Here is a 72,089-nt window from a genome sequence, read left to right on the forward strand (position 1 = left end):
TCAGTGTGAGGAGAGGAGAGCTGATAAACGGCATTTTCTTTTTTACATGGACACAGCTGATCACATGGGTAAAAAGCCTCATCATCCGCTCTTTACTGAGATCGGTGATGTGCCGCGTCCCAGGAGCGCAGGCTCAGCGAGTGTGGGACAATGTCATATGATGTCGTCCCAGAACGATAGAGCCACCTTGTGCCCGTCATTTTACTATATAGTTACATAGTTATATAGTTACATAGTTACATAGTAGGTGAGATTGAAAAAAGACACAAGTCCATCAAGTCCAACCTATGTGTGTGATTATGTGTCAGTATTACATTACATATCCCTGTATATTGCGGTCATTCAGGTGATTATCTAATAGTTTCTTGAAGCTATCAATGCTCCCCGCTGAGACCACCGCCTGTGGAAGGGAATTCCACATCCTTGCCGCTCTTACAGTAAAGAACCCTCTATGTAGTTTAAGGTTAAACCTCTTTTCTTCTAATTTTAATGAGTGGCCACGAGTCTTATTAAACTCTCTTCTCCCTATTGTGGGGTCACCAGTCCGGTATTTGTATATTGTGGGGTCACCAGTCCAGTATTTATATATTGTGGGGTCACCAGTCCGGTATTTATATAATGAAATCATATCCCCTCTCAAGCGTCTCTTCTCCAGAGAGAATAAGTTCAGAGCTCACAACCTTTCCTCATAACTAAGATCCTCCAGACCCTTTATTAGCTTTGTTGCCCTTCTTTGTACTCGCTCCATTTCCAGTACATCCTTCCTGAGGACTGGTGCCCAGAACTGGACAGCATACTCCAGGTGCGGCCGGACCAGAGTCTTGTAGAGCGGGAGAATTATCGTTTTATCTCTGGAGTTGATCCCCTTTTTAATGCCAATATTCTGTTTGCTTTGTTAGCAGCAGCTTGGCATTGCATGCTGGGACTAATTGGGGTACTTTCTTTTTCTATTTGTTTGAGGGGTTTTTGCGATTTCTATTTTCTTGTTTGTGGCGGTTCCTTGTAGTACTTTGTATGTATATTGCTGCAATACTTATCTCCTTTTCAGCCTGGATCGGATAGTGTGGTGCTGCTTACAGAGTAGGGGGACCTGAGATAACTCCTTTGGGAGTAAGCCCAACATGTGCTTTGTATCAATGTACAGTTCTCTCTTTCTCTATACTGGAAGAAGTGTATGACTTCCAACTATTCTACCCAAGAAAAAAAAAAAGAGTCCAAATTAATTTATTTTTATTGTACTAAAAAACAACCAATGCATTTCAGGGGTCAAAAGAACAGCCCCTTGCATCGAGGATTCAGTTAAAATGGGAACCTTGAATGGACTCAAGATGAGGCTTTCCTGTGTGAATCTTTGCCAGTAAGCTAATTGTTGGGTAAGAAGAATTACTAGCCAGCAGTATCTGCACGAGATAAGACTTATTAGGTGAATGGGGAGTTCCTTTGACCCCCCAAAATGCATTGGCTGTTTTTTTAGTACAATACCAGGAAATTAATTTGGACTCTTATCTTTTGGTCTGGCGCTCCTTCCTTTTATGCATGTTTTTTTTTTTTTTTCTGGTAACCTGCTGGGGTACCCACTGGAGGGTATCCTTGTCTGTTGTGAGCAGCCTAACCTGAGCAGATCGGCTGTTCAGATGTTTCTTGCTCTCTCTCTACTTTGTCTTAACTCATCAAAGTCCCAGCGTCTCTTTGATGTTTTTTCTTCATTGGAGTTGTTAAGTACAGGTAGGATAGGTTTCCCTGAAGGGATGGGTTTTCAGAGATCACCTAATGGTGGACAAAGTAGGAGATAGCCAGACAGATTAGGGTATGGAGTTCCAGAGGATGGGAGAGGCTCTGCAGAGATTGGGGTAAGGAGTTCCAGAGGATAGAAGAGGCTCTGGAGAGCTTGAGGTAGGGAGTTCCAGAAGATAGGACAGCCTTTGGAGAGATTGGGAAAGGGAGTTCCAGAGAATAGGGGAAGCTCTGGAGAGATTAGGGTAAGGAGTTCCAGAGGATGGGAGAGGCTCTGGAAAGATTAGAGTAGGGAATTCCAGAGAATGGGAGAGGCTCTGGAGAGATTGAAGTAAGGAGTTTCAGAGATTGGGAGAGGGAGTTCTAGAGGATGATAGAGGATTTAGAAAGATTGGGATAGGGGGTTCCAGAGAATGGGGGAGGCTCTGGAAAGATTGGGGTAGGGGGTTCCATAGGATAGGAGAGGCTCTGGAGAGATTAAAATAGGGAGTTTCAGAGATTGGGAGAGGCTCTGGAGAGATTGAGGAAGGGAGTTCCAGAGGATGATAGAGGATTTAGAAAGATTGGGATAGGGGGTTCCAGAGAATGGAGGAGGCTCTGGAGAGACCGGGGTAGGGGGATGCAGAGGATGGGGGAGGCTCTGGAGAGATTGGTATAGGGAGTTCCAGAGGATGGGAGAGACTCGAGAGAGAGATTGGAGGAGGGGGTTCTAGAGAATGGGAGAGGCTCTGGAGAAGTCCTTGAGGTGAGCATGAGAGGAGGCAGTGAGGGAGCTAGAGAGCAGGAGGTCTTAGAAGGAATGAAGAGAACAGTTTGTTGATATGTCCAGAAGAAGTTGGTGATGTAGCTTGGGGCATAGTTATGGATGGCATTAGTGGAGAGGCTCTGGAGAGTCTGGGGAAATGAGTTCCAGAGAATGGGAGAGTCTCTGGAGAGATTAAAGTAGGGGTTCCAGAGAATGGGAGAGGCTGTGGAGAAGTCCTGGAGGTGAGCATGGGAGGAGGTTATAAGGGGGCTAGAAAGCAGGAGGTCTTGGGAGGAGATGACAGTTTTATTGATATATCCAGATGAGGTTGGTGATGTAGCTTGGGGCAGAGTTGTGGATGGCATTAGTGGAGAGGCTCGAGAGAGATTGGAGTAGGGATGTTCCAGGAGATGGGAGAGGCTCTGGAGGGATTGGAGTAGGGAGTTCCAGATGATGAGAGAGGCTCTGGAGAGATTGGAGTAGGGAGTTCCAGATGATGGGAGAGACTCTGGAGAAGTCCTGAAGGGGAGCATGAGAGGAGGTGATGAGAGAGCTAGAGAGCAGGAGGTCTTAGAAGGAACAAAGAGGACAGTTTGGTTGATATGTCCAGATGAGGTTGGTGTCGGTGATGTAGCTTGGGGCAGAGTTGTGGATGGCATTAGTGGAGAGGCTCTGGAGAGTCTGGGGAAGTGAGTTCCAGAGGATGGGAGAGTCTCTGGATAGATTAAAGTAGGAGTTCCAGAGAATGGGAGAGGCTGTGGAGAAGTCCTGGAGGTGAGCATGGGAGGAGGTTATAAGGGGGCTAGAAAGCAGGAGGTCTTGGGAGGAGATGACAGTTTTATTGATATATCCAGATGAGGTTGGTGATATAGCTTGGGGCAGAGTTGTGGATGGCATTAGTGGAGAGGCTCGCTAAAGATTGGAGTAGGGATTTTCCAGGAGATGGGAGAGGCTCTGGAGGGATTGGAGTAGGGAGTTCCAGAAGATGGGAGAGGCTCTGGAGAGATTGGAGTAGGGAGTTCCAGATGATGAGAGAGGCTCTGGAGGGATTGGAGTAGGCGGCTTCAGAGAATGGGAGAGGCTCTGGAGAAGCCCTGAAGGGGAGCATGAGAGGAGGTGATGAGAGAGCTAGAGAGCAGGAGGTCTTAGAAGGAACAAAGAGGACAGTTTGGTTGATATGTCCAGATGAGGTTGGTGTCGGTGATGTAGCTTGGGGCAGAGTTGTGGATGGTATTAGTGGAGAGGCTCTGGAGAGATTGGAGTAGAGAGTTCCAGACAATGGGAGAGGCTCTGGAGAGATTGTAGCAGGGAGTTCCAGATGATGGGAGAGGCTCTGGCGAGATTAAAGTAGGGTTTCCAGAGAATGGGAGAGGCTGTGGAGAAGTCCTGGAGGCAAACATGGAAGGAGGGTATGAGAGAGCTAGAAAGCAGGAGGTCTGAAGAGGACAGTTTGGTTGATATATCCAGATGAGGTTGGTGATGTAACTTGAGGCACAGTTGTGGATGGCATTAATTGAGAGGCTCTGGAGAGATTGGAGTAGGGAGTTCCAGACAATGGGAGAGGCTCTGGGGAAATTGGAGTAGGGAGTTCTAGATGTATGGCGAGGCTCTGGAGAAATTGGAGTAGGGGGTTTCAGAGAATGGTAGTGGCTCTGGAGAAGTCCTGGAGGTGAGAATAAAAGGAAGTGACGAGGGAGCTAGAGAGCAGGAAGCCTTGGGAGGAACAAAGAGGACAGTTGGGTTGATATGTCCGGTTGAGGTTGGTGATGTAGCTTGGGGCAGAGTTGTGGATTGCATTAGTGGAGTGGGCACAATCCCAAACTCCTGAATAGTTCTCAAACTGGATGTGCCTATTTTATGGCCCCATGGCATTTCCATCCTCTTTGGTCAAACCCTTCCCCTGTGATGGGCAAGTAGAAGGCCATCCCAATGTAAAAATGAATCCGCGCAGTGGGTATAAGTGCAGATAAGATATAGAACTGCTGCCTCTACAGATACATTTTCACATTTCCACCTAGTCTGGGAGACCACAGAGGGTGTAACACAGCGGCTCTATTACAAAACATTCATTCCACCAGAACAGCGCCATACCTACATTTGTTTTCATATTCACTCTAGAAGGCCATCCCACCCAGATCTACATGGGCCTGTCCATCCATAATAAACATGATGAAATAATGTTAGTTCAGTTTTCATTTTCTCCAACCACAAGAGCGGCAAACCGGTTTATAACCAGCAGCGATTATTATTATTATTTGCAGTCAGTAAAATTGCCTCAGGAACAAATTATCCCCTTTATATATCATTAATGTGGGAGCTGATTACACACAGAGACGTCTCCCTTACTATTAGCTGATAAAGATTAACAACGGTGGATAATTACGTAAGATTAATTGGGAACATTTTTCTGGTTTAAAATGCCTGCAAATTAATTTTAATGGAATGAACAAACATTACGGCCAGACTTTTCCAAATAGATATTAAAACCCTTTTGTGGACGATTCAACTTTTCACACAAACACAGGCCGAGGTTTTTATGGTATGTCCCATCTGGTGCGAATCCAGAACCGTCCGCAGGGTTTCAGGAGCGTTATTATCTCTTTCACTTCTCATACGGTGAACAAAAGAGGATCAGGAAAAGCTAACATTTTGTGGAGTAGATCTGTAGGCGGCAATAATTTTGTCTGCTAATTGTGCTATTGTCCTTCCTCCCTCTTCTATGAATCATCTGCCCTTACTCAAGATGGCCACAGCTAGAAATGCTAGGGGAGTGTTTTTCAAAGTGATTTCTCAACAAAATAAAGCATGGAGACATAGATGGATGGGGACATGGGTGGATGGGGGGAGTGGAAGGATTGGTGGATTTATGGAGACATGGATGGATGGGGGAGTGGACGGATGGATAAAAATATGGATGGGGGAGTGGAAGGATGGGTGGATTGATTGGGAGACATGGATGGATGGGTCGGTGGTAGGATGGATGAAGACGTGGATGGATGGGGGTAGGAAGGATGGATGGATGGGTCGGTGGAAGGATGGATGAAGACATGGATGGATGGGGGTAGGAAGGATGGATGGAGACATGGATAGATGGGGAGTGGAAGGATGGTTGGAAACATGGATGGGTGAAGGAGTGGAAGAATTGATGGATGGAGACATAGATGAAAGGATGGATGGGGGAGTGGAAGGATGGTTGGAAACATGTTGGGTGAAGGAGTAGAAGGATTGGTGGATCGATGGAGACATAGATGAAAGGATGAGGGAGTGGACTGATGGATGAGGATATTTATGGATGGGGGAGTGGAAGGTGGATGTAGACATGGTAGGGTGAGGGAGTGGAAGGTTTGGTGGATGGATGGAGACATGGATGAAATGATGGGGGAGTGGAAGGATAGATGAAGACATGGATGGATGGGGGTGGAAGGATGGATGGAGACATGGATGAAAGCAGGGGGAGTGGAAGGATGGATGAAGATATGGATGGATGGGGGAGTGGAAGGATGGATGGAGACATGGATGGATGGGGGAGTGGTAGGATGGATGGAGACATGGATGGATGGGGGTGGAAGGATGGATGGAGACATCGATGAAAGCAGGGGGAGTGGAAGGATGGATGAAGATATGGATGGATGGGGGAGTGGAAGGATGGATGGAGACATGGATGGATGGGGGAGTGGAAGGATGGATGGAGACATGGATGGATGGAGGAGTGGAAGGATGGATGGAGACATGGATGGATGGGGGAGTGGAAGGATGGATGAAGATATGGATGGATGGAGGAGTGGAAGGATGGATGGAGACATGGATGGATGGAGGAGTGGAAGGATGGATGGGGGAGTGGAAGGATGGATGAAGATATGGATGGATGGGGGAGTGGAAGGATGGTTGGAAACATGGTTGGGTGAAGGAGTGGAAGGATTGGTGGATTGATGGAGACATAGATGAAAGGATGAGGGAGTGGAAGGATAGATGGAGACATGGATGGGTGGATGGATGGGGGAGTGGAAGGATGGAGACATGGATGGATGGGAGAGTGGAAGGATGGAGACATGGATGGATGGGGGAGTGGAAGGATGGAGACATGCATGGACGGGGGAGGGGAAGGATGGATGGAGACATGGATGGGTGGATGGGGGAGTGGAAGGATGGATAGAGACATGGATGGATGGGGGAGTGGAAGGATGGATGGAGACATGGATGGGTGGGGGAGTGGAAAGATGAATGGAGACATGGATGGGTGGATGGGGGAGTGGAAGGATGAATGGAGACATGGATGGATGGGGGAGTGGAAGGATGGATGGAGACATGGATGGGTGGGGGAGTGGAAAGATGGATGGAGACATGGATGGATGGGGGAGTAGAAGGATGGATGGAGACATGGATGGATGGATGGAGACATGGATGGATAGGGGAGTGGAAAGATGGATGAAGAGATGGATGGATGGATGGGGGAGTGGAAGGATTGGTGGATGGATGGAGACATAGATGGATGGGGGAGTGGAAGGATGGATGAAGATATGGATGGATGGGGGAGTAGAAGGATGGATGGAGACAAGGATGGGTGGATGGATGGGGGGGTGGAAAGATGGATGGAGACAGGGATGGATGAGCAGAAGGATGGATGGAGACATGGATGGATGGGGGAGCGGAAGGATGGATGGAGACATGGATGGATGGGGGAGTGGAAGGATGGATGGAGACATGAATGGATGGGGGAGTGGAAGGATGGATGGAGACATGGATAGATGGGGGAGTGGAAGGATGGTTGGAGACATGGATGGTTGAGGGAGTGGAAGGATGGATGGAGACATGGATGGATGGGGGAGTGGATGGATGGATGAAGATATAGATGGATGGGGGGGGTGGAAGGATGGATGAAGATATGGATGGATGGGGGAGTGGAAAGATGGATGGGCGAGTGGAAGGATGGATGGAGACATGGATCGATGGGGGAGTGGAAGGATGGAGACATGGATGGACGGATAGGGAGTGGAAGAATGGATGGAGACATGGATGGATGGGGGAGTGGAAGGATGGATGGAGACATGGATGGATGGATGGGGGAGTGGAAGGATGGATGGAGACATGGATGGATGGGGGAGTGGAAGAATGGATGGAGACAGGGATCGATGGGGGAGTGGAAGGATGCAGACATGGATGGATGGATAGGGAGTGTAAGGATGGATGGAGATAGGGATCGATGGGGGAGTGTAAGGATGGATGAAGACATGGATGGATGGATGGATGGATGGAGTGGAAGGATGGATGGAGACATGGATGGATGGGGGAGTGGAAGGATGGATGGAGACATGGATGGATAGGGGAGTGGGAGGATGGATGGAGACATGGATGGATGAAGGACTGGAAGGATGGATGGAGACATGGATGGATGGGGGAGTGGAAGGATGGATGGATGGATGGATGGGGGAGTAGAAGGATGGATGGGGACATGGATGGATGGGGGAGTGGAAGGATGGATGGAGACATGGATGGATGGGGGAGTGGAAGGATGGATGGAGACATGGATGGATGGAGGAGTGGAAAGATGGATGGAGACATGGATGGATGGGGGGGGTTTGCTTCCAATATTAGAAATTAATAAAATAATGTTTTCAGTTTGTGGAGCTCAGATACTATTTATTTCCACTTGAAGCTCCTTCAATTACAAACATGAATACAATGCTGCGTAGAGTTTTTACTTTTTATTATTATTGTTACTTTGTAAAAAGAAATCCTCTGTGAATACAAAGAACAGGTTTGCTGACGCTGGATGGATTCATAGCGGGGAAATGTCATGGGGACAACAAAAGTGAAAATGAGTGATATCCATCATACGACGCCTCCATCCAGTACTTGGCGTGGGTACGTTGTTGCGGCCCGGTATGCGTGTCGGGACACATCTCCTAGGGAAGAACATGCTGAGTTCTCCGCACTGTACAGGGAAGATCGGTGGTCTCATTTTCGCTCTCTCCGTTGGCTTTGCCTCGGTTGTGTAGAATAAGACGACTTCCACAATGGAACCGTACTCAGCTCATTTTATATTCTCGGGGATGCAGAGATTATCGGCTGAGAGGCGAATCCATTCAGAGAATTCACAATGCATCCACTTGAGCAATGAAGGCGACGAGAGGCGTCCATCGTCATTATCTATTCACAGTCCTTGTGCCAGCCCGCAGTTATTGTCTATTATACCCGCCATCATCTAAAAGTCATGGACATCCCAGAGCATGACAAACATTGCAGAAACAAAAGGACAGCGATGACGGGGAGAAATGTTACATTATACTGAATACAGGGTCACGCCTGCTGCGGCTCTTCTCTGCGCAATGTTTTCACTTATACAATTACTGGTATTATTTTGCACTTTAAAAACCTGTTTATTCCAAAACAGCGTTCAGGGACTAATGCATCGCCTTCACTCTGCGATTATACAAATGTCCGCCGCTTCTCCACCATCCACGTTATACATAATATACTCAGAAAACTCCACATCAATGTCCATTCTATCAACAGGAATACATTACTCATACAGGAGGAGTGAGGGGAAAGTGCCTAAAGGGACAATGGGCACCATTCACATATATCACATACGGTATGTAGGGTCATGTGACAAATTTTTACTAAAATATCGCCTGTGATACTGAAAATGGAAATTCACGATCCCTTTATGGACGCAGCGGTCGTCCTTCCAGCCCGCTCCTTCACAACCAGCTATTCTTCACAAACAATTAGAATTAGATGATCGTTCTTTAACCCATTAGAATCATTCCGAAAATTTGGAATTGTTAGAAAACGAATATACAAAACGAAATTGAATGAATTGCAACAAAATTCGTTACTATTTCATTCGGAGATTCTGATACATCCGAATAACCAAAAATTTATATTCGGACAGAGACAAATTGCACATGTCTACTGCCCGGCATCCCTTGTGTAATTTGTAATAGGAAAGCATTAGGGATGAGCTTGAGGTTTGGGTCAAATGTAAGTTCGATTCAAACAATGGGTGTTCGCCCGTTCGCCAAAGAGCGAACATTTTGGGACATTTGTGGCAAATTCGAGCATCGCGGAACGCCCCATAATGCACTGCGAGATCGCAGTGCATTGCTGCATGATGATTGGCCAAAGCATGCACCTGACCTGCATGCTTTGGCCAACCACAGCGCCCTCAGCTAAGAGAGCCATAATTGACCAAAGGCACCCTGCTCAGGGGGACTAAGTCCATGCCCCACATTATATAAGGCTGCCTACACGGCGGCCCTGTGCAGTGTTGTTGGTGTGGACAGAGAGATAGCTTGATTTAGATTAAGCAGGCAGGTTATTCAATTAGTGGCAGTGTATTTGATATAAATATACAGTCTAATGTGTGTGTGTGTGTATATATATATATATATATATATATATATATATATATATATATATATATATGTAGCGCTGACAACTGTTGTTTTTAGCCATATGTGTGCCATGCAGTACATAAGTTGTTATAGTGCCATCTTGTGGATAATTGAAAAGGTACAATACTTTTACGTTTCATGATTAAGTGAAGTGACATGGAAGTGATTGAATGTTTACTTCAGAACTTTAGCCATGACCTACCCACAATGCTCCTGGACAAGTGTTGAACTGAACTGCATTATGGGAGGATATAAAAGGGTAAGGAGCGGCCATCTTAGGTCTCTTGTTCCTGGGACGCGTGGCCTGCCAGCTGGACTCTGTGGGTTTGTGTGTCCCACAGGGTTGCGGCCTACCTTGAGAAGGAGCGGAGCAGCTGCAAGGATCCTGCCGTCGTATCACAGTGTGCTGGAGCAGCAGAATTGATCGTTCCGGAGACCCGTGGAGGAGGTAACCAAGGACTCCTGGTCGTTAGTGAACGGAACAGTGTGACGGCGTGGTGGTGCCTCCATACTGACTGAGAACTGCAGAAACGGAGACATCCATCTGCCTGGATCCTGTGTGATGAGAGGGTTAACACCCAGAAGTTTGTTTAATACTACACACACTTAGGACGGTTACAGAGTGTTGCTGGGACTGATAGTCCCACAGAACAAGTTAAGTTGGAAAACAGTACATCTACATAGACTTCAGTATTCAAGAGCGATGTTTGTCTTCTTCATATGAGAACACTTAGTAAGTCTGCCTGATTATAACTGCCTTAGTGTATCACCTTACACTGCGCAACACCCAAGAGGAACCCCCCTTGTGGATTACAATTACAAGTTCTTAGCTAGCAAAGACTGAAGACGTCAAGACTATCTTTTTTATTGCAGGGCTCTGCATTTATTTACTAAGTATAGTGACTTTACAGTTTAGAGCAGGGGGAGCTCCCTGGTATAGATATATACAATTAGGTATGTTTGTGTATGTTACCAATTGTCATAACTATTCACTATACTATTGCACTACGTTGGTGTGATAGTGTAGTCATTGTAATAACCCTTTATATAAATATACTACTTATTCAAAGTAGTGGAGCTGCAGGTGGAGCTACAGACACCCAGGTAGAGGTAAATATAAATATAAGTGTATATTGTGGGTTAAAGTCAATACTCATATCATTACAACACTACACTACAGCAGTGCCAAGGGGATTGAACAATTTAAGAGGGGTAAAGAGATAAGAGGACTGGCCCGCTTTAAACCAGCAGCTCCACCGAGAGTTATTGCTACATGTGGGGGCTCGTCCGGGATAACTGTCACTCTGAAATCAAGCAACCCTTAAGAACCATAGAATGGATCCCCCCACTGTGGCACAGTGGTGTGAGGCGGAAGGCACCCGCTGTGAGTGGTGTGAGGCGGAAGGCACCCGCTCAGAAGCGAGCGTGGCCATGGAACTCTGGGGAGATATCTGGGAGAAAGAACACATGAATCGAGTGGTAAAAACACTATCCCCAGAACAAAGAGCCAAGGTGGTCGCAGTAAGACCCAATCATGAGACATTCCGCACGTATGCATTGTTGGAGTGGAGGAAGGGAGTTCCGGGAAATTTCAAGGGTACCAGTGTTGAACTCGCTGACAAGACAAAATTTTATCTGACCCACCCAAGGGAAGAAGGGGAGAATCCTGCTACCTTCCCCCAGATGAGCCCAGCAGAAATCAAGGTTCCACCACAGTCAGCATCGGCTGCAATCGAGCCAGAACTCATCACAGCTCTGGGAAATTTGTTGTCCCAATGTCAAAAAGGGAACCCAACATATTCAGGGGCTGGGTACTGAAAACTTGGCATTTTCTCAGGCCAAAGGCCTGTACCCAAAGGAGAGGACGCCTTTGAAGAATGGTTGGAACAGACCACGCAGGTGCTGGATGAGTGGGACATCCCTGAAACGCAAAAGAAACAGTGGATCACTGAGAGTCTCAAAGGGCCTGCTTCCGAGGCCATTCGAAATTTAAAGCTCAGCAAACAGAACTGTGTAGCCCAAGACTACTTAGATATCCTGCAAGATGTGTTTGGACGTACTGAACAAGTTTCTGACCTAATTTACCAATTAGAACACACCTATCAGGAAACTGGAGAGAAGTCAGAATATATGAGACGGCTGGACAAGGTTATTCACCAGATATTACTGAAGAAGGGATTAGGCATGTGCATTTCGTTTCGTTCCGAATCGAAATTCGGACGAATTTTTCATTATTCGGAAATTCGGATGCATCCGAATTTCCGAATTACAAAAGTAAAGAATTTAAACGAATCCGAAAAAAAAAACGAACGAATTCGAAAACATATTCGAATCGAATTCGAAAACATATTCGAATCGAATTCGAAAACATATTCGAAAACATATTCGAATCGAATTCGAAAACATATTCGAATCGAATTCGAAAACATATTCGAATCGAATTCGAAAACATACTCGAATTCGAAAAAAATAGAAAACGTTTTTCTAAAAAAAAACAATAAGATAGAATATAAAATAATAAAGCAATAGAATATATATATATTTTTTTTTTTTTAATTATTCTCTTCTATTGTTTTTTTATGCTTTTCTTTTCTATTATTTTATATTTTATAATAGTCTTTTCAATTCAAATTCAAATTCATTCTATACGAAATTCGAATTTCGGTACATGGCTTCTGAAGTTTGAATTTCGTATAGAATGAATTTGAATTGAAAAGACTATTATAAAATATAAAATAATAGAAAAGAAAAGCATAAAAAAACAATAGAAGAGAATTTTTTCGAATGTGGTAGAAATTGTTCAAATTTGACAGTTTTTTTTGAATGTGGTAGAATTTTTTCGAATTTGATATTTTTTTCGAATGTAGTAAAATTTTTTTTGAATTTGATAGTTTTTTTTGAATGTGGTAGAATTTTTTCGAATTTGACAGTTTTTTTCGAATGTGGTAGAATTTTTTCGAATTTGACAGTTTTTTTCGAATGTGGTAGAATTTTTTCGAATTTGACAGTTTTTTTCGAATGTGGTAGAATTTTTTCGAATTTGATAGTTTTTTCGAATGTGTTAGAATTTTTTTGAATTTTATAGTTTTTTTCGAATGTGGTAGAATATTTTCGAATTTGATATTTTTTTCGAATGTGTTAGAATTTTTTCGAATTTGACAGTTTTTTTCGAATGTGGTAGAATTTTTTCGAATTTGATAGTTTTTTTAAATGTGTTAGAATTTTTTCGAATTTTATAGTTTTTTTCGAATGTGGTAGAAATTTTTCGAATTTGACAGTTTTTTTTCGAATGTGGTAGAATTTTTTCGAATTTGATATTTTTTTCGAATGTAGTAAAATTTTTTCGAATTTGACAGTTTTTTTCGAATGTGGTAGAATTTTTTCGAATTTGATAGTTTTTTTCGAATTTGTTAGAATTTTTTCGAATTTGATAGTTTTTTCGAATGTGGTAGAATTTTTTCGAATTTGACAGCTTTTTTCGAATGTGTTAGAATTTTTTCGAATTTGATAGTTTTTTTCGAATACGGTCGAATTTTTTCGAATGCGGTCGAATTTTTTCGAATTCGAATACGAAACGAAACAAATTCCGAAAACGAATGTAATGAATGCAACGAATTTAACTAAACGAATTTAGTTAAATAACGAATCGAAACGAAACTAAACTAAACAAATTTTTTCATCCTGCACATGTCTGGAAGGGATTAGATCCTTGTAAGGTGGATGAAATTCGAGCCTAACAAGTCTTAAGGGGTGCCCAGCCTTTGGACCCCATCACCCTTCAGTTAAGAACTTGCCAAGATGGAGGCATACTGAAGTACCCAGATCTAGTTCGGATAGTAAGGGAGGAAGAGGCTATCCTAGAAAGGAAAAGGAGAACATTCAAGAACCAAAGCACACTGCTGGAGTTAGTGTGATGGAGGATGATCCCCAGATTGAGCTTCTTAAGACTCAGGTGGCTCAGTTAATGGAAATGATAGCTTTGCTGACCACGAGACCCCCAAATCCGACCAATGGAGGGACAAAAAATTTGAAGAGAGTATCAGACTCTACCTTAAGAAGCCAATCTGGACTTTGTTTCAACTGTGGAGGGGTTGGACACTTTGGGAACGTGTGCCCAAGTCCAAGGGCAGCAGTACAAAAGACGGCGGAAAACTTCAAAGGGCCCCAGTGAAGGAGTCAGCTGGGTGCCCTGTAACTGTCGTCAACTCCAAAAAAAAACAAGTTCCCAAAGTTTTGAGAGTAAAGGGAGGAATAAAGTTGAGTGAACGTCCATGGAAGCGAGGAGTCAAGATAATAGTCTCCTATTATCCCAATCCAGGTGGAAGGCACTGTTGGATACCGGAGCTCAAGTGACCTTATTATACAAAGATTTCTACATGAAGCATCTCAAGCATCTGACCCTGCAAAAGTTGGAAGAATTGGAGATATGGGGTCTAGGTACCCAGAACTTTCCTTATGAGGGATATATCCCTATCAAACTCACCTGACCCAAGTGTGGCTGGAAAGGCGGAGACTTCCGACACCCTTACGGTTGTGTGTCCCCAACCCCCTGGGGCTCATAAAAGTTCCCTTATCATCGGAACTAATACTGATCTGGTCAGAAGACTCCTGACTAGGGATGAGCCAAACACCCCCCTGTTCGGTTCGCACCAGAACCTGCGAACGGACTGAAAATTCGCACGAACGTTAGAACCCCATTGACGTCTATGGGACTCGAACGTTCGAAATCAAAAGTGCTCATTTTAAAGGCTAATTTGCATGGTATTGTTTTGGGGACCCGGGTCCGTTTTTTCGGGAGCAGTGATTTTAATGATGCTTAAAGTTAAAAAAAAAAAAAAAGTGAAATATTCCTTTAAATATTGTACCTGGGGGGTGTCTATAGTATGACTGTAAAGTGGCGTGTGTTTCCCGTGTTTAGAACAGTCCCTGCACAAAATATCATTTTTAAAGGAAAAAAAGTCATTTAAAACGGCTTGTGGGTTTAATGTAATGTCGGGTCCTGGCAATATGGATGAAAATCAGTGAGACAAACGGCATGGGTACCCCCCAGTCCATTACCAGGCCCTTTGGGTCTTGTATGGATATTAAGGGGAACCCCGCACCCAAATTAAAATAAGGAAAGGTGTGGGGCCACCAGGCCCTATATACTCTGAACAGCAGTATACAGGCGGTGCAAACAAGACAGGGACTGTAGGTTTGTTGTTAAGTAGAATCTGTTTGTAATTTTGAACGGTACATTTTTAACGTGTTTAGCTCCAGCCAAAAAATCTTTTTTAAGCTTTTTGGAAAACATAGGGAAGGGTTATCACCCCTGTGACATTTGTTTTGCTGTCTGTCCTCCTCTTCAGAAGATTTCACCTCACTTTTTGTCCCAATGACGAATGTTTTTTGAAAATTTGGGGTTTTTTGTGGAACAAGGATTGGAAAGCATCAGTGGAAAGGAGAAATGTTTTTCCCATATTAACTCTTACAGTAGAGAATTTCCCTTCCTAGAGGTAGATTTCATCTCACTTCCTGTTGTCTCCTTCCGTTTGCAAGTAGGAGTTGTTTGTAAGTTGGATGTTTGAAAGTAGGGGCCTGCCCTATATACTCAGCAGAAATTTGGGCCTTAGGTGTTGTTGCGGCCACAACACTGTAAGCCCTCTCAGGGCCCTGCTGTGAAATATTAGATCAAGAATTGTAATTACATGCCCAACAGGGGCAGAAAAATTGGGCCTTTGGTGGTGGTGGTGCTAGTGCCACAACACTGTAAGTCCTCACTCGCTCTTGGTGGGCGCAGAAACGGGCCCTGCTAATGGTGCCACAACACTGCAACCCCTCACAGATACTCTAGTTGGAGTGCAGGAACGAGCCCTGCTGCAAAGTATTGCAAAATTGTAATTACACGCCCCTGTTAAACAGGGGCTGAAAAATTGGGCCTTAGGCACTGGTGGTGGCGCCCAGAACCAAAAATGTTCTTACAAGCTATCAGCATTATCATTGAGGAGGAAGAGGATAATTACTCAGGATAGTCACTCAGCATCAGCATAGGCAGTCTTGAAGGGATCTGAGATTTCAAAAAAAATTATTCGGTTACATCAGCCAAGCTAGCATTTAACCGCTGGGCATGTGGATGGATGGGAGCGAACTTCTTTCGGCGGTGCAGAAGCTGGGGCAGGGAAATTTGCCTGGTACAATCTGATGTCGGTGTACCGAAAGCAGATTGCCCACAAGTACTTGGCTGTGACACACCTAATTCTACACCTTCATTCCTCTCAGTGCAGGTCTCAGAGAGGACTGAAGGTATAGTTGGGTTGAAGATCTCAGCTGATGAGGAGCAAGGAGAGGTCCTCTTTGTTCTTTGGTGTGGGTCTTTTAGATACGCTTGCCAATGAACTGCATGGCAGGTCAACATATGTCTGGTCAAGCATGTGGTGCCCAAGCGGGAGATGTTTTGGCCACGCGAGATACGTTTGAGACATATGTTGCAAATAGCAGCGGTGCGATCTGATGCACTCGTCTCAAAAAAGGCCCACACCAAAGAACTTTTTGAATAGCGCGCAGAGGCTGCAGTGCCCTGCACATGCGGAGCTTTGGGGTGTGATGCAGTCAGTGTGCTGCCCTTAGGCTGGCCCCTGGAGGGCATCCTGCCTCGTTGGTGATGTGCCACCCTGGCTTTGGCCAATTACAGCTCTCTCTACCAACGGCGCTGTGATTGGCCAAGCATGCGGGTCATAGTGCATGTTTGGCCAATCATCAGCCAGCAATGCACTGCGACGCCGCAGTGAATTATGGGCCGTGACGCGCCACACGAATTTGGCGCAAACGGCCCATATCGTTCGCAATTCGATGAACGGTCGAACAGCCGATGTTCGATTCGAACATGGGTTCGATTCGAACACGAAGCTCATCCCTAATATGGAGATATGGAGATATGGAGCTATGGAGATATGAAGATATTGAGATATGGAGATATGAAGATATGGAGATATGGAGATATATAGAGCTATGGAGATATAGTGCTATGGAGATATGAAGATATGGAGATATGGAGATATATAGAGCTATGGAGATATAGTGCTATGGAGATATGGAGATATGAAGATATGGAGATATGGAGATATGGAGATATGGAGATATGAAGATATGGAGATAGGGAGATATATAGAGCTATGGAGATATAGTGCTATGGAGCTATGGAGCTATGGAGATATGAAGATATGGAGATATGGAGATATGGAGATATGGAGATATGAAGATATGAAGATATGGAGATATGGAGATATGGAGATATGGAGATATGGAGATATGCTCTCATTTTCAAACTAAGAAAAATACAAATTCAGTGTTTTGAGTCTGTGATTAATGCTCTTTATTAATACTTAATGTAATCGCTGTGACTTTAGTACTCCTTTAAATTTCTCCCATGTGATCTCGGAGGTATTTAATATACTAATTAGGTTCTTGTGGGTTTTTTGGAACAACCGATTTTTCACCTTTACAATTTTGATGATCCATAATACCTTGAAAGCTCTAGAACTGGTCACTGGTGGAGGACGGGAGGACTTTGCCTTTGGCCAGACATTTAGTATAGAATTTTTCAGTTGAGGTTCATTAGCCGTGTCATCATTCCGTCCTCTCATCTTCTTATGCTGGATTCTATGAAATGTTCCTCAGGCTGAGGTCAGCAGAGCTTCTGTCTGCAGTCTTCCTGAGCCATCAATATCCGGAACTGCTACCAGGGGCAGATCCAGAGCCTAGGGAGGGGCACTACCAGAAAATAAGGTTTTTTGTGCGCAATTTGTCGGGGCAATGGCTGGTGTTGGCGCTTCAATCACCACAGCACCATGGTTGATATGGTGTCAAGATTATTGAAGCGCATTATTTCTATTATTACATTGTAATTTTTAAATAAAATGGTTCAACTCACCGTATTGCAGAATCAGTGGGAGCCTTGAGTGTGTCACCTGCCACCAGATGCAGATTGTCACTTGCCACGTTGCCTGCCACCAGATGCAGCTTGTTACTTGCCACGTCACCTGCCACCAGATGTGGATTGTCACTTGCCACGTCACCTGCCACCAGATGCAGATTCTCACTTGCCACATTGTCTGCCACCAGATGTAGCTTGTTACTTGCCATGTAAACCTGCCACCAGATGCGGATTCTCGCTTGCCATGTTACCTGCCACCAGATGTAGATTGCCACTTGCCACGTCACCTGCCACCAGATGCGGATTCTCATTTGCCACATTGCCTGCCACCAGATGCAGCTTGTTACTTGCCACATAACCTGCCACCAGATGCGGTTTCTCACTTGCCATGTCACCTGCCACCACATGTAGATTGCCACTTGCCACATCACCTGCCACCAGATGCGGATTCTCACTTGCCACATCACCTGCCACTAGATGCAGATTCTCACTTGCCACGTCACCTGCCATCAGATGCAGATTCTCACTTGCCACCAGATGCAGATTGTCATTTGCCATATTGCCTGCCACCAGATGCAGCTTGTTACTTGCCACGTCACCTGCCACCAGATGTGGATTGTCACTTGCTACGTCACCTGCCACCAGATGCGGATTGTCACTTGCCATATTGCCTGCCACCAGATGCAGCTTGTTACTTGCCACATCACCTGCTACCAGATGTGGATTGTCACTTGCCATGTCACCTGCCACCAGATGCAGATTCTCACTTGCCACATCACCTGCCACCAGATGCAGATTGTCACCTGCCACCAGATGCAGATTCTCACTTGCCACCAGATGCAGATTTTTACTTGCCATATTGCCTGCCACCAGATGCAGCTTGTCACTTGCCACGTTATTTTGCCACTAGATGCAGATTTTCACTTGCCACATTAATTGCCACCAGATGCAGCTTGTCACTATTCTGCAACAACAGTGAAAGCAGAGAAACAGGCTTCTCCCCCCAGTTTTTTAGCACATGTGAGGGGCGGGCAGTGAGAGATGACGTCATCTCTCTGCTCCCTTGTCGGCCCGCTCACTGTACTGCCTTCCCGTTCACTCACAGGCCCGCTTACTGGCATGATGTCCAGTCATCAGCCCTCAATCTGCTATAGTCCGAGCGGAGGCTTTACTGTTCTGACTAGATGTGATATGACGTCCTTCACATTGTGCCACGCGATGTGACAAACTGCTACACCGGTCAGGGTAACGAGCCAATGGCTCTTTACAATGTGATCAGCTGTGTCCAATCACAGCTGATCACATGTAAACAAATTAGGTTATCTGCATTTCTTTTCCCTGTCAATGTGTCCAAGGAAAGAAAAGCCAATAACTGGCTTTCCAGTTACAGGGGACATTTACACTGATTATCAGTGCAGAATATCAGTGGCCGTTAGTGCAGCCTCATCAGTGCCGCCTTATTAATGCAGCCTCACCAGTGCCCATCAGTGTCGCCTTATCAGTGCAACCACATCAGTGCCTATCAGTGCAGCTTATCAGTGCAGCCTTATTAGGCTATATAACCGGCTTTCCAGTTACAGGGGACATTTACACAGATTATCAGTACCGCCTCATCAGTGCCCATAAGTGGCGCCTAATCAGTGTAGCCTCACCAGTGCCACCTCATCAGTGCCGCCTTATTAGTGCATATCAGTAAATAAGAAAAAATCATTATTTGCAATTTGAAAAACGTTTCCGCATAAGGGAATTTAATAAGACAAGCAGCCATTTACTAAAATTAGAAGAAAAGAGGTTTAACCTTAAACTACGTAGAGAGTTCTTTACTGTAAGAGCGGCAAGGATGTGGAATTCCCTTCCACAGGCGGTGGTCTCAGCGGGGGGCATCGATAGTTTCAAGAAATTATTAGATAATCACCTGAACGTCCGCAACATACAGGGATATACAATGTAATATGACATATAATCACACACATAGGTTGGACTTGATGGACTTTTTTTCAACCTCACCTACTATGTAACTATGTACAGTAATATTGTATAACAGAAATTTTTTTTTTTTTTTCAACATTTTTGGTCTTTTTTCATTTGTTTAGCAAATAATAAACCCCTCAGTGGTGATTAAATACCACCAAAAGAAAGCTCTATTTTTCAAAAAAATTTTATAACAACGTCATATAAGTACAGGGTTACATGACCGCGCAATTGTCACTGGCCTGGGCAGGAAAGGGGTGAAAGTGCCTGGCATTGAAGGGGTTGAAGACTTGCCTATGTGTTCAGCGGGCGATAAATGGGTAATTTGCAATACTAGAACCCTCACAGGCAAGCAACTAAAAGCAATATATGATTGTGACGATCGCATCCTCTGAGATTCTTTTTTTTAGATCTCCTTCCCCTTAGAAGGCAGAATAATGTTGTTTTTGGTTTCCCTCCCGGACTGCTAGAAAGCAAAGAAGAAAAAAAAAAAAAAAAAAACGTTGAATCTTCGGACGGCAGTATATTTTTTCTTTGCCCGCTCACATTTTTGGCAAAGCGGCAGCCAAGAGCTTAAATTACAGCCGCCCTCATGAATAATGGATGGGACGAGTGTTGTAGCTCGGTGTGGGTTTCACAATTAATTGCGTCTCCCTCTTGGCCTGTTGCGGTCTCCCTCAAAGTCAGTCTGGTGAGCGCAGAGCGGCTGTCTGCAAATTCTTTGGACTTTCCTAAGCAAAAGTGGAGAAATACGATCGGCGTTCTCATTATGAACCGCGTCCGGGAACGCCGGTATGAGCTGTGATAAGGTGGAGATCACAGCAAACCCACCTCCTACAAGTAGGAAGATATCATGGACGGGGGGTGGGGGACAGATATATGAGATGAAGGAGAGGGACGGAAGATACCGTTTCTCACAAAAGTAAGTACACCCCTCAGTCACATTTGTGTAAATCTTTTCTTCTAACTTTTCATGTGACAACACTGAAGAAATGACACTTGTCTACAATGTAAAGTAGTGAGTGTACAGCTTGTATAACAGTGTAAATTTACTGTCCCCTCAAAATAACTCAACACACAGCCATTAATGTCTAAACCGCTGGCAACAAAAGTCAGTACACCCCTACCCTCGCCGGTGTCATGTGACTCCTTAGTGTTACAAGGTCTCAGGTGTGAAAGGGGAGCAGGTGTGTTAAATTTGGTGTTATCGCTCTCACTCTCTCATACTGGTCACTGGAAGTTCAACATGGCACCTCATGTCAAAGAAGTCTCTGAGGATCTGAAAAAAAGAATTGTTGCTCTACATAAAGATGGCCTAGGCTATAAGAAGATTGCCAAGACCCTGAAACTGAGCTGCACGCTGCAGCACGGTGGCCAACACCATCCAGCGGTATAACAGGACAGGTTCCCCTCAGAACAGGCCTCGCCATGGTCCACCAAAGAAGTTGAGGTCACGTGCTCAGCGTCATATCCAGAGTTTGTCTTTGGGAAATAGACGTATGAGTGCTGCCAGCATTGCTGCAGAGGTTGTAGGGTGGGGGGTCAGCCTGTCAGTGCTCAGACCATACGCCACACACTGCATCAAATTGGTCTGCATGGCTGTCATCCCAGAAGGAAGCCTCTTCTAATGATGATGCATAAGAAAGCCTGCAAACAGTTTGCTGAAGACAAGCAGACTAAGGACATGGATTACTAGAACCGTGTCCTGTGGTCTGATGAGACCAAGATAAACTTATTTGGTTCAGATGGTGACAAGCGTGTGTGGGGGCAACCAGGTGAGGAGGACAAAGACAAGTGTGTCTTGTCTACAGTCAAGCATGGTGGTGGGAGTGTCATGGTCTGGGGCTGCATGAGTGCTGCCGGCACTGGGGAGCTACAGATCATTGAGGGAACCATGAATGCCAACATGTACTGTGACATACTGAAGCAGAGCATGATCCCCTCCCTTCAGAGACTGGACCGCAGGGCAGTATTCCAACATGATAACCACCCCAAACACACCTCCAAGACCACCACTGCCTTGCTAAAGAAGCTGAGGGTAAAGGTGATGGACTGGCCAAGCATGTCTCCAGACCTAAACCCTATTGATCATCTGTGGGACATCCTCAAACGGAAGGTGGAGGAGCGCAAGGTCTCTAACATCCACCAGCTCTGTGATGTCATCATGGAGGAGGGGAAGAGGACTCCAGTGACAACCTGTGAAGCTCTGGTGACCTCCATGCCCAAGAGGGTTAAGGCAGTGCTGGGAAATAATAGTGGACAGACAAAATATTGACACTTTGGGCCCAATTTGGACATTTTCACTTAGGGGTGTACTGACTTTTGTTGCCAGCAGTTTAGACATTAATGGCTGTGTGTTGAGTTATTTTGAGGGGACAGCAAATTTACACTGTTATACAAGCTGTACACTCACTACTTTACATTGTAGTCAAGTGTCATTTCTTCAGTGTTGTCACATGAAAAGAGAGAAGAAAAGATTTACAAAAATATGAGGGTTGTACTCACTTTTGTGAGATACTGTATGTACAGTATTAGTTCTTTATTAGCATTTTTTTTTAACCCTTTGTCTGCTCTGGCAGGAAAGGACAAACCGGTGACGTCACTCAGCTCAGTACATTTTTATTCAGCCAGAAAGGCAACACCTGAGCTAGGACGAGCAAAAAAAAAAGGGGGGGGAGGGGGGGAGTGTGTAGTGAAAGTGGTTGTAAGGCATTTTTAAAAGGTTCATGACACTGGCGTGGCTTAAGACCAAGTGACCACCGTGATTGGCTGTCATGGCGATCACGTGGTCCACAAACTCAAGCTTTTCATTTAGGCTACAGTAATGGTGCTGGGAGCGCACAATTCACGTGAATATGCGGCCCCCTCAGTGATAAGAACCAGGCGCCTGGGAGGCTGCATATTTGCATACAGGGGCGCCAAGGGATTAAATAACAAACATGTTATATTTACATGCTCGGTGCAATAGAATTGCACAGAGTGGCCCAAATCCTACTCTTCTTGGGTCCCCAGCGCTTCTGGCTCCCTCTCTTATGGGAAGCTGATTCCCATGGGGGGGCACTCTTGCGGGATCGCTCCCGAGACCCGCTGCTGTGTCCATTGACGCAGACAGCGGGACATGGCCCCGATCCCTCGTCACTGGGGTTGATTGACAGGATCTGGAGCCAATGGCTCCCACTGCTATCGATCTATCCAGGGAGGAGGGACAAAGCCAGGAGAACCGCAGCTCTCCATGCACAGCACTGGAGGGCGATGGGGTTCAGGTGAGTATAAGGAGGGGCGAGTCTGTGACACAGAAGGTTTCTTACCTTAATGCATAGAATGCATTCAATTAAAAAAAACCTTGAGGCTTTAGAACAACTTTAAGTTTAGCCCCCTATTCACATTAGTGCGTTTTCTGCTGCGTTTTCTGCCAGCTGCATTACACAGCAATGGAAATGACTTTATTCTCTACGGTGCCCATTCACATCAATGCAGCACAGCTGCAGGGTCCATATTAGGTCAATAACATTGACCATATATAGTCATGTGCCCATATTGGAATCAATGATGTCATCTCCACTCCTTTGTGTATATCAGATGGGGAATCTCCCACCAACATGTAGGCAGGTTGCCTAAAGTATATTAGTCAGGCAGTTGGCTTGCCCAGGTTGGGAAAGGGGTTAGCATTTTGCACCTTAGTTCCCGGGCTTTTTGGCCCGTGCCTATCCGTCCTGTGATATAAATAGAGGGGGAAGGCCGGGTTCTGAGAGCCCGCTTCCGGAGATGCTGTGACCACCATGGAACACTGAGAGGGATTGCTGCGCCTTGGAGGAAACCAATTATGGACTATAACCTTGCTGAGTTGATCTAGTTAAAGGACAACCGCAATGGAAAACCACGAAGCAAGTTACCCAAGTCAATGTCTGCCTCCAAAGAGGTATATGTGAACGTGTCTTAGGGGGACTTGGTCTTTAAAAGCAGTGAGGAGGATTTGTTTTTGAGGATTTTGAGTTCCTCCATGTATTGCCTCCCATACTCAACGGTCCCTGAGTGAATGGTCCAGGGATTTTGTTGCTGCCCAAGTGTTGGTCCCTCCCTAAATTAAACTCACCCGGTTGTCCCGCCTGCAGAGGTATTTTGAGGCTTATGTTGCCAAGAAGTATGGATACCTTATTTTATGCGCCCAAGGCTTTCTTCAATCAACTAGAGGAGGAGAGACCAAAAATCTCTTGCAGAGATATCTGGGAGAAGCTGTGGGTACCGGTGCATCTCAGGATTTTCTGCTGCCAAAATTAAAATATATGTAGACTGTAGGCTTTACCAGGACTGCAACATCTGTAGGCATGTCTTCATGGACCGCGTGGTACTTGTAAAGCCCAGATATTTGTACCTCGTAGTACACCAGTTCAAAAGTACCCATCCTGTCAATGGGCGAAAGGATCTCATACCCAGACCTGACCTACTATGTGTAGTCAAAGAACCCTGCTGCCATTGTGTTTGAAAGTTTTAATGTTCAGTGTTTTTATACTGGTTATTGTACTTTGTACCCATTTTATATTGTAAACCTTTACTGTTATTTATACCAGGGATAGTCATAGCAAGGATGGCTTACAAAAAGGGGAAGGGAAGTGTAGGCAGGTTGCCCACAGTATTTTAGTCATGCAGTTGGCTTGCCCAGATTAGGTAAGGGGCTAACATTTTGCACCTTAGTTCCCGGGATTTTTGGCCGTGCCTATCCGTCCTGTGATATAAATAGGGGGGGAAGGCCGGCTTCTGAGAGCCTGCTTCTGGAGAAGCTGTGACCACCATGGAACACTGAGAGGGATTGCTCTGCCCAGCAAACCTTCAGAAAACACCAGAAGACCGGAGAACAGCCACGTCTTGGAGGATACAAATTATGGACTATCACCTTGCTGAGGTAGACCTGGGCAGTCTAGTTGAGTTGGACAGGATATGTTGCACTGGAATGTACTTGTTGGACTTTGCTGCAAAGTTTCAGTAAAGGTGCAGTAACAATTTTAAGCCTGGTCTGAAGTCATTTAAAGTGGTAGATGATGGTTTCTGGCGTATGAAAGAACTGGGTCAGTAAAGCACATGTTGGGTATGAAGCAAGGCCACTACAGAAAGTTCAGTCGGCAAGACAAGAGGAAGGAGGAATGTAGTTGCAATGGGTAACGAAGAACTAGTGCAAGGTTCTTTTCAGCTGGTCATAAAGCATGGTACCTGGAATTGCAGCGGATCCTCCGGTAGCGAGGGGGTCGTGATCTGGCTCCCTCCGAACCCATGTTACGGAGACCCACAGCTTGGCCACATGGTACAGGAAAGAGTTAAATTAGTGTGTCTGTGGGGTGCAGCATGGTGCAGTGGGAATACCACACACAGTTAAGTGCGATGAAAGAACTTGCAAAGACAGTTCACAATAAACCCTGGGGAAGACATCCCAACCGGGTTGAGAGCAAGTTTCAGCAAAATTGACAGCTCCTGTTAAGGGGCTGCCTCATGCCCAAGCGGGTAGATGTCCAGAGAAGTTGCTAGCGCTACACTTTCCCTCCTCGTTAGGAACCTTTCCTTCACGCTAGTTCTGCCCCTACCAGATGGGGTATCTATCCCTACTCTACCTACTCACAAAGTCAGCATCAAACCTGGAGCCAGGGTCTTAAATAGGCTCTGCCTGACCCAAGATGGCTGCTAGAGTCACATGGGGCATCAAAATCTAATTAGATAGCTTCCCCTTTGACCCAGGAAACCTCTTGACTCCCTCTTCAAATGTAATGCCACTGTGGATGAGTGCCACCTACAGTAGAGAAAGTAGACTCCACCTGCCTACAGGTGCATGCATGAGGTCCACGCTAGGTGCACATTGGGACCCTATTCTGTCACTGGGGGGTGAGGTGACAGAGGTACGCTGGACTGGTGGAGAAGGCACAGGCTCAGCAGTGTCCCTCCTAAATGCAACATACAGAAGAAAGGTTTGTGTACAGACACAGAACAGCATTCTACAGAGGGCCTCTGTGTAGTTAATTACTGCACACAGTGTACGGCTCATCTCTAAGTATGGGAACCACCACAGTGTTTGATTTTCACATGAACGAGGTCTCACCTGGTGCCGGGCATTGATGAGCATGCACATGTGCAAAAGGTACCTCCATGTCCGCGGTGAGTAGTCCAGCCCACACGTAGCTCATTGGCTCAGCAATGACAGCTTTCTCTCGGGTTCGACCACACTTGGGTTTGGACAGCACCTAAGCTGAAACCCAAGCTCATTTCTACTGGTGACTAGTTCTTGGCCTTCTACTTGGCTTTTTTGGGTGCATCATCCACACTACAGGTCCTCGTTATAACATATCAAAGAGCTGGTACACATGTAGGCATCTCATATCTAAAAATTAAACCAATAATTAGTCAGGATGCACCAATACCATATTTATTAATGAGTACCAATCCTTTTTTTCAGCACTTACAGATACCAATTACCGATACCTACCGGCAACTCTTTTGTTTTCACTTCAGCTGTCAACAATGGTACAAAGCACTAAAAAGTTATTTACAAATGAAATACATTTTTAAAATGTTGCGTTTTTTTTTCAATGTGAAACGTGTAAATATAAGTAAATGGTGTAAAAATATTATGAATGATCTCCAACCTTTTCAAGTTTTTCAAAATTTTTTCAATGTTTTTCATATTTTTTTTTTCATTCATTCCATTTTTTTTGTTTTTTCATTTTTTTATTTTTATTTAGTATTTTTTGCCCCTTGCCTACCCCTTTTCCTTTCCTTCCCCTCCCCCTTTCCCCTTCCTTCTTTTTTTACATTTCCTATTTAAATAGGATTATTAATTGTGTATTGCTGCTGATATATATATATATATATATATATATATATATATATATATATATATATATATATATTGTTTTTGTATTTTTGTTTTGACGTTTGTCAAAAAATGCTTTTTTATGTTTGCAGTGTCCATCGCTACGCTTGAATCCTGAGGAAGCTATTATAGCGAAACGCGTTGATTTCACACGCTTACAATATCTAACACTGAATGTTCAACATTAGTTTTATATTACATGGTTTTATCTGGAAGGCACTTTATCTTTTTAAGTGATAATTGTGACAGACTCACCCGGGACAGAGGCTATTGGAGGGGACTGAATGCAAGCCTCTTGCCAACAGATTATGGGCCCTGGATTTTAAGGGAACAATACTCTGCAAGGTGAATTAGAAATCCAGTCTGATCTGTACTAATCAGACTCAATCGTGTATATATGTATATATTGTATGTTGTCTCATTCTGTTGTGGACTCCTTGCTGTGGTCATTGAGCAGCCAAATCCTCTGGGGCTGAAGTGGTTAAATGGAGAAGGAGAATAAAGAGTTAATTAAGGCTGATTGGAGTAAATTAACGGTTGATAAGGGGTTAAACAGAGGAACCTTTAATCAAAAAAGAAATAATAATCATTTCTTTTTACTTGAGAGGTTGCTTTTAACTGACTTCATCTGCAGATGGACCTTTTTGATCTGTAGATGAATAAACAGAAAGATACAAAATGAAACAATGTTTATTTTTATCCTTCTGTTTTAGGCTGAGCAATGTTGTTAAGAAACATTGCCCGGCTGCTATTTTTTTTGACAGCTCCAATTGCCGGGACTTCGTTTTGAAATTTAATAGAATAGAAAGCAATAGAAAATACAATTAAAATGATAGAATAGAAAAACATAGACTAGAATACAAACAATAGAAAAGAATAGAAAGAATAATATAACCATTTTCCTAAACTGGAATTTCGATTAGGATAAATTTAAATTCAAATAGAATAGAAAAGAATAGAATAAAAAATAAACGGAGAAGGAGAAAAGGGAGTTAATTAAGGCTGATTAGAGTAAATCAAGGGTTAATAAGGGGTTAAACAGAGGAACATTCAATGAAAAAAAATTAAATTAAATTAAATCTTTTTACATAACATGTTGCGATGAGTAAACAGAAAGAAACAAAAAGAAACATAGTTTCTTTTTATCTTTCTGTTTCAGTGGCTGAGCATTGCTGTTGATAAACATTGCCTGGCTAATTTTTTTTTTTGACAACTCCAATTACCGGGACTTTGCTTAAACTTCAGCTGTCAACGGGGGGACCCCCACTGACAGTGGGAATGAGTCATTGGTTGGTAAGGACGCGGCGGCCCCGCCCCTTAACAACAGATAATTGACAGGCTTTTTTTTTTAACATTTCTGCTGTCAGTGGGGGAATCCCGCCGTCAGCGGAAAGAACGGAGCCTGAAAGTATGGGTTTGAGGGTTCAGAGCCTTTGTCCCGAGTACCGATACTCATGTAAATGCTGAGTATCGGCACCGGTATAATAAATAGTATAATCTGTGAATTTTGGAATGGTAGATGTTATGTCTGCTGAACAAATAGTAATTTTTTTTTCATATTGGTCTCCTATATACCACGGAGATCAATGGACAAACCTCCTCAGTCTGCTCACCATGGAGATCCCAGCAGGCGGTCCAAGTTTTACTCCGGTTGGAAATGTCACAGATTGTTCCTATTTTATGCCGGGTTTCTATTTTTGTACACAAAGCGTTTAAGTTATAAACTAAGACGGTAACAAGCAACCAAATAATAAGTATGGGGACGGCACACCGCTGGGGGTCCCGCTGTGAGGAGCTCCTTATAGTCCTTCAACTGTGATAAAGAAGACAATGAAGTGATACCAAGAGAAGGAGAAGAAGACATTTATTGTTAAGGAAGAGCAATACAATGTTTTATCTCCTCTGGAAGTATATTAAAACCAATTTTTATTTTTACTTAAGATGGCAAAGAAGAGTATAGAAAATTAAAACCTCCCTGTGACCCCATAGGAAGTAAGAGGAAATCTCCCTGTGACACCATAGGAGGTGAGAGGAAATCTCCCTGTGACACCATAGGAAGTGAGAGGAAATCTCCCTGTGACACCATAGGAAGTGAGAGGAAATCTCCCTGTGACACCCCATAGGAAGTGAGAGGAAATCTCCCTGTGACACCATAGGAAGTGAGAGGAAATCTCCCTGTGACCCCATAGGAAGTGAGAGGAAATCTCCCTGTGACACCCCATAGGAAGTGAGAGGAAATCTCCCTGTGACACCATAGGAGGTGAGAGGAAATCTCCCTGTGACATCATAGGAAGTGAGAGGAAATCTCCCTGTGACACCATAGGAAGTGGGAGGAAATCTCCCTGTGACACCATAGGAAGTGGGAGGAAATCTCCCTGTGACACCATAGGAGGTGAGAGGAAATCTCCCTGTGACACCATAGGAGGTGAGAGGAAATCTCCCTGTGACACCATAGGAGGTGAGAGGAAATCTCCCTGTGACACCTTAGGAGGTGAGAGGAAATCTCCCTGTGACACCATAGGAAGTGAGAGGAAATCTCCCTGTGACACCATAGGAAGTGAGAGGAAATCTCCCTGTGACACCATAGGAAGTGAGAGGAAATCTCCCTGTGACACCATAGGAAGTGAGAGGAAATCCCCCTGTGACACCCCATAGGAAGTGAGAGGAAATCTCCCTGTGACACCATAGGAAGTGGGAGGAAATCTCCCTGTGACACCATAGGAAGTGGGAGGAAATCTCCCTGTGACACCATAGGAGGTGAGAGGAAATCTCCCTGTGACACCATAGGAGGTGAGAGGAAATCTCCCTGTGACACCATAGGGGGTGAGAGGAAATCTCCCTGTGACACCATAGGAAGTGAGAGGAAATCTCCCTGTGACACCATAGGAAGTGAGAGGAAATCTCCCTGTGACACCCCATAGGAAGTGAGAGGAAATCTCCCTGTGACACCATAGGAAGTGGGAGGAAATCTCCCTGTGACACCATAGGAAGTGAGAGGAAATCTCCCTGTGACACCATAGGAAGTGAGAGGAAATCTCCCTGTGACACCATAGGAAGTGGGAGGAAATCTCCCTGTGACACCATAGGAAGTGAGAGGAAATCTCCCTGTGACACCCCATGGGAAGTGAGAGGAAATCTCCCTGTGACACCATAGGAGGTGAGAGGAAATCTCCCTGTGATGATTTTTACATGGAGGAGCAAATTACAAGAATTGACCCGGATGGGTTAATAATAATAAAAAAAAAGTATTATTATTAAATCACTACGTTGCATTCGTTCAGATACCGTGTTCGTTATTTCGGATAATTCGTAACTTCGGATAAATTTGTATTCGTTACGTTCACTAACAGCCAGATATGAAAGGAAATTCCAATACCTATCATTTAATAGTTAGTAACAGTTAAGTTATTATTAGTTAGTTATTATTTCAGATTTTTGAATTTTTGCATTTTCAAATTTATGAATTTACAGATTTTTGAATTTACGAATTTTCGAATATTCTAATTTACGAATATCGGGAAAAATTCATTAAACAGGTTTGTTGAAATTAGTTAAAAAACAAATTCGGGGGGGGCGTGGCCTGGACGGAGACCAAGATGGCAGCTTAAGCCTCTAGCTCCTGCGACTCAGGGACCGAGATTAGCCTAGTGGGGAGCCATTACTGCCAAAATTCTCCCTGACCATCATGAACAGGACCACCCGGAGCTCCTCCACCCCTCGAGCTGCTGTGGAAGCCGGTTACGCAACTCAGCAGAAATATACCGGAAATCTTTCGGTCCCAGCGTGTGTCTGCACGCGCGGCCCTGTAGGCCCAGACACTGAGCTCGCCTAACACGGAGCCTAATCCTTCAACGGCAGGGGGGAACTATGTCTGCTGCGGACCGAACACAACCTCCCAGCTTATTTGACTTGGAGACAATCGCCTCCAATATTAAAAATACTTTCACAGCTGCCATAGCTGACCTCCGATCCGACATACAAGCAGCAGTGCACCGGATTGGAGACGTGGAGCAGATAACGCAGACCCATGCGGCAGCCATTCGTCAGGTACAGCACTCTTATGACTCCCAACTTCCCCATCTTCTTGACCTCCACAGGCATGTCGAGGACCTCGATAATCGAGGTAGAAGACATAATATCAGGGTGCGGGGTATCCCTAAAAATGGCGACCCGGGCAATCTCCACCAAACTCTATGGGCAATCTTTAATGATCTGATCGATCGCCCTGCTGACTCCCCCATCGAGATGGAAAGAGCTCATCGTGCTCTCTGCCCTCAACCCCGGGAGAATGAACCCCCCAGAGACGTAATCTGTTGCATTGTCAACTTTCCATCAAAAGAGGAGATACTCCGCAAGGCCAGGGAAAGAGGACATATTCATTACAATGGTGCAGAGATTAAACTCTTTCAGGATCTATCGCAGATTACGTTACAGAACAGGAGAGCTCTACGCCCCCTGCTGGAGATATTACGCACACGGAACATACAGTATCGCTGGAAGTTCCCTTTCGCCTTGTCTGCTTCCTCCAGAGGGCGCTCTGCAATACTCCGCACGCCGGAAGACCTCCAGCTGTTCTGCGAACAACTTGATCTCCCACGCGTAGAGCTTCCAGACTGGTACACTTTCTACTTCCCGCCGGAGCCGTGGCTCTCAGTTTCACTAAACCCATCGCCGAAAGCACAACGCCACCGTTCCCGCAAGCAACGAGTTGAACAAGCATCACCGAATGCCCGCTCCTCCCGCAGAGACCTCTATCAACGAAGCCCGGGCTCCCCTCCTTCACCTTCCACGAAGAAGGATCGTGCGACCACATAAAGACTTAACGCTATTCAGCCATGGACCAGCACATACACGTAAGTGCTATGGTTGCCCCTTTTTTGCACTGCCCCCCCTTCCGATTATCCCATCCAATCCTCCTATCTTCTCCCCTCCTCTACCCACTTGCCTGTACAAGTCGAGAAATGGGACATTTCGTTACCCGGGAACTTGCACTGATGTGGAAGCTGAGATCTCTATTACAGATCACTATGCTGAGAGCGCTTTCATACATACAAGACTCCCCACTCCCACTATCACAGACTTCCAAGATATTCATACACTCATGTCTCTTGCTCTGTAAAATGGCTTTCAAGCTGTACCTCCAGGGTAGCAGCGGTGTCCTGATCCTACGCTGACTATATTTTTGTTTTACGCTACATCCCCAATCTCAGCCTAACCATCACGGAAGCAACAATCAATACACACAATGCAAGTCGTGCACCCTTGAAGACTTCTTCTTATTAGCTGCAATAAGGGTCGGTTTACAGGCTAGGGACACCTCTTGTAGTGGATCCCAATAACGTTGTGTAAAACTCGCAATATACTGGTTGAACCTTCTACCCTCTTTAATGCAACATACATGCATCTGAAGTTTTGATAACTGTGGGGAATGGGTGGCTTCTCGGGAACCTAGGGGGGATAGACAAGCACTGCCTAATTTATTGTCTCCTCATTACTAACTATCAACCAATGCTAACACCCAATCTACTATGTAAAATCATCCGCATACCTACCTAGGGAGCGTAGAGGATTCTATGCCTCTGAGAGATAGATATCCCCCCAGGGAATAACATTAGAGACATTACGATCCCTTTGGTTCCCGAGAGGCCATCCTTACTATTTCACACGATGACCACATGCCAAACAATCTACAGGGAGTACTCTAGCATTCTAGTGGGCGTCTACAGGTTGTAAGATTATACCTCTGTCGCAGCACGGTTGGACACCCCAGGCTTTCCCTGGAATCCTAACACCCTTTGGTCCTTTCTGTATTCCCTATCCAACACCCCACCTGTCTTTCCCTCCTTCCCCCCCTCTCCTTCCCCCCTTACCCCCCCCTTTCTCCCCCCCCCTTCCTCTCACCCCTCCCTTCTCCACTCATCTCCCCCTCCCCCCCCCTCCCCCCCCCCCTCCCCTTCTTCTTTTCCTCCTTTCCCTCCCCCTTCTTCCCCCCCTCACCCCCCCTCCCCCCTCCTCTTCTTCCTTTCCTCCTTTCCCTCCCCCTTCTTCCCCCCCTCACCCCCCCTCCCCCTCACATTCAGGTTGTTCAATTGTTTTCATTTTGTATGCTCAAGTTTTGAGCGTTCTGCCTTGGTGGAGTGTTCACATTCATGGGGGTACTATGTTGAGGCAAAGTTATCCGATGGCTGAATTATTGTTACTATTACTACTGTTACCATTGTTGATGATGTTACCTGTATGTTCTCTACCTTGAACGAGAATTGGTCTTATGCTATGCTAATTTGCTTAGATGGCTCCCCAATATATTTACATCTCCATTCCACTTCAACTCTGACTCTCTCGCTCCCCGGTTCGCTGAGATTCTGGGATCTCCGTCCCTCTCTTTGACCCCACACAGCGGTCCCCTTGGACCTTGGCTGACATCCCTGGCACTTTCTCTATCTAGGTGGAGTAGTTAATCTACCACTGCCTCTGGTACTTCCCCTTTACTCCCACCCTTTAGTTTATCCCACACTACTCCCTTCTACCTCCTCTACTCTTCTTATCCCCAAGGCCTAGCTCCTTCACTCCTGTCTCCCCCTGCAATTCCTATTTCTACCCCCTCTTCCTCTTTCCCTCGGTACCCCTTCTACCGGGTGGCTCCCTCTCGTGTGGCTCCGCCCCCACCCATTTGTATCTCCCCCCCCCACTTCTACACACCCACCTGTTAGACGTCCCCACATTTAAATTTTGAAGTCTCATCGATTTCTCACCATGCAAAGTAAGTCCCTTACCTCAACCTCCTTTACCTTAAAATGTATATCATTAAATGCGAAAGGTCTTAATCTCCCGGAAAAGAGAACACAAGTGTTATCCTCGCTCACAAAACACAAGGCCCATTTCATCTACCTGCAAGAAACACACTTCCGCTCGGATTCTATACCAAAACTATCCAACCATGTGTACCGGTCTGCTTTTCACGCCACCAACCCGATATCTAAGACCAAAGGAGTTTCTATCCTAATATCTAAACACGCAGACTTCCACCTCCTTGACTCTCTTGTTGACCCTGACGGTAGGTTCATCTTCCTTAAAGGCACATACGCCTCCAAACCAATAACTTTGGCCAACATCTACTGCCCTAATGAACATCAAGTCACTTTCTTTAGAAAGACTTGCGAACTTCTATCGTCTTTTCAGCAGGGAATGGTACTTCTTGGAGGTGGCTTTAACGTCCCCCTAAATCTGGTCCTTGACTCTTCCTCGGGCACGCCTAATCTACCCTATAGAGCTCTTCGCCAAATCAAAATGGAATTCCAGAAACTCACCCTACATGACACCTGGCGAACCTTATCCCCTTCTGCTAAAGACTACACCTTCTTTTCGGCCCCACACCAGAACTATTCCAGGATTGACTATTTCTTCCTCTCCCAAACAGACCTATCCTGTCTACAACAATCCACCATAGAACCTATGTTCCTTTCCGAACACCACCCGATTACTGTCACGCTCTCCTTCTGTCACAAACACGTACTTACCGAGGCCGAGATGCCGAGAGCGGCTCGCCCTTACGACCACGCGCACCCAGACCCCCGAAATGGGTACAGGAGGCTGGGGGCACGCGGAGGCACGGGCTTCCGGGTGAATAGCAGGTTCAGAGGCTGGAAGCGGGTGCCCCGAGATCCAGGGGGGAGCAAGGCTGCAAACACAAGCAGAGGTTAGGGAATAGGCAGGTATGATCAGGGTAGTCCAGCAGAGAGTAGTGGTTAATCAGGCAGAGGTTCGGTACACAGAGCAGGCAAGCACTAGGGACAATCCAGGAGAGTAGTGGTTAATCAGGCAGAGGTGCGGTACACAGATCAGGCAAGCACTAGGGACAATCCAGGAGAGTAGTGGTTAATCAGGCAGAGGTTCGGTACACAGATCAGGCAAGCACTAGGGACAATCCAGGAGAGTAGTGGTTAATCAGGCAGAGGTTCGGTACACAGATCAGGCAAGCACTAGGGACAATCCAGGAGAGTAGTGGTTAATCAGGCAGAGATTCGGTACACAGATCAGACTATAAGGCTTTAGGGAACACAGGCACAAGGAAGCAGGGGAGAGCTGACGACAAACCAGCAACCCGACTGGGTGCTGGAGCCGTCAGATATAGCCCCCGTGCCCGGCGAGCGCGTCAGCGTGACGCGCTACCGGGCACCCGCACGGGCTACGGCGCGCACACGGGGACCGCCGTGCACCCGCGCGCGCCGCACCATCAGGCCGCGGACGGGTGTGCGGCGAAGCGCTCGTCCCGTGCGCATGCGCACCGGAGCCCGGCGAGCGGAGACGCTCCCTGGCTCCTGACAGTGCCCCCCTCCTAAGGGCGGACACTGGACGCCAAGGCTGGCCATTAGTTCTGGATGATCTTGATGGAATGCTCGAATTAACTGTGGAGCGTGTAGGTTCCTGGCGGGTTCCCAAGAATTATCTTCGGGAGGGTACCCCTTCCATTGAATCAGGTACTGTAACTGCCTGCCCCTCTTCCTGCAACCAAGAATGGATTCCACTTCAAATTCATTCTCGCCATCAATTCTGACTGGCGGAGGAGGAGGTTCTTTTCTTCCTGGAAAAGGGCTGGGCACCACAGGCTTCAATAGTGACACATGAAAAACGGGGTGAATCCGGTATGTTTTGGGAAGTGTCAATTCCACCGCCACAGGGTTGATAATCCTCTTGATTTGAAAAGGCCCAATGAACTTAGGCCCGAGCTTTCGAGAAGGCAGAGGTAATTTCAGATTGATGGTGGACAGCCAGACCTCGTCTCCTACGTCAAATTTTGGACTTGCCTTTCTGCCCCGGTCGTACTGTTTCTTATAGTCCCCCTGGGTCTTGTGTAATGTATCTTGAATCCTTTGAAAATTGGACTGTAGTGAGATTATCCTATCCTGGACTGCAGGAACTGCCGTTTCTGGAATGTTGTTAGCAAAGGATGTGGGATGGAACCCACAATTGGTCCAGAAAGGAGTCTGGTTGGTGGAGGCATGGATGGAATTATTGTACGCAAATTCCGCGTAAGAGAGAAGGCTCGCCCAATCATCCTGAGAACCCGAACAAAAGCATCGGAGGTACTGCTCCAGCGTCTGGTTGGTCCTCTCTGTCTGACCATTGCTCTGAGGGTGATAAGCTGAAGAAAGGCAAATGTTGATCCCCAAAGCCTTGCACAGTTCTCTCCAGAATTTGGACGTGAACTGAACGCCTCTGTCTGACACGATGCTCCTTGGTATCCCATGGAGCCTAACGATCTCCTTTAGAAAAATGTTGGCCGTCTCCACGGCAGAGGGAGTACCCCTCATGGGCAGAAAGTGGGCCATTTTGGAAAGGCGGTCGACCACAACTAGGATGGTGGAGAAATTCTCTGAGCTGGGTAGGTCAACGATGAAGTCCATGGAGACGTCAGCCCAAGGTCGTTCCGGAATGGGCAAAGGTCTGAGCAAACCCCAGGGTTTGATGTTCTGGCCCTTGCTTCTCTGGCATAGGAGACAGGACGCCACATATTCCCTACAGTCCCTTCTCCATCCTGGCCACCAAAAGGAACGAGAAAGGAGCTCAGCCGTCTTCTTGTTCCCGAAGTGTCCTGCCATCTTGTGATCATGACACATTTGAAGGGCTAGGGGCCGAGTCACCTGTGGTACAAATATCTTTCCTTTGATCCAGAAAAGGTCTTCATATTTTTTCAGGGAATGCACAGCTGGTTCCGTACATGTGTCTGATGAAGATTTGATGGAGGATATTAAGTCTGCTTGGGTTAATCCAAGAAAATTTTGAGGAGAGAGGATCGTGCATGGTGTTGGTATTTGGGAGTCTGCGGAAAACATTCGTGAAAGGGCATCAGCCTTCCCGTTCTTTGCCCCAGGTCTGTATGCAATATGGAAATTAAAACGAGAGAAGAACAGGGCCCATCGGGCTTGGCGGGGTTTTAATCGTCTTGCTGTTCTGAGGTACTCAAGGTTTTTGTGATCCGTAAAGATCATCACCGGATGGACTGCCCCCTCCAGCAGATACCTCCATTCCTCCAAAGCAAACTTTATAGCCAGCAGCTCTCTGTCACCCACGTCGTAATTAAGTTCCGGTGGACTGAGTTTCCGGGAAGCGAAAGCTACTGGATGCAGGATGGCCTTTGGTCCCTGTCTCTGGGAAAGGATTGCTCCGGTTGCGATTTCTGATGCATCGACCTCCAGTACGAAGGGTTGAGTCGGGTCAGGATGGCAAAGGATTGGAGCAGAACTGAATAGTTCTTTTAACTTAAGAAAAGCCTCTTGAGCGGCTGCGGACCACTGGAACGAATGATGCTGCCGAGTTAGTTGAGTAATAGGTGCCACAATGGCAGAGAATCCCACGATGAATTTCCGATAGAAATTAGCAAATCCGATAAACCTCTGTACTGCTTTCTTATTTGATGGAGCTGGCCACTCCTGAATTGCCTGAATCTTCTGAGGGTCCATTGCAACCCCATTGGTGGAGAGTATGAATCCCAAGAATTGTATGGTTGATCTCTCAAACTCACACTTTTCGGCTTTTAGGTATAGCTTGTGTTGCAAGAGAATAGCGAGAACTGTTTTAACGTGTCTCCTGTGCATCTCTAGCGTAGGGGAGAAGATGAGGATGTCGTCCAGATACACCACCAGGAAGTCATCTAGATATTGTCGGAAGATGTCATTCACCAGATGTTGGAAGGTGGCTGGAGCATTGCAGAGGCCGAATGGCATCACCAAATATTCAAAGTGGCCGAATCTGGATCTAAAGGCCGTTTTCCATTCGTCTCCAGCCCTGATCCTGACGAGGTTGTAGGCCCCCCGGAGGTCAAGTTTGGAGAACACCTTGGCCGATCGAAACCTTTGGAATAGCTCAGGAATGAGTGGCAGCGGGTACCGATTCTTGATTGTGATGTTGTTGAGTTGTCGATAGTCTACGCAGGGTCTAAGAGTACCGTCTTTTTTTCCCACGAAAAAGATACCTGCTCCAGCGGGTGAAGATGAAGGGCGGATGAAACCTTTCTCAAGATTTTCATCTATGTACTGCTTTAGAGCCTCCAGCTCGGTTTCAGAAAGGGGGAATATCCGGCCAAATGGAATCTCAGAGCCAGGAAGAAGATCAATTGGACAGTCGTAGGCCCTGTGAGGTGGTAGGCGGTCAGCCATTTGTTTACTGAAGACCTCCTGAAACTCGAGATATTCAGAGGGGACGTGTTGGAGGTTGTTTGGCGGTACCGCCATTGTGGCACAAACTTTGGAATCCGGAAGCAGGCAGTGTTGGGAGCAATACTGAGAAGGGAATGATACTGACTTGGTGCTCCATTTGATTAGCGGATCGTGGGCTTGCAACCATGGTAGGCCGAGTATGATGGGGAAGATTGGTGAGCGAATTAGGTCAAGCCGTAAGAACTCCCGGTGGCCGGAGTCCGTGACGACTGAAATAGGTTGGGTCTCCTGGGTAATGGGGCCTGAGCAAGGAAGGGATCCGTCGGCCAGGTGTATTTGTAGATCCTGCTCTTTGGTCTGTAGAGGGATCTTCAATCTGTGTGCCAAGGCGGAATCTATAAAACAGCTGCAGGCCCCGGAATCAACGATGGCCTGCAGGCGAGTCTCCTTTTCCGGAAGCTGCAGAGAAACAAACAACATCACATAAGCCTTGGGGATGTTATGGTTAGGAAAGTTCAATATGTTTGACTGAGGGAACTTACTGGGCCTGATCGGACAGCTGCGCAGGAAGTGCCCGGTTCCTCCGCAGTAGAGGCAAAGGTTAGACTGCCGTCTGCGCTGTTTCTCCTCGGAGGTCAAGGGACCTCGGACCAAACCGAGCTGCATTGGTTCGACCTCAGGGACCGATGCGGTAGTAACTGAAGGTGAAGTTTGGGATACTGTGGAGTGAGGTCGCGGTGATGCCCAGGCAGGGCGAGGCTGCTGAAACCGTTCTGAGCGCCGCTCCCTAAGGCGCCGATCAAGTTTTGTAGCTGCTTGAATAAGTTCCTCTAAGGAAGCAGGGGTCTCCATCCTGGCTAACTCGTCTTTGAGTAATTCAGATAGGCCTTGGCGGTACTGGTAACGTAAGGCCGGCTCATTCCAGTTGGTGTCGGCCGCCCACTTACGGAATTCTACTGTATAGTCCTCAATAGGTCTTCTTCCTTGGGACAAATGGTGCAAGATAGCTTCGGCGGTGGCCATGCGTTGCGGATCATCGTAGAGCTGGGTCATGCTCTCAAAGAACGCTTCGATAGTGTTCAGGGCAGGGCTGCGCTGTTCCATCAGGCTGTGGGCCCAAGCCTGGGGTTCCTCGGAAAGCAGGGAAATGGCAAACCCCACCTTGACGATCTCTGAAGAGAAGGTTCTTGGCTGTAGAGCGAAGTATAGGGAACATGCGTTTTTGAAAGCCCTAAACTTCTTGCGATCTCCCGAGAACCGTTCAGGTGTAGGGACCCTGGGCTCAGGAAGGGCCATAACCACAGTGGGGTTGGCCGGAGCTTGAGGAAGCGGACCCCCACTGCTGGGTGCAGGAGCTGCGGCTGCGGAGGGTAGTAACCCGGAGATCTGCTGCAGGCGGTTATCAACTTGTGTGTAGCCTTCTTGCAGCTTTTGTACGGAGTCCGCCAGGGTAGATACTTGCTGACATAAGATCTCCAAAGGAGAGCGCGCTCTGTCGGCCTCAGACATCTGGCTGGTTTGTACTGTCACAAACACGTACTTACCGAGGCCGAGATGCCGAGAGCGGCTCGCCCTTACGACCACGCGCACCCAGACCCCCGAAATGGGTACAGGAGGCTGGGGGCACGCGGAGGCACGGGCTTCCGGGTGAATAGCAGGTTCAGAGGCTGGAAGCGGGTGCCCCGAGATCCAGGGGGGAGCAAGGCTGCAAACACAAGCAGAGGTTAGGGAATAGGCAGGTATGATCAGGGTAGTCCAGCAGAGAGTAGTGGTTAATCAGGCAGAGGTTCGGTACACAGAGCAGGCAAGCACTAGGGACAATCCAGGAGAGTAGTGGTTAATCAGGCAGAGGTTCGGTACACAGATCAGGCAAGCACTAGGGACAATCCAGGAGAGTAGTGGTTAATCAGGCAGAGGTTCGGTACACAGATCAGGCAAGCACTAGGGACAATCCAGGAGAGTAGTGGTTAATCAGGCAGAGGTTCGGTACACAGATCAGGCAAGCACTAGGGACAATCCAGGAGAGTAGTGGTTAATCAGGCAGAGATTCGGTACACAGATCAGACTATAAGGCTTTAGGGAACACAGGCACAAGGAAGCAGGGGAGAGCTGACGACAAACCAGCAACCCGACTGGGTGCTGGAGCCGTCAGATATAGCCCCCGTGCCCGGCGAGCGCGTCAGCGTGACGCGCTACCGGGCACCCGCACGGGCTACGGCGCGCACACGGGGACCGCCGTGCACCCGCGCGCGCCGCACCATCAGGCCGCGGACGGGTGTGCGGCGAAGCGCTCGTCCCGTGCGCATGCGCACCGGAGCCCGGCGAGCGGAGACGCTCCCTGGCTCCTGACACCTTCCCTGAAACCTTCACTAGAACCAAGATCTGGTGTCTCAATCCTTCCCTGTTAAAGGATCCGGCGGTTGTGGATCACGTACGTGAACGCATTCGCCTGTACTTCATAGAAAACACCACTCCAGATGTGTCTCCCATCTCCCTCTGGGAAGCACATAAATGTGTGATCAGAGGTGAACTACTGGCCTTATCTGCAAAACACAAAAAAGAATCCCAAGCAAAGCTGCTAGCCTTAACGAAAACCATTAAAACGTTAGAACTATCACATAAACAGACTTGCGCACATTCTACCCTTCGGGAACTGATTAAAGCCCGATCCTCACTCTTGGGGGAATCGGGCATACTTTCGAAACGTCGGTATGTCCTAGGTCAGAGGATCTTTTATGAACATGGAAATAAATGCGGCCGTTTACTCGCCCGTTCAGTACAGGCCTCTAGTCCCTCCTCTAGAATACACCACATACGCGATGCACAGGGAACACTTTTAGCCAAGAATGAGGACATCGCAAGCGAATTTGAGAAGTTCTATTCAAATCTCTATAACCTACAACCCAGCCGCGCAAACCTGACCTCTGCTGAAACCCGCTCTAACAAAATTAGGATTTCCTATCTCAATATAGTCCAAAAGCTTTAGCCCCCCAACAGGCCCAGGAGTTGGAATGCCCTTTCTCGGGAGAAGAGTTGGAGATCGCCATTAAGCAAATTAAACCGGGCAAGAGCCCAGGACCAGACGGCTTCACACTCCAGTATTACAAACTGTTTGCTGACGTTCTTTCTCCAAAGCTTATCTCGACCCTCAACGCCCTAGCAGACCCTCTTTTGCCCCCAAGCAGAATGCTATCGGCCCATATATCTGTTATCCCCAAGGAAGGAAAAGACCCTACACAAGTATCCAGCTATAGACCAATCTCTCTTTTAAATGTAGACATCAAGCTCTTCGCGAAGATGCTAGCCAATAGATTAATTCACCTAATACCTGGCATCATTGCCACAGACCAAGTGGGGTTCGTCCCGGGCAGGGAAGCCAGGGATAACACCATACGCACCTTAAACATTCACCACTGGCTAACATCTTCAAAAGCCCAAGGCTTTCTTCTTTCCCTGGATGCGTGGAAGGCGTTTGACAGGGTAGCCTGGGACTACATGCATGAGGTACTCGTGGCCATGGGCCTGGGGACTCGCATGTTGGCTCATATAATGTCCCTGTATTCTGGTCCTACTGCAGCCGTAAGGGTCAATGGCTGCCTGTCGAACGTCTTCTCCATCTCCAAAGGCACACGCCAGGGATGCCCCCTATCCCCTCTAATATACATATTAACCCTTGAACCTTTCCTTAATAGGCTACGAAGCAATCCTAATATAGGGGAGTGACCGTCAACGGAAGGGAGTACAAAGTTGCAGCTTTCATGGACGACGTCTTGCTCTCCCTAACTTTCCCCCGAACCTCGCTTCCCAACCTCCTTAAAGATATTGAAACTTTTGGTACACTGTCCAATCTCAAAATTAATCATGCGAAATCTCAGGCCTTAAACATATCCCTCCCTCAGCAAGAAGTAACCCATTGCCAGGAATTCTTTCCTTTCAAATGGGAAAAGGAGGCGATCGCATATCTTGGATCCCATCTCGTCTCTCGGATCTTTACCTGAAAAACTTCCACACTGCTTTACTTACAGCCCAAGGGCACCTGAGAGACTGGATGGGACTGAACGTTTCTTGGTTTGGCCGTTCAGCCCTTATTAAAATGATAATTCTCCCTCGCCTTCTATACCTAATGCAATCTGTACCGATCTTCTTACCACCAAAATTCTTTGCGAACTTTCAGAAAGCATGTTCGACCTTCTTATGGAAGAACTCCCCACCGCGCATTAAATATATTTGTCTCACACTCCAAAAAATCAAAGGAGGTACTGGCCTACCACACGTAAGTAAATATTACATGGCATGCCATCTCACCAGAATAGATGACTGGAACATACACGTGCATACAAAAAAATGGATAGACCTAGAAAAGTCCTTTACATCCAACCCTCTCCATCTACTCCCTTGGATACCTCCCAAACACTGGCCTCTGAACATTTCCTCACACCCACTTATTTACCCCTCCCTTTTAGCTTTCAAAAAAGCCTTACACTCCGGGAAACTCGTACCCATCCCGGGCCCCCTAACTACTCTAAGAGGTAAACCTGCCTTTCCTTCAGGGGAGTCTCCACACTTTCTCTGCCAGGAATGGCCCTTTGAAGATGTTGTGGCTTCCCAATTCTTCTCGGGTGGGACACTTATCCCCCTAGAGAGGGCTGCAACCATATCTAAGACCGCTACTTTCCCCTTCTGGACGTACAGGCAAATACGGCATTTCCTCACGACTCACACGCACCCAACTAACTGGATGAGACAACTCACGTCCTTCGAAGATCTCTGTCACCGTAAAACACCTCAGAGACATCTTATCTCCCTTCTATACAACCTCCTTTCCGAAGAGACCAACCATGAACCACATCCCTCACAAACAGCGTGGAATAGAGACTTACAACCACCCTTGACCAAGGAGGACTGGAACACTGTATATGAATACGGTCATAAAGGCTCAATTAATGTGGCTGTTCAAGAAAACTGGTATAGGACCCCATCACGCCTCCATAAATTTTCCCCTACCATCCCTAACATTAGTTGGAGGTGTGAAAAGTCGGTTGGAACTATGCTACACATTTGGTGGGAATGCGAAAAAATAAACCTTTCTGGAAAGAGGTCCACAGCCTCATATCACATATCACTACATATACCCTAGATTATTCCCCGGCTCAGTTTCTCCTTCATCACACGTCCCTATTGAAAAAAAGCTATTTCAAATCTCTAGCCATGCACATGATAAACGCAGCTAAGATTTGCATACCGACGCATTGGCGCTCCAAAAATGCCCCTACAATCGGGGAATGGCTGTCCAGAATTTCAAACATAAAAAACATGGAAGAATTGATCCATATCTCCCAAGATAGAATACAAAAATTCTCAACCACCTGGGCATGTTGGAACCATTTCACAACATCAGACCGCTTTCGCCAATACGCCACTTAGCTTTGACTTACCTAAATGGTTTTAGGTCTCCTGGGACTACAGAACGCTTTGGGGGGGGGGGGGGGTGCCTGGCGGGGCCGCACAAGAGCAACCCACCTATACCTTCTCTGTATCTAAACCCCTCCCTTACCCAACTTTATACCTTCCCCTCCTCTCTCTTCTTTCTACAACTATGTCCTTTTCTACTCCTTTCCCCTGTCTATCGCTTCAGCCCACCTTTCCCCCCCCCCTTTCATTCTAACCCCCTATTTGCCATCTTTATTCTTCCCCTCCCTCTCATCCACAGTAGGGCTATCTCCCCTCCTTACCCTCGAAGTAGAACGCCCTGAATTTGACAGCATTTGACAACTCGCCCACCTTTCCCCCTTATCCTTCTATCTACCCAGCAGTCACAAACTAGGCCATCTCAGGTTATACTTTGTGCATTACAAAGGCCCGTCGCTACCCCCTGCCTGTAGCGGCCTGATGAGGTGGGGGGGGAGGGGGAGGTGAAATTGAAAAAGAGATCCTCCACCTAACTAAGCCTTCTCTTACCTACAAATCTTGCTCTTGACCAACCTGTATCTGACTGTTAGAACACACTGTTTATGAGAACTATATGTCCAATAACCTGTTAATTTTGTGACTGTACCGAGTGACTCTCTGTATACTCTGTTCTTCCTTATATAAATAAAAATCTTTTATGGAAAAAAAAAACAAATTCGGAACGAAATGAAATTGCACATGTCTATGGGGGGCCCCAAAAAAGAAGCGAATCGGGGGCTACTCTGTGCAAATCCCTCACACAGAGCAGGTAAGTAGAACATGTTTATTATTTTTTTTATTTTTTAATTGAATTGGAAGCTTTACAATCACTTCACCGGGCTGAGAAATCCAGAAAGATAAATGATTTCATTGTTGCTTTCTGGAGTTAAAAGTTAAACCCTCTATTAGTATTCCAAATATTGAATTTTCTGCTGCCGCTTCATATATTTATATTCAGCATATTTTTCTATTTGTATATGTGACAGGTGCTCTTTATGCTTTGAGAAGGACTACTTTTCTTTTTTTTTTGTATTATATGTCACCAAGTTCTTCATAAAACCCGCATGGTCCGTGTTGTTAGAAATGTCAGATTCTCTGGTACATAATATATTAATAAATCCAACACATATTGCAGGATGTGTTTTTCCATCAGCAGAAAGGTCACATTTTCCTGTTGGTAAATATGAGGTTAGCTGATTCCTGGATTTTATAGGAGTCGAAGATGAAAGAAAAAAAAAAAGTGACTGACATGCCGACAACAAAGCAGCAAGGATGGCGAAGGCCAGAAATATTCCGCCGCCGGACGCGTCCAACCAGCCTGTTTTAAAGGGGCTGCTGCTCGGCTTTGATGTGAATGAAAAGACGAGCCCTCGTTACGACGAGTGTTTTGTATTGTTGTGGTTCCTGATTTATCACAATCGGCCACGGGACGTGGGCAAGATGGCCTCCAGTTGATGTCTTTACAAATGGAGCGCTAACGAAAATCTTTAGCACGAGGCAAAACAATTGCAATGGACACAAAAGGTGAGGCTTTCTTCATACTGTGTCACATTCTGGTATTTGCATGTATAAAGGATTCTGTGACCACGGGCGAGGAAAAAAAATTTTGAAGGTCTTTTTTTTGAAGGTCTATCGGGAGAGGCGGCCATGTGGCTTCCTTCGTATTGTTGCGCATTTTGTGTTTTCAAGTATTATCTGCCGTGATGGGGAAATGAAAAGGATTATGAAGGTCTGCAAGAACAGTATTAATGTAAACACCGCGGAGAAAGAAAAAGAATGTATATAAGGGGAATATACACGGGGCCGACTCTGTGAAGGCCAGCTGTGAATACGCAACAAATGAGGTCTATGGGGCTTTAAAATGATCGGTACAGGGAAAGGCAATGTTCTGTTCAATGTGGCTTCATACAGTCTTCTGCCCGACTGTGTATTGTCTTCTTTATAATAGGGCATGTAGAATTTAAAGAGGATCTCAAAAAGTGAAAATGGGCTTTGTTATTGGGAACATCCAGATCAGCCTTGTTCAACCTCTTACCTTAGAGCAGGCTTTCTCATCTGGGGTTCCACAAGAGGTCCCCAGGGGTTCCACCTCGATTCCATCCCAATGTAGCTGCCACATACAGAGTTACACAGGGAAGGGGCTGAGATACTGCTAATCAGTACCACCTGTCAGTGCCAATCATTGCCAACCAATGCCACCTATCAGTGCCAATCAGTGCCACCTGTCAGTGCCAACCAATGCCACCTATCAGTGTCACCTGTCAGTGCCAACCAATACCATCTGTTATTGCCAATCAGTGCCAATCAGTGCTGCCAATCAGTGCCAACCAATGCCACCTATCAGTGCCAATTAGTGCCACCTGTCAGTAGTGCCAACCAATGCCACCTATCAGTGACAATCAGTGCCCATCAGTGCTGCCTATCAGTGCTTCCAAACAGTGTCACCTGTCAGTGCCAATCAGTACCAACCAATACCACCTATCACTGCCAATCAGTGCCCATCAGCGCTGCCTATCAGTGCCCATCAGTGCTGCCAATCAGTATTGTCTATCAGCGCTGCCAATCAGTGTCCATCAGTGCTGCCAATCAGCGTTGCCTATCAGTGCCTATCAGTGCCAATCAGTCCTGCAAATCAATGTCCATCAGTGCCACCTATCAGTGCCCATCAGTGATGCCAATCAGTGCCACTAAATGCTGCCAAACAGTGCCAATCAGTGCTGCCTATCAGTACCGTCTATCAGTGCCAATCAGTGCAGCCTATCAGTGCCATTAGTGCTGCCAATCAATGCCACCTATCAGTGCCAATCAGGGCCCATCAGTGCTGCCTATCAGTGCCACCCATCGGTGCTGCCTATCAGTGTCAATCAGCGCTGCCAATTAGTGCTACCTATCACTTCCACCAAGCAATGCCTATCAGTGCCCATCAGTGCTGCCAATCAGTGCCCATCAGTGCTGCCAATCAGTGCCCATCAGTGCTGCCAATCAATCAGTGGCCATCAGTGCCACCAATCAGTGGCGTCTTTCAGTGCCAATCAGTGGTACCTATCAGAGCTGCCTATCAGTGCCCATGAGTGCTGCCAATTAGTTCCCATCTGCGCACTGAGTGCAGGGTGGGGCGATGAACTCTGTCCATGGGGGGCACAGCTGAAATCTCTTGATGTTTATTAATGCCACATGCCAATCTTTAGTATAATAGGTAATCACCTCACTATTATTTACAATAAACTACTGGAGGTATAATAAAAAAGTGTCAGTAAAACGCCTGCCGCTAAGCGGCTTATTTGTTCCCACACCACAAAAAAAGTGTAGCACCAACTTACTGATAAAATAACTTAACAATAATGGTGGAATCCTCCAATGTATGGAAATCTCAATAAACGTCAATATTACCACAATTCGCAACGTCACATATAATACACATCAGACTGAAAACAAGACATAGAAAATGATGGTGGAAACCCCTCCTATAGATATTTGCCATACAGATTAACTTCAGGTGCAATAATTCCAGTGATATGAGATTTCACATGGAACACACATCAAAATGAGAATAAGACATACATTTTTTTTTTACTTAGCAGGGATGGTGGAAACCCCTCTACAGATAATTGCAATGAAAATTAATTAACTGCAACAACTTTTTAGTTGGGAGGTTTCCACCATTATAGCACTTTGGAATTTTTAATTTTTAGATTGTTACACTTAATGCTATATGTTTTAGTTACTATTATAATGTGAATTTTTGCACTTGAAGTTAATTTTCCACCACCCTTGCTCCTCCATGTCTTTATGGACCTTGCTTTGTACACTGGTGGGCAGTCATGTTGGAACAGGAAGGGGCCGTCCCCAAACTGTTTCCACAAAGTTGGGAGTATGAAATTGTCCAAAATGTCTTGGTTCCCTGAACTGGAACTAAGGGGCCAATCCCAACCCCTGAAAAACAACCCCACACCATAATCCCCCCTCCACCCCACACCATAATCCCCCCCTCCACCGAATGATTTAGACCAGTGCACAAAGCAAGGTCCATAAAGACATGGATGAGTGAGTTTGGGGTGGAGGAACTTGACTGGCTTGCACAGAGACCTGACCTCAACCCGATAGAACACCTTTGGGATGAATTAGAGCGGAGACTGTGAGCCAGGCCTTCTCGTCCAATATCAGTGCCTGACCTCACAAATGCTCTTCTGGAAGAATGGTCAAACATTCCCATAGACACCCTCCTAAACCTTGTGGACGGCCTTCCCAGAAGAGGTGAAGCTGTTATAGCTGCAAAGGGCGGAGCCAACTCAATATTGAACCCTACGGACTAAGACTGGGATTTCATTTTGGGGTGCACACCCTAATGCAATATGCTACAGACACATATGATCAGCTGTAAATCTGCAGTGTGAGATCATCTAAGGTGAGATTTGGTGACTGTTCTTCCTGCTGGAATGAAAGCTGCAGTACAAGGGTCTCACTGCTTCTTCTTCATCTGTTCTATGGATCTCTACATTCTCCACATCCCCCTTGGTGATATAAATTCTGTACTGCTCACTGTTCTCCTTGCTTGAGAAAAGCTGCATCTGAGGATCTGCAGTGCAAGGATCTCCCTGCTTCTGCTTCGTCCATTCTGTGGAGCTGTGTTTTCCTGCTGCTGCTTCTTTAATATGCCCTCACCAGTCATCAGATCACCAGACATCAAGTCACCAGTCATCAGATCACCAGACATCAAGTCACCAGACACCAAGTCACCAGACATCAGATCACCAGTCATCAGATCACCAGACATCAGATCACCAGACATCAAGTCACCAGTCATTAGATCACCAGTCATCAGATCACCAGACATCAGATCACCAGACATCAAGTCACCAGTCATCAGATCACCAGTCATCAGATCACCAGACATCAGATCACCAGACATCAGATCACCAGACATCAAGTCACCAGTCATCAGATCACCAGACATCAGATCACCAGACATCAAGTCACCAGTCATCAGATCACCAGTCATCAGATCACCAGACATCAGATCACCAGACATCAGATCACCAGACATCAAGTCACCAGTCATTAGATCACCAGTCATCAGATCACCAGACATCAGATCACCAGACATCAGATCACCAGACATCAGATCACCAGTCATCAGATCACCAGACATCAGATCACCAGACATCAGATCACCAGACATCAGATCACCAGACATCAGATCACCAGTCATCAGATCACCAGACATCAGATCACCAGACATCAAGTCACCAGACATCAGATCACCAGACATCAGATCACCAGACATCAAGTCACCAGACATCAGATCACCAGACATCAGATCACCAGTCATCAGATCACCAGACATCAAGTCACCAGACATCAAGTCACCAGACATCAGATCACCAGACATCAGATCACCAGACATCAAGTCACCAGACATCAGATCACCAGTCATCAGATCACCAGACATCAGATCACCAGTCATCAGATCACCAGACATCAGATCACCAGACATCAGATCACCAGTCATCAGATCACCAATCATCAGATCACCAGACATCAGATCACCAGTCATCAGATCACCAGACATCAGATCACCAGTCATCAGATCACCAGACATCAGATCACCAGACATCAGATCACCAGTCATCAGATCACCAGTCATCAGATCACCAGTCATTAGATCCCTAGTCGTCAGATCACCAGACATCAGATCAACAGTCATCAGATCACCAGTCATTACATCCCTAGACTTCATATCACCAGTCATCAGATCACCAGACATCAGATTACCAGATTACCAGTCATCAGATTACCAGTCATCAGATCACCAGTCATCAGATCACCAGACATCAGATCACCAGTCATCAGATCACCAGACATCAGATCACCAGACATCACATCACCAGTCATCAGATCACCAGTCATCAGATCACCAGTCATCAGATCACCAGTCATTAGATCACCAGTCATCAGATCACCAGACATCACATCACCAGTCATCAGATCACCAGACATCAGATCACCAGTCATCAGATCACCAGTCATTAGATTCCTAGACGTCATATCACCAGTCATTAGATCACCAGTCATCAGATCACCAGACATCACATCACCAGTCATCATCACCAGACATCAGATCACCAGACATCATATCACCAGTCATCAGATCACCAGTCATCAGATCACCAGTCATCAGATCACCAGTCATCAGATCACCAGTCATCAGATCACCAGTCATCAGATCACCAGACATTAGATCACCAGTCATCAGATCACCAGACATCAGATCACCAGTCATCAGATCACCAGTCATCAAGTCACCAGACATCAGATCACCAGACAACAGATCACCAGTCATTAGATCACCAGTCATCAGATCACCAGTCATCAGATCACCAGACATCAAGTCATCAGACATCAGATCACCAGTCATCAGATCACCAGTCATCAGATCACCAGTCATATGGTCTTCATATATCAAGCATATGGTCTTCATATAGCAAGTAATGTATTTGGTCTGCATACAGTAGGTATTAAGCTGTGTACACATGGGCTGAAAATAGTCCATAAACGGTCGGTTTGCCAGGAACTTTCAGCCCGTGTGTGCAGGTCTATCTGACAGAAGCTGGTCTCCCAAGCGGCATCCGATCAGTGTTGGCAGCCAATGTGCCCTGGCGAAAAAAAAAATTCTTGTGTGTACCTCGCATTATTAAGTAGAACGTTTGCACAGTATTAGTAAGTATATGGCCTGTCAAACCTCTGGACATGCCGTCTCTGCTGTATATGATGTAACTATCCAGTGGTGGTGGCAAAAAATCAGACAGCCACCATGTCTATGGCTTATGCCAAGCTTCTAGTGCCGGTTCACACGGGGGCGACTTGTCAGGCGACCTAGTCGCCTGACAAGTCGCCTTCCATTCTGTACAATGGAACAGTTCTAATCGGAGCGACGCAAGTCGCTCCGACTTAGAAAAAGGTTCCTGTACTACTTCGGGGGCGACTTGGGGCGACTTGCATAGACTTCTATACAGAAGTCGTTTTGCAAGTCGCCGCGGAAGTCGTGCCGCCCCTGTGTGAACCGGGGCTCTAAGTCTGGTGCTATACTGCTACAAAGTATCTTCCATTGATCAGAACATCAAGGGCCAGACTTACATCTCAGGGCCCTATCTAAACTAAAATCATTATTAGCGGACACAAACATAGCATAACTTACTATACTTCAGTCATGAATGTGCACAGTGGGGGATTGGCACCAATCACTCGCTGTGTCCATTATGAAAAGGAAGGGGCTGGTAAACTACAAATTTACTGAGCCCTTCCCCCATCCTCCATCCTGAAACATTCCCCACAGCAGCAGGCGGGAGAGGAGAGGAGGGGAGCAGGCGGTGCTGTGGGGGGTGGGTGGGGGGAACCAGGGGAGCACACAGGGGCCCAGGGCAGCAGAAGAAAGAGGAACTGGATGGTGGGGGGTGTCATTTTCTAGGAAACATTCATTTGTATTTTACTCCTGCCAGCAGGAGGCAGAGGAAGAGAAAACTACCTTTAGCCCCTGCAGGAGGAAAATACAGGTGAATGGTTATAGTAAATTCCTCCCCCACCACCACTCCTGTCCCGGTTGTGACAGGGAAGCCGCATCGCCCCCTGAACCTACGCCTCTGGTCTGGATAATGTGCCCAGGTTTCAGGTGGCCTGAAACCTGGAGACATAATTCGAAACCTGGATTGTCCGGGTGAATCCCAGACAGGTCTCTCCAGCTCCTGTAGAAGTAGAAGTCCAGCAGAAGCTATCTGGGAGTTCTGGTTCCACAACATGTGGTGGAAGACAGGTCCACTTTACCCCTCATAGCCAGCCCCCTGCTTACACCCACCACATCCCAGGCTCTGGTACTGAAGGTCCCCTGGGATCTTCTTCAGCACATCTGTCTCCAGCTGGGACACCTTCACTCTGGCTCTACACAGCAGAATGATGTCCGTGTGCAGAGGAGGAACATGTCCCCGGGAACAAGGCTGCTGCCTGGGGAGAGGAGAGGGGGGAGTGCAGGTCACTGGGGGGGACCGGGATGGACACCAGGGTGAGCAGCATCGGTCAGTGCAAGGTAGTGGGACACCTGTGAAACCTCAACTACAGAGACCCCCACGGCTCTTCAGTCCAGGTTGATATTGTGGCAACCCAAGGTGCAGCGGGGGGAGCAATCACCGTAACGATGCCCTGTGTCTATGTCTCTCCCTGCGGCAGCCGAAAGCCGGTTTGTCTCCCTCTCCTTCCCGCCGGCTTTCAGCTGCTGCAGGGAGAGACACAGACACAGGGCATCATTCCTGTGATTGCTCCCCTCGCACCAACCCCCTTCCCTGTCTTACTCACAATTTTCCCTACTGTTCAGGCCCCCTGTGTGCCCCGGCCCCCTACAGGAGGACCTGTGCTAGCCCCCCCCCCCCGTCGCAGGCCCTGCTTGATAGTATCACCCCTCTGGCGGGTCCCCTGCACCCCCATAGCGGCTGGCGGGCACCCCTCCATGAAAGGTGTATGTAGGCACATGCTTATAGTGCCTAATGGGAAATCCGGCCCTGAGAACATTCGACGTTCATGAACACCGTTCCTTCAATCCCTCCTCTTCCTCGTATCTATATTTTCCCTCTCCCAGCTGCTCTTCATATGCCCAGCCGGTGACATAATGACAGGTAAGCGGCACTGGAAGAGCAGATTTCCTGTATAATTAGGCACTTTCAGTGTTGGCCAAGAAATATTTTTAAATTTTGATTTGCATAAACAGAAATATAAGAAAACAAAACCCTGGAGTAATTGGATTTAATAAAGTGACGGCCTGTCACATCCGAATCAGGCCGAGCCGGTGACAGGACATGTATTGGCGCTGGATGCACGGAAAAAAAATTCAACCGGCTCAACTTGGGGATGTTTTGCATTGCAAAGTACTTGGGGTGCGGGAAATCATTTGCATCTAATGGTCCATATTTAGTCCGTGTTCAGCCATACCTGAGAGCCACCTTATTACACTGCAGGAGATGGCTGGCGATGGAGGAACTCAATGACACCTTCAAATAGCTGGAGCTTGTCCTCAACCAAGAGAAGGGAGGAAAGAAAGCCTGAAAAGAATGCAAATATTCTTTTTACTTTTTATGCATGCAGTACATGACCACCAGAAGGTCCCCCCCCCCCCCTCCATGACCAGGACATGTTTTGCTATTCAGCACTGCACTACTTTAACCACTCTCCTACCGGGCACTTTTCCCTTCCTGCCCAGGCCAATTTCCAGCTCTCAGCGCTGTCACACTTTGAATGACAATTACTCAGTCATGAAACTCTGTACACATAGGACATTTTTATCATTTTTTTCACACAAATAGAGCTTTCTTTGGTGGTATTTAATAACCACTGGGGGGATTTTATTTTTTGTTAAACAAAAAAAAGACCTACAATTTTGAAAAAAAAAAAAAATTTTCTTTGTTTCTGTTGGAATGATGGGCGCTGACAGGCATCATTGATGGGCACTTATGAGGCTGCACTGATGGCCACTGATAGTCGGCAATGATGGGCACTGATAAGAGGCACCGATGGGCACTGATAAGAGGCACCGATGGGCACTGATAGGCAGCACTGATGGGCACTAATAACCTGCACTGATGGGCACTGATGGGCACTGATAGGCAGCAATGATGGGCACTTATAAGCTGCACTGATAGGCAGCACTGATGGGCACTGATAGGCTGCAATGATGAGCGCTGACAGGCATCACTGATGGGCACTGATGAGGCTGCACTGATGAGTTTGCACTGATGGACACTGATGAGGCAGCAATGATAGGCTGCATTAATGGGCACTGAGAAGCTGCACTGATGGGCACTGATAGGTGGAATGATGGGCACTGATAGGTGGCACTGGTGGGCATGAATAAGGTGGCACTGAGGGACACTGATGCTGAGGCTGCACTGATAGGCACCACTGATGGGCACTGATAGGAGACAATGATGGGCACTGATAGGCATCGCTGATGGGCACTGATAGGCTGCACTGATGGGCACTGATAGGCTGCACTGATGGGCACTGATAGGCTGCACTGATGGACACTGATAGATGGTACTGATGGGCACTGATGGGGTGCCCTGATTATTAGTGTAGATGTGGACTGCCACTTACCGCTGTCAGTGTGAGGAGAGGACTGCCAATAGCCGGCAAATCCTGTTTACACTGTGATCAGATGTGATTGGCCGGTGTGATTGACCCTCTACCCCGATCCTTTCATCCAAAGGACACAACAATCACAGAGGGGGGAGCAGGGATGCGGTGTACTGGGAGGATGTCAATAGGGGGGAGCAGGGAGGCGGTGTACTAGGAGGACGTCAATAGGGGGGAGCAGGGAGGCGGTGTACTGGGAGGACGTCAATAGGGGGGAGCAGGGAGGCGGTGTACTAGGAGGACGTCAATAGGGGGGAGCAGGGAGGCGGTGTACTGGGAGGACGTCAATAGGGGGGAAGCAGGGATGTGGTATACTGGGAGGACGTCAATAGGGGGGATGCAGGGAGGCGGTGTACAGGGAGGACGTCAATAGGGGGGAGCAGGGATGCGGTGTACTGGGAGGACGTCAATAGGGGGGATGCAGGGAGGCGGTGTACAGGGAGGACGTCAATAGGGGGGAGCAGGGATGCGGTGTACTGGGAGGACGTCAATAGGGGGGAGCAGGGATGCGGTGTACTAGGAGGACGTCAATAGGGGGGAGCAGGGATGCGGTGTACTAGGAGGACGTCAATAGGGGGGAGCAGGGAGGCGGTGTACAGGGAGGACGTCAATAAGGGGGGGAGCAGGGAGGCGGTGTACTGAGGGGACATCAATAGGGGGAGAGCAGGGAGGTGGTGTACTGGGAGGACATCAAAAGGGGGAGCAGGGAGGCGGTGTACTGGGAGGACGTCAATTGGGGGGGAGCAGGGAGGCGGTGTACTGGGAGGACGTCAATAGGGGGGGAGCAGGGATGCGGTGTACTGGGAGGACGTCAATAAGGGGGGGAGCAGGGAGGCGGTGTACTGAGGGGACATCAATAGGGAGGGAGCAGGGAGGTGGTGTACTGGGAGGACATCAAAAGGGGGAGCAGGGAGGCGGTGTACTGGGAGGACGTCAATAGGGGGGGAGCAGGGATGCAGTGTACTGGGAGGACGTCAATAGGGGGGGAGCAGGGAGGCGGTGTACTGCGGGGACGTCAATAGGGGGGTAGCAGGGAGGCGGTGTACTGGGAGGACGTCAATAGGGGGGTAGCAGGGAGGCGGTGTACTGGGAGGACGTCAATAGGGGGGAGCAGGGAGGCGGTGTACTGGGAGGACGTCAATAGGGGGGAGCAGGGAGGCGGTGTACTGGGAGGACGTCAATAGGGGGGCGCAGGGAGGCGGTGTACTGGGAGGACGTCAATGGGGGGGGCAGGGATGCGGTGTACTGGGAGGACGTCAATAGGGGGGGGAGCAGGGAGGCGGTGTACTGGGAGGACGTCAATAGGGGGGGAGCAGGGAGGCGGTGTACTGTGTACTGGGAGGACGTCAATAAGGGGGGGCAGGGAAGCGGTGTACTGGGAGGACGTCAATAGGGGGGGAGCAGGGATGTGGTATACTGGGAGGACCTCAATGGGGGGGAGCAGGGATGCGGTATACCTGGAGGACGTCAATAGGGGGGGAGCAGGGAGGCGGTGTACTGGGAGGACGTCAATAGGGGGAGAGCAGGGAGGTGGTGTACTGGGAGGACGCCAATAAGGGGGGAGCAGGGAGGCGGTTTACTGGGAGGAGATCAATAGGGGGGGAGCAGGGATGCGGTATACTGGGAGGACATCAATAGGGGGGATGCAGGGAGGCGGTGTAGTGGGAGGACGTCAAAAAGGGGGGAGCAGGGAGGCAGTGTACTGGGAGGACGTCAATAGGGAGGAGGGAGGGAGGCGGTGTACTAGGAGGACCTCAATAGGGGGGAGCAGGGAGGTGGTGTACTGGGAGGACGTCAATAGGGGGAGCAGGGATGCGGTGTACTGGGAGGACGTCAATAGGGGGGGAGCAGGGAGGCGGTGTACTGGGAGGACGTCAATAGGGGGGAGCAGGGAGGCGGTGTACTGGGAGGACGTCAATAGGGGGGAGCAGGGAGGTGGTGTACTGGGAGGACATCAATAGGGGGGGAACAGGGAGGCGGTGTACTGGGAGGATGTCAATAGGGGGGGAGCAGGGATGCGGTGTACTGGGAGGACGTCAATAGGGGGGGAGCAGGGAGGCGGTGTACTGGGAGGATGTCAATAGGGGGGAGCAGGGATGCGGTGTACTGGGAGGATGTCAATAGGGGGGAGCAGGGAGGCGGTGTACAGGGAGGACGTCAATGGGGGGGAGCAGGGAGGCGGTGTACTAGGAGGACGTCAATAGGGGGGAGCAGGGATGCGGTGTACTGGGAGGATGTCAATAGGGGGGAGCAGGGATGCGGTGTACTGGGAGGATGTCAATAGGGGGGAGCAGGGATGCGGTGTAATGGGAGGATGTCAATAGGGGGTAGCAGGGAGGCGGTGTACTGGGAGGACGTCAATAGGGGGGTAGCAGGGAGGCGGTGTACTGGGAGGACGTCAATAGGGGGGAGCAGGGAGGCGGTGTACTGGGAGGACGTCAATAGGGGGGAGCAGGGAGGCGGTGTACTGGGAGGACGTCAATAGGGGGGGAGCAGGGAGGCGGTGTACTGCGGGGACGTCAATAGGGGGGTAGCAGGGAGGCGGTGTACTGGGAGGACGTCAATAGGGGGGTAGCAGGGAGGCGGTGTACTGGGAGGACGTCAATAGGGGGGAGCAGGGAGGCGGTGTACTGGGAGGACGTCAATAGGGGGGAGCAGGGAGGCGGTGTACTGGGAGGACGTCAATAGGGGGGCGCAGGGAGGTGGTGTACTGGGAGGACATCAATAAGGGGGGAAGCAGGGAGGCGGTGTACTGGGAGGACGTCAATGGGGGGGGGCAGGGATGCGGTGTACTGGGAGGACGTCAATAGGGGGGGGAGCAGGGAGGCGGTGTACTGGGAGGACGTCAATAGGGGGGGAGCAGGGAGGCGGTGTACTGTGTACTGGGAGGACGTCAATAAGGGGGGGGCAGGGAAGCGGTGTACTGGGAGGACGTCAATAGGGGGGGAGCAGGGATGTGGTATACTGGGAGGACCTCAATGGGGGGGAGCAGGGATGCGGTATACCTGGAGGACGTCAATAGGGGGGAGCAGGGAGGCGGTGTACTGGGAGGACGTCAATAGGGGGAGAGCAGGGAGGTGGTGTACTGGGAGGACGCCAATAAGGGGGGAGCAGGGAGGCGGTTTACTGGGAGGAGATCAATAGGGGGGGAGCAGGGATGCGGTGTAGTGGGAGGACGTCAAAAAGGGGGGAGCAGGGAGGCAGTGTACTGGGAGGACGTCAATAGGGAGGAGGGAGGGAGGCGGTGTACTAGGAGGACCTCAATAGGGGGGAGCAGGGTGGTGGTGTACTGGGAGGACGTCAATAGGGGGGTAGCAGGGAGGCGGTGTACTGGGAGGATGTCAATAGGGGGGAGCAGGGATGCGGTGTACTGGGAGGACGTCAATAGGGGGGAGCAGGGAGGCGGTGTACTGGGAGGACGTCAATAGGGGGGAGCAGGGAGGCGTTGTACTGGGAGGACGTCAATAGGGGGGAGCAGGGATGCGGTGTACTGGGAGGATGTCAATAGGGGGGAGCAGGGATGCGGTGTACTGGGAGGATGTCAATAGGGGGGAGCAGGGATGCGGTGTACTGGGAGGATGTCAATAGGGGGGATGCACGGAGGCGGTGTACTGGGAGGACGTCAATAGGGGGGGAGCAGGGAGGTGGTGTACTGGGAGGACGTCGTCAATAGACCCCATCCCAGAAATGTGCGACCGCACTGTTGCCTTTATTCGGCTATAGCCGGGTCACAAGAGGTTAACTGGTAATTGCGCGCTCGTGCTACACTGTACCCAAATGAATTTTATAAAAAAAATTTTCACACAAATAAATTTCTTTTCCGGTGATATTTAATCACTGCTGGGTTTATTGGGGGTTTTTTTGCTATATAAATGAATAAAGAGCGAAAATGTTGCAAAAAAAAATTCTTTGTTTCTGTTATAAAATTTTGCAAATAAATAATCTTTCTTCATCAATTTAGCCCAAACTGTATTGTGCTCCATTTCTTTGGTGAAAATACCCCAAATCAGTGTATGATATTTATTCTGTAGGAAAGTCCACCAACTATGGGATGAAGTTTTAAAAAAAAAAAAAGTTGTATTAGTTTAATTTTATGTTTCTAACCCCGATAAAGGGGCGCAGCCTGACATTTTCCAGCATTCCCGTCTTGCTGTTTATTTTTGTACCTTATTTTTCTCTTCAGATTGCTTTGCTGATTGGTTGGGTGTCTTTATTGGGGGTCTACAATCTAGAGTTGCCACCTCACCCCTTTAAACCTGAACACATATTAATTACACGGGTTCTCTGGCTGATTAAGGTGGTAATTAAACTCACATGTTGTCTTATCTGCATTAAATCAGCCTCAGAACCCGTGTAATTCATATGTGTTCGGGTTTAAAGGGATGAGGGGGAAACTCTCCCATGTTAGTGGTGGGCTGTATAAGACAAGAGTCCCATCTTGGTGGGCCGAGGACTAAACCCCTCATTAGAACCTCATCCTGAAATCTCCTTCTTATGTTCTACAGAACAGTAAATATGTGTAATCCCGGAATCAGCTTGGAGCGCGCTGTATGGAATAGGCGAACGAGGCGCCCCTCCTCCCCTCCCCCGGCGTCTCTGTACCCTGACAGCTCCAAGTATATTAGAGGAGTCAGAACATGCAAAATACTAAAAGAATAACAGAGCTTGACATGTCCCATCGGGGCGGACGGGCGGATGTGGTGCAGCACCTTAAATATTTATGATGTGTAAAGATTATGTATAGCTTGGCATATTTCTAAATTGGCTTTATTCCCAGCAGAAATTCCGAGGTTCTGCTTCTCAATGGCTCCATATGGGTCCTAATAACCCCTGTTTACTGCACGTGGAATCTGATTAATAAGCTGCCATTCTGCTTCTCGGTGGCACAACGTAACCCAGACGTTTATGTTAAAGTGCAACTCCAGGCAGTGAAGTAAAATAGTCACATGTGCCGGCAACGTTTATAAAGCAATGAACGTGACATTCACCAAAAATTCCCTGCGGGTGTATCTGCCTTCTGCATGTGTTTTAAATGGCACCGATCGATTAACCCCTTCAACACCGGGTACGTTCACCCCCATTCCTGCCCAGGCCAATTCTCAGCTTCCAGCGCTGTCACACTTTGAATGACAATTACGCGGTCATGTAACACTGTACACATGTGATATTTTTATGTTTATTCTATATCTTTATATTTTATTTTTTTCACACAAATAGAGATTTCTTTTGGTGGCATTTAATCACCACTGGGGGGGGGGTTATTTTTTGCTAAACAACTGAAAAAAAGACCAAAAAATTTTGAAAAAAAAACAGTTTTTCTTAGTTTCTGTTATAAAATTTGGTAATTAAGTAATTTTTCTCCTTCACTGATGAGGAGGCACTAATATGCAGCACTAATGGACACTGATAGGTGGCAGTGATGGGCACTGATGGGTGGCACTGATGGGCACAGATGGGTGGTAGTGATGGGCACTGATAGGCGGCACTGATGGGCACAGATGGTCGGCACTAATGGGCACTGATAGGCAGCACTTATGGGCACTGATCGGTGGCAGTAATGGGCCCTGATATGCAGCACTGATGGGCACTGATAGGCAGCCCTTCATGGCACTGGTGGGTGGCACTGATGGGCTCTGATAGATGGCACTTAGGAGGCACTGTAGGGCACTGAAAAGGCAGCACTTATGGGCATTGATATGCAGCACCGATGAGCACTGATAGGCGGCACTGATGGGCACTGATGAGCGGCGCTCAGGGGTGGACTGACCATTGAGCCACTCGGGCACTGCCCGAGGGCCCTGGGCCACTAGGGGCCCCATCAGGGTTGCCAGCCTCAGTAAAACCAGGGACAGTATGGACCAGGGACACTGTGTATACTGTATGATTGTATACTGTGTGTGTGTATACTATGTGGCCCCATAATCTCTTATTGCCCGGGGGCCCCATGAGTTGTCAGTCCGCCCCTGGTGGCACTGATGGGCACAGATGAGTGGCACTGGTGGGCAGTGATAGATGGCACTGATGAGGAGGCACTAATGGCACTGATATGCAGCACTGATGGGCACTGGTGGTGGCACTGAGAGACAGCACTGATGAGGAGGCACTGATGGGCACTAACAAGCTGCACTGATGGGAACTGATTGACATCACTGATGGGGCTGCACTGATAATCAGTGCAGATGTCCCCACTGAGGAAAGCCACTTATCGTCTCTCCTCTCCGATAATCAATATTTCCTATTTACACTGTAATCAGCTGCGATTGGACACAGCTAATCACATGGTAAAGAGCCTACTTCATAGGCTCTTTTCTGTGATCAGTGATGCAGTGGGGTTGATTTACTAAAGGCCAATAGACTGTGCACCTTGTAAAGTGCAATTGCTCCTCAGCTTAGTAAATGAGGTAAAGCTTCACTTTGCAAAGAATACCCAATCACATGCAAGGAAAATAAAAAAAACAACATTTTTGCTTGCACGTGATTGGTTGATGAAAGTCAGCAGAGCTTCTGCTCATTTACTAAACTCTGGAGCAACTGCTCTTGCCGTGTGCAACTGCACTTTCCAAAGTGCACAGTCTTTTTGCCTTTAGTAAATCAACCCCAGTGTGTCCGAGGGATCACCCACGGGCGAGCGCACAAGTGACCCGTTCTGAAGGATATCAGATGACCTCCTGTCACAATAGTAAAGCTGTCGCCCGGCCGTCAATCCACTATAGGCGGAGCAGGAAGGTGTTAAAGAGGAAGTAAAGTCTTTTTTCTTAGTTGTACCCACAGGTAAGACCTATAATGAGGTCTATAATAAGGCTTACCTTGTAGGCACTGTGACGATCTCCTAAACTTGCACCGTTTAGGAGACATTCAGAGTGTATGCAGCCGGTGACGTCGGCGCACGCGCTCTGATAGTCCGCTTACCGCGCCGGACCTTCAGAGCACCTCGTCGCAAATAGCGGCTCCCACACAGACGCGCGGGAGTGACATTGCTGCGGATTTGGCCACTCACAATGCCGGAGCCCTGCGAACCCGGAAGAGACACCGGGGAAGATGTCAGCCGTCTCAGCGGAGTGCGGGCGCCGCTCAGAGAGCTTTGTTCTAAGGTAAGTATTTTATAATGAGCTAGTATGTGATGAATACTAGCTCATTATGCCTTTGTCTTACAGGTTTTTTTTTTTTTTTTTTTTTATTCTCAAGGTTTACAACCTTTAATCAGGATGAACTATGTGTAATCCTAATGCTGCTAGTATTAGTAAATAGATTGCCTGTGGAGGTATGCTGGGGCAGCCACAAACCTGAGTTAGGGGTTAGTTTAGGGAAAGACTGTTGCCTTTGTTCTTCTGTTATGCCACATTATTTAAGTAAAGCTTTTGAAACTTTGCCTTTGTCTGGTCTGACGTTACTCGAGGGATGTAATGCAAGTAACCGGCACACATAGTCTACAGCGCGGGTCGCTAAGCACGTTGGGAGCCATGAAGACAGCAGTGTAAGGCCTCTTTCACACGGGGAGTCCGTATGTCCGTTTTTCATCCTTCCATTTTCGGATGAAAAACGGACATACATGTATCCCTATGGAGCGTCAGATGTCAGCGGTGACATGTCTGCTGACATCCGACCCGCTCCGATCCGAAAAGTGTAACGGAGGAAAACCCTACTTTTCCATCCGTTTTCAAATCGGATCGGGTGACGACGGACATTACGGTCCGTCATCATGCGATCCCCCATAGGGGAGAGCGGCGCTCTGACAGGTCCGTAGCTGCACAGTGTGCAGCAATGGACCTGTCATCTTCCTGCTCAGCGGGGATCGGCGGGTGTTCACGGGGCGGATCATCACTGATCCGCCCCGTGTGAAAGAGCCCTTAGAGTTAATATTCAGTGTGAAGAGGGAGTTGTTGTCTACACTTTTTCCATAAGCGGTCTGTCTCCCATAGCAACGGGAGCAGATGAGCACAGCAGAGGTCCTTCCCAGGAACAATAGATCATTTCCAGGAACAATAGATCACCCATCAGCCAACATCAGTACACCCCTCCCTCAAAAGTAGATCCCCCCAGCAACAATAGATCACCCACCAGCACCACAGACCCCCTACAACAATACAGCACCACCAAGGACAATAGATCCCCCTGCTGCCAGCACCAGTAGACCCATCGGCGTGCGCACGAGGTGTGCTGGGTGTGCCTGGCACACCCTAATCACCTTGTGTGGTGCCAATTTCCTCTGCTTCCTGGCATCCCTTGCTCCCCTGCAGTGCTGCAAGCTGCCCTCCTCTCTCGCTGGCTGCTGCGGGGGATGTTTCAAGACGGATGAATGAATGAACACAGTGAGTGATCTGCACCAATCCGAGAATGTGTTCATACTCAACTGAAGCATAGTAAACTGTTTCCTACGCTTCTGTTTGTGAATGAACAGGAAGCCACTCAGCATAGAGCACTTCCCATTCATTTACTGTCCACTGCAGCTGAGGCTTTAGACCCTTGATCTTTCACCAAAGCCCTCCATAGGGGCTCCTGAATAAAATAGTAAAAAATAAAATAAAAAATAATATTGTAAATATATATATATATATATATATATATATATATATATATATATATATATATATATATATATATATATTATAAAATATAATAATAATAAAAAAAAATATATATATATATATATATATATATATATATATATATATATATATATATATATATATATATATGTATATCTAGATATAAAAAATATATATATATATATATATATATATATATATTTGTATATCTAGATATAAAATATATATATATATATATATATATATATATATATATATATATATATATTTTTTTTTTTTATTATATTTTATAATAATTTATAATATATATATATATATATATATATATATATATATATATATATATATATATATATATATATATATATATATCTTACAATATTATTTTTATTTTATTTTTTACTATTTTATTCAGGAGCCCCTATGGAGGGCTTTGGTGAAAGATCAAATATATATATATATATATATATATATATATATAATAAAAATTAATAATAACAAGAAAAAAAACTACTGCCACCATCCACTGTTCTACTGGGGTTCACGCCCTAATGAGTAGACCCCTCCCTCAAAAGTATACCCCCCCCAGCAACAATAGATCCCCCACCAGCACCACAGACCCCCTACAACAATACAGCCCCCCCGCCCAAAGGACAATAGAGCCCCCTGGAGCCAGCATCAATTTGCTCTCTATTATACCCTCCCTTCCATTAGACTGCATGCGTTCCCCTCACGTCCTCACTGATAGAAAGCCCCGCACCTTAGATCTGGAGTTGGAAAATGAAAGCTAAAATACCCCACAACCCTACATCCCAGCCTACTACAGACCGCACATTATATGTAACACCTTCTACCTAGTGTAGGTGCTAGAGTGAGATTTTTTTGTAGAACAGGTAAATTTAGGCAGGTCTAGCTAAAAGCTAGGCCTGTTTCTTTTGATCTGTGTGGGCTGGGAGTGTCTGGGGTGTTCTAGGGAGCACTGTCCAATCCCCAACCTGGATTGGCAGGAGGCAGGTCTCCTTAAATACCTAGAGTCAGGCCAGCTGGGGAGGAGTTGTTCGGGCGGAAGAACTGGAGATGGAGTGTAGCACGGCCCCCTAAGGGACTGCTTGAAATGACCTGCTCATCTGCACGGCCATGACCTGGTGAACATTTCAACCCACCTGACACTCTGGGTTCAGACGTCCTTGTATCACTGTAGAGTAATAAATCAGACAACTCTGTGTATTTATGTTCTGGGAATATTTACTTGAACCAATTAAAGGAGATTTCAAAAAAAGGAGGTAATAGAGTTCTAGGCAACAGCGCCACCTCAGCAAAGGAATTCCCCCCAAAAGACACGAGGCAAATATTAACAATGACAATATTATTATATACACGAGATGTTTCACCTAACTAATGATACTGCCACTCTGTAGAAGATGGAACCTGGCCAGCCTATACTGCTATCCTAAAGAAAAAGAGCAGATCTAATAATGATAATATAGGGGCCTTTCTATCAGTAATGGCAATAAAGTCCACGTTGCAGATCTGATGGTCTTCACTGGTACGTAGGAGCTCCTTAACTAATCCGATTAGGTGTAGTGGGAAACCATAGTTTTCTTGTAGTGAGAAAAGCTAAAGATGTCTAAGCACAGTGTTCAAATAGATTCAGTAAAGTATTCCTAGAGTAGAGATGTCTGTGCAAAGTGTCTGAATGTAGCTGTGACAACGGAAGGATGGGTAAAGGTTGTGCGATTGCCCTCTCACCAACGACCAGACCGATACGATGTCTTCCAGACAGTAACTTGTGTAGCTACACTCGTGCCGCAGATCCGCCATCTCGATCTCCCGATGTGAAGCTTGACACACACCGACAGGCAGGCGACCGGAGCGGTGCTGGAAATATGTCCAACGGCAAACGGCAGAGCCAGGCCTCTCAGGTATAGGTTGGAAGGTGGTACTCTGCCTGGTAGGCCGCGACCCTTACTCCAGGCACAGAGAGGTCCGTCTTGTGTCAAGCCCGGGAGGAAGAGTGCTCCACGCGGGCTTTTGCTTCTTTTATAGCTACTCCCGGCAATCTCCCCAATGGCAGCAAAGATCCCTGGGATATGTAGTCCTGGCACATAATCGTGCAAAGCAATTATCTGACGGGAGGACTACTCATCCCACAATCCTTTTGTTTGGCACACAAATATGATGTCACCTGATGCACTGATCACTAGAGGGACAGGCGATGCTTTGAGACACTGGAAGGTACGGTGCTTTATAATTGTAGTCCGTATTGCTACAGGAGTATGAGGCTGTCGGGGGCCTTGGAGGAAGCTCCCCAGTCTGGGGGGGCTGAGCTTGGGCCAAGGGTCCGGAGGACAGCAGGGAATACTGCTGGGCAAGTCTCCAGAAGGGATCCATCAGGTGTCGATGAGTGGCAGGCACAGTCGGGAGAGCTGGGAGAGAATTGCCGGAGTGGACTGGGAGTGGGCAGTCTGAGATGGATGTAGAGCCAGCGGGAGAGACTGTGATGTTACTGGCAGTGAAGATGTTACTGGGAGAGCTGTCAAGGTTTGCAAAGGGCTTATTGGGATCATTTTGGCTACACTACAGGGGCCCACGGTCCCTGCCTGTAATAAGGAACTTTTCTACAGAGAAGTAGGCCTGGGAGACCCTGACCTGACTGCTAGGACTAAATCCCACTGGATAGCGATTATATCAGAATTGAATGAGGAACTGTGGCAGAAGGTGTTGGATACGTACCTTGTCTCGGTTATCTCATCCACAGATAGAATGATACAGCTTCAATATCTACATCAGGTATATTATACACTGACCAGACTATTTAGAATGCACAGGAGAGATTCCGCGGAGTGCCACAAGTGCAGGGGAGCAGAGGGAACGTTTATACATATGGTATGGGATTGCCCTTGGATACGGCCCCTGTGGTCCAGGGTGACTGAGTTCATCTCTGATCATTTTGCCCTCCCGAATACATGCTCCCTGGGAGTCTTTGACCAGGAGGAGGTAAATGTGCATACTAAATTGTTCCTCAGACTTCTGTACTTTGGAGAGTGGAAATTGATAGACCCAGAGATGGATTTATGACGAACAACTAACTCTGGGAATGTGGATGAAGATAGTAAATGCTGATGTGCTTCTTCTATAGGATGACGAATGAGGCGAGGGTGGCCCCCAAGAAGTTCAGAAAGCTGTGGTTTAGGTGGACTGACTCAGAAGATACCTTAGAGGAGGATGGGGAACAGAGCAGTGGAGATAGATAAATGAAGGAATTAGCAAGGGAGATTACTACGGAGGACGAGAGTATGGATATAATATACTGGAAATATTGGGGGGGGGGGAGGGGGGACTGCACTTATCTCAATGTCTAAAGTTTTTGGCCTTGTGGTTGATGTTAACTGTTTTGACATCGGTTTAAAAAAAAAAAGCAAAACTAATGTTGGAGGAATGGAGATTCCAGGAGATCTTATCATTAATCGTTGTTGATTTTGGGATATAGTGATGGGGAGGTTTTGGTGCCAATTAAATGACAGCATGGCTTGGGAAGCAATTCTATATGAGATATTATTTCATTTTTATTTTCTTCAAGGAAAGTGGAGTCACCTTTTAAACAATCGTCCTGGTTTATGATCAGATTTCCTATTATATTATATATATATTCCTATTATTATTATATATAATATCATATATTATATTATTTCCTATTATTATATTATATATACTGTATATATATATTCCTATTATTATATAATATTATATTATTTCCTATTATTATATTATATATACTGTATATATATATTCCTATTATTATATAATATTATATTATTTCCTATTATTATAGGCTCTGGCTGATAGAATACATAGTGGTGCGTTTTTTTTTTGATCCCCGTCTCGGTTTCGACCTTCAGAGGTCAGATCGCCGAACACAGACGCTTCATTTCTGTTATTTTACAGGAGATTGATTTGCCAAATGGCTTCTTGTATCCCTATGGGGCTTTTATGTTTGCAATATCTCCGGATCTGAACTTCCAACTCCAATCCCTGCAGCATCCATTACCGGGTGGTCTCACTCTCCCTGCTGGACTTTTTTTTTTTTTTTTTTAAGCTCCCCAGCCTCCACCAATACACGAGAGACCAGTCCGATAAAACCTTTTTTCTTTAGTTTGAGCTTAGTTCACATCTATGCGGTTGCGGTTGATGCGTTTTTTCTGCCGAATTTTGGGGTGTGTTTTGAACTTTTGAACACACGTTTTTTTTTCATACATTTTTCATGCGTTTTGCTTTTTTTTTTTTTCCCCAATAGGAAAGGCTCCTTAACCGCTTGCCGACCAGCCACTGCAGTTTTACTGCGGCAGGTTGGCTCGGCTGGGCAAATCAACGTTACCTTACGCCACTTTTTCTTTTGGCCACTAGGGGCGCGCGCCCCCGCAGCGTGTGACCGGAGCCGATGCGAGTGCCTGGCGGGCATGATCGCTCATGACAGAGCGGGAACCGAGATCTGTGTGCGCAAACACACAGATCCCGGTTCTTTCAGGGGAGAGAAGACGGATTGTGTGTTCCTACTAAGTATGCACACCGATCTCTCTCTCCTCCTAGTCAGTCCCCTCCCCCTACAGTTAAAACACATGGAGGGAACACAGTTAACCCCTTGATCGTCCCCCTAGTGTTAACCCCTTCCCTGCCAGTGACATTTACACAGTAATCTGTGCATTTTTATAGCACTGATCGCTGTATAATTGTCAATGGTCCCAAAAATGTGTCATAAGTATGCGATGTGTCCGCCGCAATATTGCAGTCCCGATAAAAATCGCAGATCGCCGCCATTACTAGTAAAAAAAAATAATAATAATAAAAATGCCATAAATCTATCCCCTATTTTGTAGACGCTATAACTTTTGAGCAAACCAATCAATATACGCTTATTGCGATTTTTTTTTTTTTTTTTACTAAAAATATGTAGAAGAATACGTATCGGCCTAAACTGAGGAAAACATTTTTTTTTTTTTATAAAAAATGTGGGATATTTATTATAGCAAAAAGTAAAAGATATTGTTAGTTTTTTTTCAAAATTGTCACTCTTTTTTTGTTTGTAGCGCAAAAAATAAAAACCGCAGAGGTGATCAAATACCACCAAAAGAAAGCTCTATTTGTGGGAAAAAAAAGGACGTCAATTTTGTTTGGGAGCAACGTCGCACGACCGCGCAATTGTCAGTTAAATTGACACAGTGCCGAACCTCAAAAAATGGCCTGGTCATTGAGCAGCCAAATCTTCCGGGGCTGAAGTGGTTAACAAACTGCGAATAGCCGGTTGTTAGGGAGCAGGCGGCCGCCGCATCCTTAACGACCAATGACTTATCAGCTATCAGCGGGATTCCCCACTGACAGCTGAATGTAAACAAAAAAATACCAGCATTAAAGGAATTTAAAAAAAAACCTGTGCGGACCTCCCCCCTCCCCCCAAAATCCATACCAGGCCCTTACCCAAGCACGCAGCCCGGCAGGGCAGGATGGGGGGGGTAAGTGAGCGCCCCCCCCCCCCTCCTGAACCATACCAAGCCACATGCCTCCCAACATGGGGGGGTGCTTTGGGGTAGGGAGACCCCCCTCCAAAGCACCTTGTTTCCATGTTGACGAGGATAAGGGCCTCTTCCCCACAACCCTAGCCCGGGGGTTGTGGGGGGGGTGACTTATCAGAGTCTGGAAGCTCCCTATAACAAGGGGGGCCCCAAGTCCCGCCCCTCCTATGTAAATGAGTAAGGGGTACCCCTACTCATTCACCAAAAAATGGTTCCTAGTAATTAAAATCACACATCCAGTTTTTGACAATTCCTTTGTCCCCCCCCCCCCAAAAAAAAAAAAAAACATTTAGACATTTATGTTAATGTTTACATTTTAATATTTTCTTTTATGAAGAAGTAAACTGCACTACTAGAACAGTGTGATGTCATTGTGATGTCATTGTGATGTCATTTCCTGTTCTTGTCTGCTGTGTTCGCTGTTCAGACTTTACTCTATACGGGGGAAGGGCCCTTTTTTAAGAGCAGATGAAAATAAAAAACAGTTCTTCAATTTCCGACTCCTTGAATTTTTGGATGAAAAAAAAAACCACGGCACTTGGGCGGTAATCGTGATGCATCGTGGAATCAAATCGAATTGTTGACATGATAATTACAATCAAATCAAATCGTGAGACCGTGAGAGGGGGAGTGTTTATTGAAGCACATGATTGGACCCAGAGGCTCTAATAGGCATCAAATAAGGGTGGGCTTGGGGAGCAGAGCATTGCGTCCCGATCCCACCCCTTTGTGTGACGATAGCCAATGAATTTTCACTATTTTCACACTAAGTCTTCTCCCCGCCAATCAGGAAGCAGGTGTGAGGCCTGTTTCCCGATTGGCCAAAATGTCAGGTGATCCTATTGGACGCCTGACACGGAGCCAGGAAGGAAGCCGCTGGAGCCAGAGAGGAAGCCCGGATCCCGCACCCGCTAGCCTGGAGCCGCTGCCCAGACCCCGCTAGCCTTGAGCCGCTGCCTGGACCTGCACCCGTACCCGCTAGCCTGGAGCCACTGCCCGGACCCCGCTAGCCTGGAGCCATTGCCCGGACCCCACACCCGCTAGCCTGGAGCCACTGCCCGGACCCCACACCCGCTAGCCTGGAGCCACTGCCTGGACCCCACACCTGCTAGCCTGGAACCTCTGCCAGGACCCACACCCGCTAGCCTGGAGCCGCTGCCTGGACCCTGCTAGCCTGGAGCCGCTGCCTGGACCCACACCTACTAGACTGGAGCCTCTGTCAGGACCCACACCCTAGCCTGGAGCCGCTGCCCAGACCTTGCTAGCCTGGAGCTGATGCCCGGGCCCACACCTGCTAGCCTGCAGCCGCTGCCCGGATCTGCAACCACTAGCCTGGAACCTCTGCCTGGGCCCCGCACCTGCTAGCCTGGAGCCGCTGCCCGTACCCTGCTAGCCTGGAGTCGCTGCCCGGACCCTACACCCACTAGCCTGGAGCTGCTGCCAGCACCCCACCGCGCAGGATGACACCCCCCCCATCTATGTGGATCTACCTATCCCTTAAGTGTCGGACCAACAGGCAAACGCGTGCAGGGGGTGGGTGGGGTTATAGTGCTGCACCGCCAGGGGAGTGGTTGTTTGCCGCTCCCCCCCAAAAAAACCCACCAGGCACCACTGCATATTACACATCACTTTCTGGGTCATTTGTTGCAGAAGAGATTGGGGAAGAGGTGTTCCCCGAGTTCCTCCAGTCAAAGGCTCCCTGGAACTACTGTGGGTGCCACTGGTGATGGGGGGAGGGGGGTGAACTTTGAGAGTCTCATAAAAGCGATCAGGTGGCTCTAGAGCTGTCTGGATCACTCTTATTGGAGAGCCTTTTGCCGGCTATTAAAGCAACTGTGAGCTTGTTTTTTAATGAATTTCGACATATTCATTAACCACTTCAGCCCCGGAAGGTTTTACCCCCTTCCTGACCAGAGCACTTTTTACAATTCGGCACTGCGTCGCTTTAACTGCTAATTGCGCGGTCATGCAATGCTGTACCCAAACGAAATTTGCGTCCTTTTCTTCCCACAAATAGAGCTTTCTTTTGATAGTATTTGATCACCTCTGCCGTTTTTATTTTTTGCGCTATACACGGAAAAAGACCGAAAATTTTGAAAAAAAATGATATTTTCTACTTTTTGTTCTAAAAAAAATCCAATAAACTCAATTTTAGTCATACATTTAGGCCAAAATGTATTCGGCCACATGTCTTTGGTAAAAAAAATGTCAATAAGTGTATATTTATTGGTTTGCGCAAAAGTTATAGCGTCTACAAACTAGGGTACATTTTCTGGAATTTACACAGCCTTTAATTTATGACTGCCTATGTCGTTTCTTGAGGTGCTAAAATGGCAGGGCAGTACAAAACCCCCACAAATGACCCCATTTTGGAAAGTAGACACCCCAAGGAATTTGCTGAGAGGCATGTTGAGCCCATTGAATATTCATTTTTTTTGTCCCAAGTGATTGAACAATGACAAAAAAAAAAAAAAAAATTACAAAAAGTTGTCACTAAATGATATATTGCTCACACAGGCCATGGGCATATGTGGAATTGCACCCCAAAATACATTTAGCTGCTTCTCCTGAGTACGGGGATACCACATGTGTGGGACTTTTTGGGAGCCTAGCCGCGTACGGGGCCCCGAAAACCAATCACTGCCTTCAGGATTTCTAAGGGCGTACATTTTTGATTTTACTCCTCACTACCTATCACAGTTTTGAAGGCCATAAAATGCCCAGATGACATAAAACCCCCCCAAATGACCCCATTTTGGAAAGTAGACACCCCAAGCTATTTGCTTTGAGGCATGTTGAGTCCATGGAATGTTTTATATTTTGACACAAGTTGCGGGAAAGTGACAAATTTTTTTTTTTTTTTTTTGCACAAAGTTGTCACTAAATGATATATTGCTCACACAGGCCATGGGCATATGTGGAATTGCACCCCAAAATACATTTAGCTGCTTCTCCTGAGTATGGGGATACCACATGTGTGGGACTTTTTGGGAGCCTAGCCGCGTACGGGGCCCCGAAAACCAAGCACTGCCTTCAGGATTTCTAAGGGCGTACATTTTTGATTTTACTCCTCACTGCCTATCACAGTTTCGGAGGCCATGGAATGCCCAGGTGGCACAAACCCCCCCCAAATGACCCCATTTTGGAAAGTAGACACCCCAAGCTATTTGCTGAGAGGCATGGTGAGTATTTTGCAGCTCTCATTTGTTTTTGAAAATAAAGAAAGACGAGAAAAAAATTTTTTTTTTTTTCTTTTTTCAATTTTCAAAACTTTGTGACAAAAAGTGAGGTCTGCAAAATACTCACTATACCTCTCATCAAATAGCTTGGGGTGTCTACTTTCCAAAATGGGGTCATTTGGGGGTTTTTTTTTGCCACCTGGGCATTCCATGGCCTCCGAAACTGTGATAGGCAGTGAAGAGTGAAATCAAAAATTTACGGCCTTAGAAAGCCTGAAGGCGGTGCTTGGTTTTCGGGGTCCCGTACGCGGCTAGGCTCCCAAAAAGTCTCACACATGTGGTATCCCCGTACTCAGGAGAAGCAGCAGAATGTATTTTGGGGTGTAATTTCACATATTCCCATGGCATGTTTGAGCAATATATCATTTAGTGACAACTTTGCGCAAAAAAAAATAAAAAAAATAAAAAATTGTCTCTTTCCCGCAACTTGTGTCACAATATAAAATATTCCATGGACTCAACATGACTCTCAGCAAATAGCTTGGGGTGTCTACTTTCCAAAATGGGGTCATTTGGGGGGGTTTTGAACAGTCCTGGCATTTTATGCACAACATCTAGAAGCTTATGTCACACATCACCCACACTTCTAACCACTTGAAGACAAAGCCCTTTCTGACACTTATTGTTTACATAAAAAAATAATTTTTTTTTGCAAGAAAATTACTTTGAACCCCCAAACATTATATATTTTTTTTAAAGCAAATGCCCTACAGATTAAAATGGTGGGTGTTTCATTTTTTTTTTTCACACAGTATTTGCGCAGCGATTTTTCAAACGCATTTTTTGGGGAAAAAACACACTTTTTTACATTTTAATGCACTAAAACACACTATATTGCCCAAATGTTTGATGAAATAAAAAAGATGATCTTAGGCCGAGTACATGGATACCAAACATGACATGCTTTAAAATTGCGCACAAACGTGCAGTGGCGACAAACTAAATACATTTTTAAAAGCCTTTAAAAGCCTTTACAGGTTACCACTTTAGATTTACAGAGGAGGTCTACTGCTAAACTTACTGCCCTCGATCTGACCTTCGCGGCGATACCTCACATGCATGGTGCAATTGCTGTTTACATTTGACGCCAGACCGACGCTTGCGTTCGCCTTAGCGCGAGAGCAGGGGGGACAGGGGTGCTTTTTTTTTTTTTTTTCTTTATTATTATTATTTTTTTATCTTATTTTTAAACTGTACCTTTCATTTTTTTTTTTTTAATCATTTTTATTGTTATCTCAGGGAATGTAAATATCCCCTATCATAGCAATAGGTAGTGACAGGTACTCTTTTTTGCAAAAATTGGGGTCTATTAGACCCTAGATTTCTCCTCTGCCCTCAAAGCATCTGA

The sequence above is a fragment of the Aquarana catesbeiana genome, linkage group LG03 (genome assembly GCF_042186555.1).
Source record: "Aquarana catesbeiana isolate 2022-GZ linkage group LG03, ASM4218655v1, whole genome shotgun sequence".
NCBI classification, from domain to species: domain Eukaryota; kingdom Metazoa; phylum Chordata; class Amphibia; order Anura; family Ranidae; genus Aquarana; species Aquarana catesbeiana.